Here is a 72,089-nt window from a genome sequence, read left to right on the forward strand (position 1 = left end):
ATAATTTACGGTACCCTTTTACTCTTTTGACTGTGCGATCTCATTCTATTAGGTTCACCGGTGTAAGTAAATTGAATTCAAGTACTGCTTCGAAATGCAGTATAACTCTTCCTAGATTTAAGTGCTTACTGAAGCGTTCTCTCTTCGAACAGTTCATGACTGAGTGGACACTGTTCTTTTATCTTTCTTGTCTTCTATCCTTATGTTTACTGTGTGTGTGTGTGTGTGTGTGTGTGTGAGTGTATATGATAATTATGTACGTGTTAATGTGATGGTGTTTTGTTTATGCTTATTTACTTGATTTCACACAGAATCAGTTGTAATATATGTTGCTATTGTAAAGTGTGTAGGCAACCTAACACAGGCAAAAGATGCTTTCAAGACTGCCTGGCTCTCATGGTGAACGCCACTATTATATGTTTTTGTTTTTTATTTTGCCGAATAGATGGCCTAAATAGGCCTCAATCAATCAATCAATCAATCAATCAATCAATCAATCAATCAATCAATGTCTTATTACCAAAAATGATCAACAGAGAGAAGATTGTGAAATAGCTCAATGAATTCAGTAAAGTTGGAATGTGGAGGTCTATAAATTACCCCCAAAATGATTTTCCCCTTGTTTGGGGTCATGACCTCGATGAAAAATACTCTCAAGGCATTCAGACATAATACAATTTTCATTTAACAGTTTGTGGTTTAAATTTTGCGTGACATAGAAACCTACAACACCACCACTTTTGAAAGTCCTGTTTTTGGTAACTAATTTAAAACTGTCGATGGTAAATAGAGAAGGACGTGACGTTTCCTCGAGCCAGGTTTCACTGAGACCGATAATGCTGTGTTTAAATTGTAATTCGCTGAGAAATAAGAGTAATTGATCGAAATTCTTCTAATGTTCAAATGTGAAACAAAGAATTTCATTGCAGTGTGACTGAGAAAATGTAATTATTTCTTTTTCCATGTGGTGGTGACAAAGTTGGCCTTCATTTCGAGCAGACGCATCATAAGTGTCAAAATCAAGCTTCAGATCTTTGGTTTCTGTGTTTAAAGAAGTAGTAAAATCGAAATCTTCAACTTCTTCACTGTCATAAGAATTTGGGGGGGGGGGATTTAGTGCAGCTGGCTGATAATCATTTGCATCGTTATCAGGAGAAAACATTGCGTTTATGAACTCATCCCTTATCAAAGGTATGGCATGGTATGGTATGTTATGGTATGGTATGGTATTTATTTCCGTATAAAAATAAAAAAAAAACGTTGCCAACAGCGTTGCCATGTTATACTTCGTACGACTACAGTGTACGCCTTCTCTTCGTCGCACCGTCGATCGTCGTCACTCGTTAACTACACTGTAATCGTCAGATCAGATTATATATAGGTAGGGTGGCCATCATGGACGATGACACATCGTCATGGGTAGCGGATATTACCGCCGAGTTGTCCATTCTGAACGCGGACGATTGGGTCGGAGACCCTGTGTCTTGTATGGTAGCCCTACCACATATCGACCACCCTTATTGAAACCGACATATTATTGAAACACTTAGTACGCACTTCTCTGCGCGCAAAGCACATAAAAATGGATTGGCTTTGAATATAGATGAGGATGGTGTGGGAAAACGCGATAATTCATTGTTCATTAATGGTTTTGATCAAGGACAAAATTTCGAATGAATATTTTCACCGAATCGTAATGACAGCACAATGTCACGTCTATGGAAGTTTCTAAAAGGCTTCTAAAAAGCTTCGTACAACACGGTGTTCAATACAACTCGGTTTGCGTGCATTGTCAATGCAAAAACATTTTACCGCGGGGAGCTGAATCGAGGCCACGCAAGTTCGTCGGCGATATTTTTGCACTGAAACTTCGAATCGAAAACGGAACAACGGCATTTGATAGAGCTGGATTTTCTCAATCACGTAGGTCAAGTTTTTTTACGTGAATTTCAGTGTTAAATATTCTTATCAAGCAGATAAACATTAGGCGGTCGATTAGTAGTAGGTCCAACCATACTTGCCCTGGCGTGTGTAAATTCAGGACGGGGAAGCGACTGTGCCCGTGCAGGGCCAACGGCCACAGTTGCACTGCACAGTGTACCTGTGGCGGTGGTAGAAGGGGGCCGTGCACCAACCGACATACCTTCAAGGGCCTAAACTAGAATCTATTATTGTTAAATCTATCATCTTTGAACCTATAGTTCCCCTGTTTAAACGTTAGAGTTCTACCAGATCTATTGGGTTAGACTACTAGTACATGTATGATGGAGCTTGCGATAGATCTATTCATTTTTTTTCTTTATTTATTTGCAAACCCTAAATCATATTCTTGGGGAATTTGCATAACATAATTGATATGAAAAACGTCTCATTTAATGGGACTAATGACATTAAACTGACCCACAAATGTCATTTCAATTACGGCATTATCATAATTTGACATAAATGAGAACTTAGAGAAGTTTTTCGCAGAATTATACATAGAAAAATAGGCCTACTTGTCGATCAAACGCAAATGCCCTAAAGTTACTGATACTAGATTAGAAAAAGTCATTCCACTTCAATCATTGATTCATGTGTAGACTTCTACTTACATCATCTGGATCTGGATTCCTTGAAGTTGTTGACTTGGCCAGCTGGGGTTGCTTGATTGGCGTATAAAGCCGTGGCAACACAATTCCACCGTGCATGTCGTAACACGAATTTCCACATTCTAAGTAAAAAATCCTGTACATGTAACGTCGCGACGTAGCCAGCGACTGGGCTGTGTATAGTTAGGCCTGGCGTGAAAGATTGTGTACCGTGTGGACATGCTGGATATGATGATCAATTTCGGTAAGTTTCATTGCGTACATTTGAATACTGATAGCATCAGATGTAGAGTAAATATTGAAGAGTATACTCGATGAGTTTGAGGTGACAAAAATGATGTTAAGTATCAAAATTCAAAGCTATCGTGATACGATTACGTCGCTCTCCTAGTGGTTGGTGGTCGCGCGCGTACAGCCCTGTCGCGACGTACCATGTACAGCGACTGGGCTGTGTATAGTTAGTAGATACGTTGCCTCGAGTTGGACGGCTGTTTGATTTCCATTGTGAGGTTTCATTAATAAACCAAAGCCAAGGCTAAGCCGAAACAGTACAGCACTTTTTATTGCAAACAGTACACGCATACCACACACAATATTGATATTGACATACCGGTACCGACGACTTTCTATCAACTTTGTTATGTTACGATCCGGCCCAACGTACTGTAAGCTGTACGTATAACACATGCAGCTGACGCAGCAGACAACATTGCACGATGAGATCATAACAACCTGCCATATGGCTATATGCATTGCAACTTGCTATACATGAAGCTTAGAGTTTTAATATTTCTTCATCAAAGCATATTTATACATACCATATATTAAACATCGTAATATATGAATAATTTATGATATCGTTATATAATATTTTGAGACATTTTGAAATATTATTGCTTAGATTGCTGAAATTGGCACCATAGTGCATATAAACAGAGACTGGAGCCAGATACGTACGTACGTACTACCGACAGCTCTCACTACTTGTTGTGTCGCGGACCGGGAGAGATTTTCATGCGCATGGCTGTTGTGCGGTTTTGTGCATGCACCCATTCGGCCCCATTCGGTAGGTATTCGGGCGTCCATGTTGAAATTACAGTGGACAGCTCGCACGGCGCTCGTGCCCCATCTGGTTTTCGCTGGTGCGCTGCGTAGCGTCGTGTTCGGCATTCGGTACGTACGGGGGTACAATAACGGGAGGAGCAGCTTGTCGTGCTTTTCTACTGAGCTGCGAATCGCCTGCGACGACCGGCTGCCTTTAATAAAAAGAATATCATTACTACAGGAAACGAAGTTCTTTGTATTATTTGCCAGGAATCACGGAGATGCCATACTGATACATCATCTTATAAAAACAACATCTTAAGGATTTACGATTTGCATCGTTTGCATTTAGGACGATTTATGTACAAGCTTAATTTCTCCCTCTGTATTTTGACTCTATCTTCATAAAAAAACGAACCTGTCCCTTCATATCCTACCCGGTAATCCAGTAAATGTCAATGCCTTTAACCAAAACTATTTTCGCTAAATCTGTATTTTCTTTTACTGTTCCGAAATTTTGAATTTCTCTTGATAGTATAGTATAAAAAAGTTTTAAGTTTGAATGCCTTTACCATTGAACTAAAGACATTTTGAAGAAATGTTACACTTCAGAATGAGTTAAACTTTTTGCAATATTTTTTTTTAACCACAATCGTCTATCGTTTACCACAACTCCATGTGACACTTCTTTATTTTGAGGCGCTTATATCTCATGCCTCACGTGCCCTGGTTTTGACCCATCATCTTCCTCTTCCCTCTCGCTTTTCTCTGTCCACCGCGAAGGTAGTCTATTCTGTCATTCATAACTCACCTTTCCTCTTTCTCTCAGGGATTTATCTCGTGTGTGTTCATGTGCAGTGCACTCCCGTTAAAACGAAATGCTCAGGACCGGCAGTTTTTTGTGTTTTTTTTTTTTTTCGTTTTAACGAAATTTCGTTATAACCGAACAAACATAATATGCAATGCATAACGAAAAGAAGGAAACCACGCATAAAAAAAAAAAAAAAATCTGTTTGTTGAATCCTCATCATACGCTGTAAAGCTATGTGAAATGGGATATTACCTTTTTAATTTCGTTTAAATATTACATTTTAAAAAGAGCATAAAGTTGTTTGTGTTGTCACACATGTGTAGAAAATGACGGTGTACGATTTGGTTACAGTTCGCTATTCCAAAGGTTTTTTTTTTTTTCTTACTAAAGTACGTTACTCCGAAGGCTCCTTATTCCGAAGTTTCGCCATCCCCGGGATTCCGATGGTTTGTTTATGTGAAGGTTCGCATTTCCGCAGAATCATTATTCCGAGAGTTCATAATTTAGATCAAAATAATATATTGTTCATTTTCCGAAGGTTCGTTGATCTGAAAATGAAATGAGGTTCGTCATTCTGAAGGTTTATAAATCAAAAAAGAGAAAGGTTCACTATTCAGAAAGTCCGTTGTTCCGAAGGTTTTTTCATCCGAAAATGAAACAAGGTTCGTTATTCCGAAGAAATTTTGTTAATGAAAAAACATGAGAAAGATTTGTTATTACGAAGATAAGAATTGCAATTCTTAAGCTTTGTTAGTGTACTCTCCTTTTTCCACCATGGATTAACGATACTTTTTGTAATGTTCCGATTAACGAACGTTTTAAATTCCTGTCGTTTTCGGACTAACGAACCGTATAAGAATAAGAATAAGGACCATATTTTATTATCGGATTAACGAACCTTTGGAATAACGCCAAAATGTGCTTAATAACAAACCCTCTTTCATTTCCGAACTAACGGACATTTAGTTGTATCAGAATCTGTGTGTTTTGTATTAAAGGACTTCGAAACAATGAAACAAACCTTATCTGAATTCAGATTATTGTATTACAATAACGCAAGTTCCCTTCGGAGACTGTGCGTGATACACGGGAGTGAACATTCAATGATGCGTTCGCTCATGCAGAGACGCTTTAGAAAATGCTTGTTCCGCTATGCATTTTCGAATGCGATCCGCATTTTGTTATAACGGAGCACATTTCTTTTGTTTTTCTTTGTCAGTGGCGCTCAGAAAAGACTTCGTGATAACGAAAATTTTGTCATAACCGTCTTCGTTATAAGCGAATTTTGTACATAGACTTTAATGGCGATAATTTTGGGACCAGAAGTTTTGCTTCGTTATAACGAAATTTCGTTATAACCGTGTTCGTTGTAACGGGTGTGCACTGTATCTCTATATGTGTACTTCGTCTCTGTCTTAATGTGCTTTCTTTGTACTGTTTCATCAATTTTGTAACTATTTCACTGTTATACCGTTAACGCTCATTTCAGAATTGCCCTACTGCATTATTGGGCGTTAACAACTAGTATATCAAGGATGTGGGAAGAGATTGTTACATCCTTGGTATGATCACGCAGAGCATTACCTCCCTTGACAATTACTCCTTATTAAAATAAGGCTCCAAACAATCACCCCTCTTACAATAACTCTCCCCCAGAAAAGTACGTCTCTCATTGTTATTTTCGAACAGCGTTTGCTATTAGAATTGAAAACAAAATTCATATCATCTGGTTTTGGTCGAGACCTAACTTCAGGTTTTAAACATCTTTTGGTTGAGATAATTAGAAACCCCTTACGAAATATTAAAGAGCATGTTATTCCAAGAAGGATTCAAGTTTTTGTGAAAAAAAAATACTCTTGAAATGGCCGGGATAAAACAGAGCAGCCCTATGATGTAAAAAGGATTCTGTCAACTACAACTCTCTATAGATCTATTCAAAAAGAGGGTGCAGGACAAAAGACTTCGTTAACAACTAGGGGTGTTTTGTAAAAAAAAAAAAAAAAAAAAAAAATACCGTTAAATCGTAATATTTTACTCTTTCTAATGAGACTAACTTATATTTGAACTGGATATCCTCCTAAAGTGTCGAGAACATTTAATTCAAAAACTGGCACAATTCTACTTGTATGTAAAACAAGCTTTAATTTTACTCTTATGACAGATTAGGGCACCGTTTGATAAAAATTGCCAGTTATGACATCTTGTTAGTCTCTAATAATTTCAATAAAACCATGGATTCTGCTTGATTGATAAGCTCGAGTCACTGACTTGTTACCATGGACCTGCTTTGATCGACCTCCAACGATTGGTAATTGTGTGGAACTGACAGCTTGTGAGGACTGATAACTTTCATAAAACCGTGCCCGGATCCTATCAGAAATTATGGCTTTATATCGAAGGGTCCCTCGCTAATGTTAACGGAATATGAATTGCAGTGAAATCAACTCTCCTTTTCTTATGTTTATCGTCTAATGTGTTATAACGGTAGGAAATGACAAGCCAAAAGAGTAAATGTGACCGTGTACCTCAAAACGAACAAAAAGTCGCACACACTGATTTTTCGTGAGGACTGAAAATACGTGAAATGGGTCAACCTAGCCGAACTTGACTTTTTCATATTTTCTGAAAGAGCGGGTCTTCTTTTACATTATGCTAAAATTTGGTATCATAAAACGGGCAGGAAAGTGTGTTTTCTTAGCAGTTTATCTCGAACATTTTTGGTAGAATAGTGTGATTAGGCGTGTCTTTAGAATCCCTTTTTCATTTCTGAAAAACCTTGTCCACACTCTTCACTTTCAATTCTAATAACTTTTGAAAGGATAGTGCTATACTGCTTTGAAAATTGGCATTAATTATGGACAGAATGTGTTAATAAGGCATGCTTAATTTCAGTTTAATCTGATAATCCCTTCATTGTTGTAAATCTGGTGGTTTACTTCCTGTTTTTTGTCCCATTCATCGCACAGCCAGCACGGTTTGGTAAAGATTAAGCGCTTGAATAGACACTGTACTTTAGAGCCTCTTTTCTCAGTTCCCACTTTTCCTGAGTTTGTGCTTTCTTTCCGATATTTAGATAGGTTAGGAGAGTCCATTTGATTTGAGTTATACATCATTTTAAAGCTTAAAGTCTGCTCTTTTAGAATAAGGTCTTAACTATAAAAGTTCATATCTGGCGACTTTTTGTTTGTTTTGAGGTGCAGGGTCACAAGGTATTAATGATGACGGTGTAAGTGATATGGTGTTATGAACTTATGGAAAAATTACAACGGGTGGTAACTTTCGGGGGGCGGGGAGGGAGGGTTGTCCAGTAGGTAAGTATCAGGAGGGGGCGGGGGGGGGGGGTTCGTGGTATGGTTATGGGGGGGTAGTAATCCGGGTGGAAGCTATCTTGGGGGTAGTTATCGGGGAGTAATTATCCGGGTTGTAGTTATCCTGGGGGTAGTTATCCGGGGGGTAGTTATCCGGGGGGTAGTTATCCTGGGGGTAGTTATCCGGGTGGTAGTTATCTGGGGGGTAGTTATCCGGGGGGTAGTCATCCAGGGGGTAGTTACCCAGGGGGTAGATATCCAGGGGGTAGATGTCCTAGGGGTAATTGCCCTTGGGGGTAGTTGCCCTAGGAGGGTAGATGACCGGGTGGTAGTTGTCCTAGGGGGTTATGGCCCTGGAAGGTGATTACCCTAGGAGGGTAATTGTCCGGGGGTAGTTGCCTTAAGGGGGAATAGACCTGGGGAGTAATTATCCGGGTGGTAGTTATCCGGAGGGTAGTTGCCCAGGGGGTAAGTGCCCGGATACGGATTTGTTCAATAATAGTCCGGGAGCCAGCGGGGGTCAGCCTAGCTGAAAAGGTTACCAATTTTTATGTGTATAGCAATTTAGTACATATGCCCCTGAGTATGGAAATGCACGTCTGGCTGGTCATCGGTGGTGGGTGTGGCCAGGAGGGCCAAAAAAGGGACCCCCCAAAATTAGGCTAGCCTAGCTGGAAAAGTAACCCCATGAAAACAACTGGAACTTGTTCGTTACACTTACAGGATAAATGAATGACCATTGCCAGACGTTTTAAGTGGTGGGGGGTAGCCGCCAGACGCTCTTAAAGGCCCAACTCCAGCTAGGCTAGCCTAGCTGAAAAAGTAACCTCATGAAAACCACTGGAACTTGTTCGTTACACTTACAGGATAAATGAATGACCATTGCCAGACGTTTTAAGTGGTGGGGGGTAGCCGCCAGACGCCCTTGAAGACCCAAATTTTTCCAGCTAGGCTAGCCTAGCTGAAAAAGTAACCTCCTGAAACCCACTGGAACTTGTTCGTTACACTTACAGGATAAATGAATGACCATTGCCAGACGTTTTAAGTGGTGGGGGGTAGCCGCCAGACGCCCTTAAAGACCCAAATTTTTCCAGCTAGGCTAGCCTAGCTGAAAAAGTAACCTCCTGAAACCCACTGGAACTTGTTCGTTACACTTACAGGGTAAATGAATGACCATTGCCAGACGTTTTAAGTGGTGGGGGGTAGCCGCCAGACGCCCTCAAAGACCCAACTTTTTCCAGCTAGGCTAGCCTAGCTGAAAAAGTATACCTCATGAAACCCACTGGAACTTGTTCGTTTACAGGATAAATGAATGACCATTGCCAGACGTTTTAAGTGGTGGGGGGGTAGCCGCCAGACGCCCTTAAAGACCCAAATTTTTCCAGCTAGGCTAGCCTAGCTGAAAATATAACCTAATGAAACCCACTGGAACTTGTTATTTACACTTACAGGATATATGCATGGCCGTTGCCAGACGTTTTAAGAAGTGGGGGGGGGGGGGGTAGCCGCCAGATGCCCTTGAAGACCCAATTTTACCAGCTAGACTATAGCCCTGGCTGGAAAAGTAACCTCCTGAAACCCACTGGAACTTGTTCTATGTTTGTATCTAACCTGATAAACACTGTCGACATAGTATTCTGGTGTTCTTTTAATAACTTTCCACACTTTTGAGCTATATGACCACCAAATTCACTCATCAGATCATCTAATGATTGCTGTCAAGTGTTAATATTGGTGAAGTCCGACTACGTCAACAGTCACTAAAAAGTCAATGAACTAGGCCTATGCCATTTGAAAATCTCTGTAATCACAAAGTCGATACGTGGACGAGACATCACTTCGCTTTTGCCTTGTTTAATGGTGAATATTATTTTGTAAGCTTCCGTTTCTAATTCATACAGCACCAGCATACATGTCTGAGAATAGCGGTAAAGAAGATTAGAGTCTTTGGCAACAAGTGCAAAATTAAATTTTGTGCCTTATTTGCTAAACAAACGTGGTATAGTGATAGGAGGACAACAACCTGTCAGACAATATGGCGGACCAATAGCTCTATATTATTAGTGTTATAGAATAAATGACAATGATGTAGTTCTGAAGCATACTTTTCATTAGATGCTTTTGCAATGACTCAATGTATACTTTTAATCGAACTAAGTATATATCCATGACTTGCTCATGAATTACGGCAGAACGATTCGGTGAGGAAAATTTTCTGTCATGCCATTACGGAAGAAGTGAACGCGTCAATATTTTGCTATTTGTTCCATAATTATTTCTGAAGTGGTTAAATGTATTTTCCTAAAACATTTTTTCTTTTATATGATACCTACGTTGCATCCAAATGCCTATTCGTTGAAAAAATGCGGGCCATGTATTCAAAGGTCAAAGATCATAGGTTAATGGAAGTAGGGCATACATTGTACAACATTTCACTAAGTTGTTGGTGTTTTTTTTTTTTTGGGGGGGGGGTGGGTGGGGGGGGGGGCATGATTCAAAATGTCCTAAAACCTTGTATAATACATGTATTTAGTTTTGTAGTCACGACTCTTGCTATGTATGATGCCAAACTCTTCCCGCTCATACAAATGCAGCCGTTTCAGGGAAATAACTATGATAATGATTGGTAATGCTAAAGTGGTTCATAACATTCCATTGATACTATGTATAGAACAGAAAGTGAATTTGACAATGGTATATGATATCCGCAATTTACTCTCTGACAGGTTCTATCATCCGATTAAATGTACAAATTGAATATACAGCAGTCCCCCATTCAGTAACTACAGGTTAAGATAGATAAGCTGCATTCATTTTGCACGCGACCATGGCGTTATAGCCAAAGATGATTGAATTCTGTAAATCTCTGTGTGCCTGCACAGGATTGGAAAACGAAACAACTTTCTGTGTATAGAACAATGAAACAGAAACTGGTGCATGCATTATTCTCAGTCACTTTGTTATGCATAATGATGGTTTGCTCATTGCAGTTCCGGAATCTCAGCTCGAGGGACTCGAATTGATCTCAAATCAGTCGGCATGCGTGTATCACCCAAAACAATATCTGAACACAATTATAACTGCAGTCCTCCATAGTCTCTATTGGTTGCCGATAAGGGCTGGTATCAAGTTTGATTTTCATATTATTTACAGTACCTTTACACTACCTCATCGAAATGCCCGTATACGGTATGCGTATCTCAGTTAACTCTTTAAACCATAGTTGTAATCTACGTGCCAAGAATCTCATGTTTTCAATAAGCGTGAACTCCAAGACATGTCGTGATAAGGACTTTAAAGACAATTGGCATCGTCATTATAAAACGAATTCCCCTTTTACAAGACACGTTTTAGATTTTAGATAGAAATATGGATTCGTTTGAATGCATACAAACAGCTTCTTAAATCCTCTTACATTTTGTTTTTAAGATGATTATATGGTGTATACTTTAGAAGTGTAAGAAGCATGCTCTTGTTTTAGAGGCTTTGAGTACTGGTAAGAAGCATATGCTATTCTTATAGATTATGTGAATAAGTACGCATTCAAGAACGTTTTGAATAAAACGTATCCAGACAACTACATATCATATTTTCACCTCTTCCTTCATGCAGATGTATACTCTTGCCGAGAAGGTTAACTGTTTGATAGATATAGTGCTCACCTTATTGAAAAGGTAATTGGGTAAATTTTTGGTTTCAGTATATTATTCAAACACAACTAAGTTAACTTTTACATTAACATTTTCACAACTCACAAATTCCACACGCACACACATTTCATGATTCACAAGATCCAAGTTACACTAATCCTATTTACTTTCCAGAGTGCAACAACAACATAAGTTAAAGGACAAGTTCACCTTCATAAACATAAGGATTGAGAAAATGCAGCAATATTAGTAGAACACATCAGTGAAAGTTTGAGGAAAATTGGACAATCGATGCAAAAGTTATGAATTTTTTAAATTTTTGTGTTGGAACCGCTGGATGAGGAGACTACTACAGTTTGTGAGTCATATGCGTACAACAGTATTAAGGAAATGTAAAAGAAAATTCAACATATTTCCACTTTTTTTCGCATAATAAAAAGAGCACTTGACTTGCCTCTTTCTAAAGGCAGGGGGAATAATATTACCCATAACATTTGTCGGTAACGAGTCTGGGGAATGTGTACTTTTTTCAAAAGATGGAATTTTGTGAAATTCTCTTTATATTTTCGTTATATTGTTGTACGCATGTGACATCGTACACTGCAGTAGTCTCCTCATCCAGCGGTTACTGCACAAAAACTTCAAAAAATCATAACTTTTGAACGGATTGTCCGATTTTCCTCAAACTTCCACTGATGTGTTCTACTAATATTGCTACATTCTCTCAATCCTTATGTTTATGAAGGTGAACTTGTCCTTTAAACTGAGCAAACAGGCTTACATCAGTTCGCACTATTCAAGGTTTAGAGTAGTTAAGGAACTAAATCGTACCCGATTATGTGATGCTAAGTTGCACCTTGAGATGATGGGCAATATTGCCCCTATAAAGGAGCAGGCAGTGACACTGACTTGCTCCTTTAAAGGAGCAATTTTGCAGCAGTCATGGAGCAAATAAGCACCACATAGGTGCAACATCATACCAATAAGGCACAAGATTGCACCCTCAAGAGAGGGTACATTCTTGCATCCTTCGGGCATAAAGTTGCACCTAAAGGTACGAGGTTGCACCTTTTTCAAGGGGGCAAAGTTGCTCCCGAGGGTGTGACTTTCACCCTTTTTTGCGGGTACAAAGTAGCACCCAAAGTTCCAAGATTGCACCCTCAAAACAAGGCACAATCTTGGAACTTTGGGTGTTTCTTTGCACCCTCACGAAAGGATGTAAAGTTGCACCAAGATGTAAAGGCTACACGGGGTGCGAAGGTGCGCCGAAAGGTAAAGGGTGCAAGGTCGCACCCTCAAGAAAGGTGCAACTTAGCACCACTTAGTGTGGGTGGAAAGATGCACCCTCAAGAAGAGGTGCAATCTAGCACCACTTAGTGTGGGTGGAAAGATGTACCGAAGGGAACATTTTCGCACCCTCAATAAAGGGTTCAACTTTGCACCCTCTCTGCAGTATTATTTTATACACACGTGAATTCCTTGTTCCTGTGAGCTGCGTTTGATATGAACGTGACCCAGTATTAGACACGTGTCAAGCCTTTGCAGACACAGAATTTTTTTCTTCATGTTGTTTAAAGGTCATTTAAAACAAATTTAAATATATATTCATTTCTTTTAAGTTATAAGAGGAGCAAATGTGGAGATCATGACCTGTGATACATGTTACGGGAAGTCTATATTCTTATGTGTAGCTGAGCATTCCTTTTTTTTTTTCATCAGTTAATGTCAGTGCTGGTGTATTATTCTTGAAAAGTTGGCAGCTAAATGTCCTCCAAACCAAGTACTTACTGTATAAAATTATATTCCTGTGAGTTACGTTTCTCATGAGCATGACAGATCTGTAGACACGTGTCATAGTGGTTACAAACACTAAGTTTCCTTTGCTTTCATCGTTATTAAGAAGCGATTTTGAACAATTTCAGATGTTCTGGTTTTTTCAATTTCGTTACGAGAAGGCAATAATGATTTCATGTAAAACATGCTAAGGAAAGTTGATAGTTTGGTTATTTTATCATTACTCATCTTCGTCTTCTCAACAAGAAGATGATACACATGAGCTCATTTGCTAAAGAAGTTGAAGGATGTTTAATTGCTGGTAGCCACGTAGGGGCTTTTGTCATAACATTTTGCATCTTAATCCCTCGAAAGTAAGTACATGCAGTATTAGTTTATAGATAACATAATATTTTTGTTGTTGCTGTGAGCTTATTCATATGAATTTTAGACATGTTTCTCATATGTTTCTGTCATATGCTTTACTGAAGAACAGCAAATGTTGAGTTTATTGGCAAGAGAGGTTGATCATTACTTTACATTTAAATTCATTGAAGTGCCGGAGCATAAACTTGTCTTGAAATATTAGCATCCAAAACCCTCCAAACCAAAAACGTGCAATACTATAGACACGACAGGAATTCCTTGTTATTGTGAGTTATGTTTCTCAAAAACACTGATTTTTTTCTGCTTTTGCAATGTACTATGTTCAAAAAAACTCTTGAAAAATTTTCAGATTTCGTTTCTTTCTGAAGAGAAGAAAACGGTGAGGTCATGTGAAGCATGTTCCTATAAGTTTTATTTCGTTAATAATTTTTCTTTACCCATCTCCTCAACCGTAAGGTGATACGGTACCTAAAAAGTTATAGGCCAAAGGTGTTGAGCTTTACTTCCCCTCTTTAAAGTAAATTTAAGAGCTGGGGCATTATTCTTAAAAAGTTGGCGTTTAAGCTATGTACACCGAGGACGAGTCTTTCTGAATTGATTTCTTGTTGCAGTAGAATTGTATTTTTTATGAGCTTGATGGAGTATTAGACAATTGTATAATATAAAGTGTTTGCAAAAACTGTTAATGTATTCCCTTTTACTAATGTCCAAAGAGTTCATTTGCCAAGTTTTGATTGTCTTTTGTTTCAATCATCAGGGGTTTGTTTTATCATGGTCATAGAGGAAAGAAACTTAATTATAAAAAAGCCTTCATATAAGAAGAGATACTGTAGGACACAATTTCAGAAAAAGTTGTGATTTTCAACATTTCCAAAATGCAATTGATGAATATTTCTCCCCAGGGCACAGAAAGAAAGTAGTTTTTGGTCTTGTTTTTTTTTTTTTTCAAGTCAGTATGTTATAATATCCGCGGGTTTACGCCCATCCCACCAATTTCCATCCGGATACTGTACCCGGCCCTGTTTTGTTTTTTGTTTTTTGTTTTTTTTATTTTTGTTTTACACTGCAAAGAAAATGAGAACATTGATGTTTGAGAAAAATCCCGACATGTTTGATTGGGCAATTCTTTTTTGATGTCTATTATTCTTTCCAAATAAGTTTTTTGGTTATCACTGAGGACAAATGCAGATACCCTATTTCTTCTACCAAAACCACAGCACTGTATATTCTCATATTTCTACAGTATTTCGTCTCAACACTTGCCCTATTGATATTTCAAAGCATGTTTCCCTGTGCGCTCAAGAAACTCCCCCATTAAAGGAGACCTCCGGGTGATTCTGAGATTTTTACATTTGTACAACGATGAATTAGTTATACTGAGGACAGAGTTTCAGAATTTGTGATAATTGGGATGAAGAATAAGAATGTTTTCAAAAAATAGAACAAATTGCAATGAACAAGGATGATGACATGGGAGAGTCACCATAAGAATGCATGAGTTGGGGCTCAAGGAAGCAGAACAAAAGAATAAGGCATGCATAGATTATAGACAGGTGAACTCGCAAGCAAGCGGTGTTGTTATGGAATTACACTGCTATCATTTCTGAAATATGTGAACCTGATAGCAGGTAAAATTGGGTCTTTGAGAGCGTCTGGGGGCTACGCCCACCACTTAAAGCGTCTGGCAACGTTATGCATTTATTCTGTAAGTGTAAGAACAACTTCCAGTGGGTTTCATGGGGTTACTTTCCTAATTTTCAGCTAGGCTAGCCTAGCTGGTAAGAGTTTGGTCTTTGGAGCGTCTAGTGGCTATTGTCTGGCAACAATCATTCAATTATCCTTTGCGTGTATCACAAGAACAAGTTCCAGTGGGTTTAAGGAGGTTATTTTTCCAGCTATATATAGGCTAGTCTAGCTGGTAAAATTGGGTCTTTGAGGGCGTCTGGCGGCTACCCCCCCCCCCCCCCCCCTCCCACCACCACCATTTAAAACGTCTGGCAACGGTCATGAATATATCCTGTAAGTGTAAAGAACAAGTTCCAGTGGGTTTCAAAAGGTTACTTGTTCAGCTAGGCAAGCCTAGCTGGAAAAAGTTTGGTCTTTAAGGGCGTCTGGCGGCTACCCCCCACCACTTAAAACGTCTGGCAATGGTCATTCATTTATCCTGTAAGTGTAACGAACAAGATCCAGTGGGCTACATTAGGTTACTTTTTCAGCTAGGCTAGCCTAGCTGGAAAAATTTGGGTCTTTAAGGGCGTCTGGCGGCTACCCCCCACCACTTAAAACGTCTGGCAATGGTCATTCATTTATCCTGTAAGTGTAACGAACAAGTTCCAGTGGGTTTCAGGAGGTTACTTTTTCAGCTAGGCTAGCCTAGCTGGAAAAATTTGGGTCTTTAAGGGCGTCTGGCGGCTACCCCCCACCACTTAAAACGTCTGGCAATGGTCATTCATTTATCCTGTAAGTGTAACGAACAAGTTCCAGTGGTTTTCATGAGGTTACTTTTTCAGCTAGGCTAGCCTAGCTGGAGTTGGGCCTTTAAGAGCGTCTGGCGGCTACCCCCCACCACTTAAAACGTCTGGCAATGGTCATTCATTTATCCTGTAAGTGTAACGAACAAGTTCCAGTTGTTTTCATGGGGTTACTTTTCCAGCTAGGCTAGCCTAATTTTGGGGGGTCCTTTTTTTGGCCCTCCTGGCCACACCCACCACCGATGACCAGCCAGACGTGCATTTCCATACTCAGGGGCATATGTACTAAATTGCTATACACATAAAACTTGGTAACCTTTTCAGCTAGGCTGACCCCCGCTGGCTCCCGGACTATAAGAGTCCTTTGATGCGCACTCACCAGTTTGTTGGCAATCTCGTCACTCTCAAGGGCTCTGCTGAGTTCAGTACGTACGGCGTTTGTCAATTCCTCGGTTTGGAGCTTGCTGCGCGTGTTCGGTGTCGGAGCCATGACAGTGATTCGATCCTTTGCAATTTCCAATAAAATACTGGCTATAAATCCGTCGAATTTCGGTGTGCACTTCAACAGCAAACTCAGTACGAAGAATTTGAAGTAGGAGAAGAGAGATAACGATTTAAAGGCCGTGTGAAGGCACAATGTTACGATGAAACGACACGGGTTTTGGAGCACTTAAAAAACACGTCCGCTCATGGCGGGCACTAACAACGTTAGGTGAACAAACACAAGTTGAATAATAACTTGATTACCAGAAATACGTGTTCATGACTTAGAACACCGTAGGTCTCTTGGAAACGAGTTTCAGAAATAACATTCAGTCGGTAAGCAGAGTATATTCATAACAGAAAGCGTTCATATAAATGGTAATGACCTTGCGGTTGGTAATAACTGTAATGCGCAGTGAATAATGAAACATTTTTTAGTGAAGGACAAATACAAGATGTCAAGGGACAGACAGTAAATAAAGGAAAATTTCGTGTAACACACTAAACAAGGCTCTTGTCCCTTTGTGTGTGTGTGTGTGTGTGTCCTATCCTATGTCGCCCTCTCGTGTTTAATAACCGCATAAGCCTATCGCACCGAGCACGGGCGGGGCGGCGTACGAATCGTTGACACCCCACAAATCGCAACACCCCACAAATTACTACCCCACGCTACTTGGGGTTGCCTCTCTGCGATCTACGAGCCCTTTCTGATATTGAGCTACAGAGGACGGTTTATTGTTAATAATAATTGGGGGAAAAACACCGCCCGAGCAGCGGGCTAGTAACACACAGGTGAGAAAGAGTAATCTGCGTCATAAACACAGAAAGACGTGGAGTACGGAGAGATGCACAAGCCCAAATGTGGCATAACACTGTAGTCAAAACAGCAGGTGGATAGATTTGTCTCAACATTGCAAGAGTAAACGAGGACTTAAAGCTTATTTTGAAATCAAAATTCAGCGTGAGTTTTTTTCGAAGCCAAGTTATAGGTGTGCAGAAAATTGCAATCAGGGAACATGTATATCAACGACATATAACATTTTGCTACAAGAGTTTGCAGACATGTGGTTTAGCATAATTGTCGAGTGAGAAGACCTGGGATGCATGCATGAAAAATGAATTATGCTAGGCATTATTATCAAGAAGTTAAAAAATAAGAATTAATTGAAACACATTCGAAAAGAAAAGTAGATCAAAAATTATGTACAAAAAAAAAAGAAAAACAACAATGGCTCTAACTTTGAGCATAGCAATGTATAGAAGTACGCAATCAAGAAAAGACTCCTTACAAACATAGCTTCTTTAACCAAGTTTCGCGGTTTTCTACGGCCACCCACCCTATACGCTGCATGTAGCCACAGTACAGGTGTCACTTAGAGGTCATATTTACCTTTGGGAATAGTGATATTAAAGATTTTCAAAATATAACATTTTATGCATACGTATAGGTCTGTTGTACCACAAACATCCTATCATATAAAATTTTCCCAATAAAGCCTGAATTATAAAGAGATATCTGTATCTTTTTCAATAAACCATAACTGTCTAACTGTCTATAGACGGTTTGATCTAAAAACATTTTTTTTTTTTATTATAACTGTTTTTCATATCTTGTCTAACAAGCAAAAAAAAAAAGAAAGAAAGAAAGAAAAAAAAGGTCCTCAGCTCATTCTCGCCCCTCCCATTTCGGGGTGTTATAAACAAAAAGGTCTTCAGACAAATCACATACCATACCGCCGCCATACTTCAAGATCTCTATCTATTCTTTTTCAGTGCCACTTACGTACTTCTCGGGTTGAAAAAAGTGTGGGGGCCCAAAGTGATGACAATAGTCCTTATGTATTCCTTTGTATGGTGCGCAAAAAAGTGTGGGGCCCGAGCTCCCACGGCCCCCACGGCTGCGCCGGCTCTGTACTTAGCAGTACCTAACAACAATTTCTGATACAAATTTTTACAGTGGTTATTTCTATCCCTAACTCACATTTTAAAACTGTTTTTAAAGCATTAATGCTGGGTTTATTGTTTCATCTAAAAAATGAAAATGATAAATTATGCCTTTAAGTCATGCTACTTGCAAACAAGTTGGAATTTTTGACTAATAATACAAAATGGGATTAGGCTGGAATAAAGCTACGAAAATGTAGACATGAGGAGAGGATTCAAGCCTCCTATTCCAGAAACGAATAGGTGAAAACCTTGAAGAGGCATTCTGAGGTGACTAATAAGTTTTCTCTGTAACATTGGAAAGGCCGTAACTATACGCCAGCACACAGGAAAACAAGCCGGCTAATTTAACAAGGAATCAACTGTATCAGCTTGACGAGTTATGACGGATAGTAATTTGAGAACACCCGGTGATAGTCCAAAGGGATATATGACATTCGAGAGTTGGAAGACTTCCATTGTCGCAGAAGCAATACTGTTTGATACAATCATTAACGGTGTTATTACTTACAGCATGGAAATGAGGTTACAAAGTAAGAATGCTAGCACGCACTGTCGGTGAATCATGACCTTCACTAACTGAAAGGTATCTGGTGGTATGTTAGGTCAGAAGAGAAAAGGATTCACATGAGCAAAAGGACAATCTTGAAGTAATAATAATGATAACAATAATAATAATAATAATAATAATGATAATTATAATAAATAATAATGAAAATACTAATGGTGATATATATATATATATATATATATATATATATATATATATGTATATATATATATATATAAGATATGAGAAAGGAAGGAGAAATCGGTGCGTAGCTTTGACATCATTATTCCTCTTACTGTTCCTCCTTTTGGAAAAGCGCAAGAGTTGAGAAATTGGTCTCCGCCGGGGATCGAACCCGGGTCTTTGGCATGGAACGCCAACGCCTTTACCGCTCGGCCACGGAGACGTCATAGCGATTCAGGCAGACCCTAGCTCGAATACCCGACGGACCAACCTTTCAACTCTTTATGCGCACGTTCCTTTTTGGGGGCAGAGAGTTATGAATAACAACCAGCCGCGTGCCTCAGCTGGATGTATATATATATATATATATATATATATATATATATATATATATATATATATAATATATATATATATATATATATATGTATATATATATATATATATATATATATATATATATATGGGTGAGAATTTTGAACGATGTACAATTGCCAAATTTCGCACCTTATGACATTCTAGACTTTCCCTTAGAACACGCCAGGATGATCTAAGAAACCAGATTTTTTCATGTCATCTCCAAGATTGGTAAATTTCTTTTCAGGAAATGTATGGTTTGGTTGACTTTTGCCTGATATTTTTCATTTGACAAGGACTTAAAGGGTAAAAATACGGTAAAAACGCTATTTTCACAATAATTTTTGTTTTTCAAACTAATGATGTGCCTTTTTTATGGTACGTGGCATCTAATATCTGACCATGTTCTGGATCTGACATATGATGGGTATGTACCACAAAATTATAAGAACTTTATGAGCACGTATGAAATTACAGAGAACAATTGAAATATCAAAGCCCTAAACAGACGAACGTCCGTGATGCTTTTATTTCTATTGCTGCTGCAAATTCTACTTTGTTGTCCCAACTGTAATGTATACGAAAATTTGGTGTTCCACCGAATGAACATATCCTGCATAAATTTTACGTCTGCTGGCTGTACATGGGACGTAACATTCTTTTATGCAAAATTATACTCAGCTTCCGCTATTTTCTAATAAAGATCGTAGCCCATTAAACGTTATTGGCGATATTGTTCAGAGTCGTAATCAACTAAGATCTAGCCACACGATGAAATGTTTGTTTTGAGTTTCTGTCCATCCTTTGTCAAATAGGAACCGAAATTGCATTTTTAGACGAACCTCCGAGAAAAAAAGAACGTCCGTGATGATTAAAACGTTTTCGAGTGGGACACCATCTTACTTTGATGGCGAAGGTACATTTTACCTTTGGCTTTCTAGCCAAGGAGCTGCATGTCATTTTTGGTGCGGACTGAAGCTCGTCCGCAGTTTTTTGGACCTGAAGCTCGTCCGCAGTTTTTTTTGGACCATGCAATTTACTGAAAACCAAGCAAATAATTAATATTTTCTCTGAAAATTCACCTCCTGATCCCCCTCTTAGCAATACATATGTTGTAAGGATGTTAAATTTCTTATAATTTGCATTGACAATACCTTTTCAAATTTTTGAAAGAGTTAGGAAGGCTAGGTACTCTCTGCCGATTAGTTATCCGTCCTGGAACATGACCCTAGTATAGTAGAACGAACGTCCGTGACAATTCCAGCGAACGTTCGTGACGTATGCAATCCCACCGATAGGGATAACTTGTCCCGAAAATGTCCTGTATTCTTTAAAACTTTTGGCTCCAATAGCGACAAATAAAGTTTTACAAAGTAAACAATGAGTTTAGAGCAGCAGTTTCAGAATTTTTAAGGCGTTATGTGATCATGATGAACACACAGTTGAAAATTTACTCACAATTTTACGCTTGTTTTCCCTCTAATTATACAAAAAAAAACTTAACGCTGAAAACAAAGTTATAGGAAAATGGAATCTTGCATAATCTGTAATTTCTGTGCATTTAAATTTCTTTCTAATGAGGTTCTGGAGACAATTTGTACTGTTACAGGTTCTGAAAGTTTCGCTCACGGACGTTCTGTCCGAGAAAGGAAATTTCTGATAATTACAAATATATCACTGCACATTAAGTTAATGATATCATGTACTTGAAAATATTACCAAATCACCGAGTCGCTCATACCCAAAAGTGAATAACGTTCAGCGCTCAATTTACCTGTAATAACAAACGGAAAACGTTTTGGTCACTGATGTTCGTTGGTAGAATAAGTCAATGGAATGAATAGTAGGAGAAAGAAGAACAATGCCACTTTTTAGTGACAGATGCTCCAAGTGTTTATCTTTTGAGTATGATAGCTGCCGTCTCAAACAGAACACATCCAGTTTTGGTCTCCATAACGGACGTTCGCTGTAATTGTTATGATATTAAATGCCTTAATTCATTCTTATTTTTCTCTTCACGACGATTTTTCTCTCATTCCCTAAGTAGCCTGAACATGCTGCGACCAAACAGAAAACAAAAACAAAACAAAACAAAACAAAACAAAACAAAACAAATCCGAAAAGTGCTACGCAATGACATTCAGGATAATGACGGAAGAAGTCTTCAATGGGCGTGTGTTGAAGAAGAAACGGAAAAGTTTCAAAAGGACGTGGAAGCAGGTGAATGAAAATGAGAAGAAACAGAGAAGGGATGGAGCTCCAACACACAGAAAAGAATTGCCAGTGCACTCCCGTTATACGAAATTCCTCTGGAGACGTTTTTTGTTTGTTTGTTTATTTTTTTATTCATCGAAATGCCGTCACAAGCGAACAAAAATAATGCAGTATACAATTATTGTCTGATGAAAACACGCAAATCCTCCGCTTATCATGACATGGTTTGTGCTTTTTGCTAATTTGTTTGTGCTTTTGTGCTTACTTTGAAAACACATGCTAAAAAAGTAATGATTAAGAATAGGTTTAAGGTTGCACTTTGATACGTTCGCTCTTCCAAAGATTCGTTCCTCCGAATGTCCAAAGATTTGTTATTCCGAAAATGGAAAAAAAAAATATGTTCGTAGTTAACTCAGGAGGTTTCTTTTTAAAAATGTTCTTATTCCGAAAGTTTGTTAGTCCGAAAATCAAATATTAAGGTTCATTATTCTTAGGTCCGTTCTTCTAAAAGTGGAATGGGCCTGATATTAGTTTAGGTGAAAACGGTTATCATGAGGTTTTGAAATGTGGAGGATTTGGTTGTTAACTTGTTTCTTCACATTTGGATAAGCGAACCTGATTTTTCATGTTCCAATTAATAAACCTTTCGATTAATCTTCGGAGATTCCTATCATAATACCGAATAAAAAAGCTTCATGATTATACGAACTCTATCAATTTTCGGATTGACAAACTGTATGAATAACGAGCCTCCGAAATGACGCGCTACAAAATGTTTGTTATAACAAACCATATTGTATAATATCGAAGTCACAAACAAACATCCAAGTTATATGGACTTATTGTGTCTTGTTATGACGAACTTCGCAGTATCGAACATAATAATCATTTCTGACTAATATAATAACACAAATTCTCCTCGGTAACAGCGTGTAACACAAGGAGCAAACGCAGAGGGATTTTTTCCTAACGTATTTGTTTGCCCTCCCCAGCTAAAAACTTCGTATTTCTATAACGGAGTACATTTCTTTTGTTTTTATGTGTTAATTCTTTATCATATTTAGCTGTGACCATGTTCGTTATAAGCAAATTTTGCATTGTAGACTTTAGATAACAAATTTAGGACCTGAATCTTTACTTCGTGATAAAAACATTTTGATAAATATATTCCTTCTCAAGGATGGACTACGTCACTGAGATTACACGTACGTTTGTACGTTCATTTACGAGAGATGGAAAATTGTTTTCTCTGATTCCTCAGTATGAGAAGAAAAACAAGCTTTTACAATTGAGAATTGGTAATACACTGTTTCTATTCAGGATTTTGTAGAGGAGTTTGTTCTCGACATGAAATTGCTGTTTGTTGTAAGTAGAATGCGTTTCCAACTCAAGAGAGCTGCATTGTTCAATATCTTGTTTGTTCCGAACGTCCGTGAGCTATCTAATGCGAACCTCCTTAATGAAAACCATGCTATGTTTGTTGGGTTATAGAGACTGCCTAGATCAGATACATCTTAAAAAGGTATGTTATTATTTGGGAGTGAGGATTAAAGTATGGGATAGTGAAATAAGAGGTCAAAATATTGAGTTTCTGTGAAATGCGCGTAAAGTGGAGAAAGTGTTTAGCGGAAGAGCAATATTTCAACAGAAATGACGAATTTGCTTAAATCATCAGTTGTCTACCATTACGTACAGGTTAAGAGCACAAGCTTAATATTCTGCCAACACGTACACATGGCCCTTAAGATATTTCGTTACGATTTTGAACTGAATCAAATCTTTGCACACTCTGTTAAATGGTACTGAAATGTATGTGCAGTACTATTCCTCACGGACGTTCGCTGCTCTGGACATGGTAAACTTCCGCGGTGAATTAAAATTGTTCCTCTGGGAAAATCCTAGTATAATTGGGTTCATATTAAAGCTTGAGTTATACTCTTTCAGGTAAGATAAATGGTTCGGAGAATTTTCTACTTTTTAAATTTTACCTTGTTTTGGCTCAATTGTACATCGTTCTAAATTCTGACCCATATATATATATATATATATATATATATATATATATATGTATATGTTTCATCTGTTGGTACGCTTTTCCTTCCAATGCAGCAGCACATTAGAACCGACAACTGAGATTTTCGTAGAGACGTGCTTCTCTTTGCGCAGGTTGTAGGCATCTTTTGCCAGTACACTCCTTCTGGTTTTCAGAGCTGGGGGAGGCCTGTGCGGACGATGATCCTACGCGGGTTTTGGTCCTCGGCGGCGGCGTGGGATCCTTGTGGTTGTCGTTGGCGTTGACGGTCTTCAAATGCGGCCATGATTTTGTTTCGATTTGTCATGTATACGAACGTGGCAATGATATCGCGTGGAGCTGGGTCATGGGACGGACCCTCCGCTGGCCTGGCTCGAAGCGTTGTCACGGCGTTGGAGGCGATGGGGGTTAACCAGGGCAATGTTGTCAGCGTCCCTAATCCCAAGATAAGAGAATGTATCCCGAAGGACGTCATCAACGTGCTCATTCTGGGTTTCTGCAATAACATAGAAAAGAAGATTTGTACGTCTACCGTGAATCTCCATGAGTGTCAGCTTGTCCTGTAGCTTGTTGATTTCCTCCGCCATCTTTTTTTTTTTCTATTTCTGGGATTTTTCCCTGTTCCAGCTCTGTGATCTTGTCTGAGTTCATTGTGACAGAATCCTCAAGGTCGGAGATCTTTCTATTGATGGAGCCAACTTCACTGGACAACGAATCAAGCTTCGCACAGACGTTGGCGGAAGAAAATTGAATACTGCGGTGGATGTCAGCCAGTGTTAGATCGGCGGGCTCGGTGTCGCTCGAAGATTCGGCCCGAGCAGAGTAGGCCAGAGGGGCGGTGTCACTCACTTCTTTAGTGGTTTGCCAAGTTTTGCGGGAAGCTATTATCACGCTGTTTTGCATCAACCAAACAGAGTTCAAGTTGCCCGAAATACAGCTCCACGAGGGTAGAGTAAGGGCTTTATAGAAATAATGGTGTAATTTGCAGTAAATTAGGAGCACGAGGAGTTGTATAGTTACGAATCTTGTGAGAGGAAAAGGCGAGAAATAGGGCGGCGGCCGACAACCCGGGAGAACTACAGCTGTACTTCCGCCTCCATCGAGAGTTGGGAAGGTTTTTGGAAGGGATATTTACAATCAGCAGCTCTCTCCAATATTTGCATGTCTTTCAAATGTTAGTATCCATTCATATCTTACCTCTAATGCAACAGAATATCATAGAAAATCTCAAACTTTTTTTATAGCTCAAAAGTCCGTAAGGCATAACGATCCAGATATATGAAACTCATTGACTGATGATCTTAAATAGACGCAGTTCTTCCTTACAGTGTTTCAAATCATCCTATAAAATGTTCTCGCAACATATCACTCGAATTAGAAATATGCGATTTAGCTCCAAGTTCCTGAACATTGTTTATATTTTTTTCCTTTACTTCTTTTCGCTTCTCCGTTCTTTTGCAATTTGAGTACCCTCTTATTCTTGTCCCTTACACTCGTTTTTCTTTCTTGTCCTTTTGTATTTTCCACCTTGCGTTGTCCTTTTTTCGGTCAAATGACATTCAAAATACTTGAAATGTACATGTTATTTATTCTATAGATATTTGTGTATGTGTTGTGTTCCTTCAGTTAAAGAAATATATATAATTGTTCAAAGCAGTAATGATTACACGCCCTTGTCAAAGTCAAGAGATATGCTTATTGACAAACGGTCTCCTCCACCTGTATACCAATAAAGTTTTGTCGTCATGAAATATTTACATTTACATTACATGATAATGTACTAAGAACTCCTGTTTATATGTCAATGATTTGTGAATGTTTGATGTTGTCATACTTATTTTTGTTGTATTGCGTATTATGATGGATAAATAAAACACACCCATGCATACACACGTATATGCACTCACATGTATACGTGAGCGCCGCACGGAAACAAAAAAAAAAAAAAGCGCTGGGAATATTAGTTCCTGAATGCAACTGACCTTGTTGATTATTCTTCTTATTCGTTATTTTCTTTACACAAAAGATGCAGCTAGGCCTATATACAACTAAAAGTAGACTTCATCAACATGATAATAATCAAAGTATTCTAATTCCTTTTGGAATTCTGCCTCCTTTTGAATGACAACATGCAATCAAACGCAAGTCAGAATAACTCAGATCCGATATCAGCCAACCAGAATTCGGTACGTATTGTATCTTTTATGTTCTGGTTGATCTCAACTTTTATGCAATAGGGTCCAGGAGAAAGTTTCCAACCCCACAAGAATATGAAGGACACTGATCAATGACTGAAAACAGAGTGGTCATATGCCTCATTCATTCTAGGTCTTGGACTAAGAAGTCAGTCCGGTGAGGTGTTCTGACGATCAGTTCATCGATTAACCTGTCCTACATATAGCCACGCCCTTCTCCCAGTCTAGTCGCCTTACGACGTGGAATCGCCAGTATAGGACAAAATTATTACATCCCTGCACCACCCTCAATTTCGACTTCATGCATTTTGGGTGTCAATACTTCGCTGGAAATCATGGCTAAAAATTTTGAGAGGGAAGAACAGCCAGACAAGGCTGCAAAACGTGCCAAGTTTCAACACGAAGTTGATGAGGAGAGGTAAGCCATATTATAGTCAAAACAGAACATTTTAATCTCATAGAAATGTCTTCAAATCATGCGTATGACTTTTAATTTTGATGGCAGACAGGATAGCGGAAAAAGCCTGCATACCGGGTTTCTTAAAAAAAGTTCCAAGTGTATGTTTCTGACCTTTGCAAAATCATGTTTACTTTTCATATTAAAAAAGAAGCTATGAAAAAACATTTCGCTGTGATTGCTTCACAAAAGGAAAAACAGTCGGAATGTTCACTCGATTGACATGGGTTTTCAATAGGCACATTTCGAATCATGACTAAAATGACTAATTGCAGACTTAACAAAGTATCTGGATTATGGCTGGTTATTATTCATAGAGATGCTCTCTTAGCCATTCGAACTTGGTTTTGCATCGTACAAACTGATCGACTACTTTGATTGCATGATAAGGTTTGCATCTGGGCTAACTCATGTCATTTACTGCGACCCATGTATTGTTTTCACTTTGGGCTTCAACCCCTATAATACCGCAGGGGACTCAATCAGGGATAAAATAGGATTTACATCAGACTTGAACAAGCAGAACTGATCGAGGCACTTGATTATTCATGTAATTAATGTATATAATCATACAGAATTCAAAATGGGCCCATTCCTCTCAATTTATCACAGGATGTCAGACGATGTGGATACCCTTCTGAAAGGTATTGCATTAGATATCTCAAACAATGAAGACATCGAGAACCTTGGGAAACAATTGGGTTTCACTTTGGGAGAAATCCAGAACTTTATCAAAACCAACAATCGTTACCATGAAGTAACCAGTGATGGAACTGTCAGCATGCTTCGTAAGTGGAGCCAAAGGGTAAGCTCGTCGTCACTTCGATCAGACCTGAGAGAAGCTCTGATGAGAGCCAAACTTGTCCGGATTGCTGAGACACATCTACCCTCCGGTAGGTCATCATACTGTAAAGATTAAAAGTGATGAAAAGTATTGTGTGCAGATGCATAGGGTAATTTTCCTATAGACAGAGTGATTCAGGAGACAAACATGACATTGATCATAGAATAAAAGAGTAGTCCTAATTAAATAGATATACACCGTAATATTGCCACGATCTTTTCCTCTACCATTTTGTGTTAAATGCATACAGAGTGTGTTGTTATGTTCACTCTCATTTTTGTTTAATGTTTGTAATGTTTATGTTACGTAGTGTAGATGCTATTTACATGGTAAAATCAATCAATCAATCAATCAATCAATCAATCAATCAATCAATAAAATGATAATAATAGCTCATGGCAAAACAAATCGTGTGTTTAACTTTAGTCACATAGGCATTTTATCCGGCATTGTGTCATCATTCTGTTTGGAAAGTGAGGTTGAATTCCAACAGCTGTTTGTGCACTCTGTCATAACCCTTTGTTTCCTTTACTTTAATTACCAGTCAACTATCCCCTCTTCAATTCACCATTAAAAAATAAGCACACTTGATGACAAATAAAAACAAAAGCTAAAGGTCTTGAATCATTCATATGCATCACAGCTCACTGTTTTAACAATGTCATAACAGCAATTATTAATAGAACGGGGGGAGGGGGTGTTTCATAAAGCTGTTCGTAAATGCCCAAGTTGTTCGTAAAAGCACCAAGTTGCTTGTAAGTGCACCCAGTTGTTAAGTCCTTCATAGATTCGTTCGTAAAATTACACGATCATCTGAGGCTGTTTCATAAAGATCTGAGTTGTTTGTAAGTTCAAGAAGGTGCTTGTACCTTTACGACAGATATGGTTCAGGTTGCTCTTAAAAATCAAATGTGTTTGTAAGCCGTTCGTAAGTGTTTCAGAGCAACAAAACACCTGCAAGCAGATTAGGGAAAGAAGGGTATTTCTGTGCAGGCACAACCCTAGTAGAGGGTTCTTTACCCTTTACTGGCGTCACACGAGCAGGATAGTGTATTTTGGCCAACCTGTTGGCACATGCTCTACGATTATACAGGACAATCAAAAAAAGACCTCTATCCAATCTCTTACAAGTGTGCATTTATTGCAGTAATATAATTTGCCTTGCAGTGTACTTTATATAACATACATCTATATTAGGATTAATAATATCATCTCAGTTTTCCTGTGTTGAGTTGTGCCAGATTTCTGATTGGCTGTTTCTATGGGAAGTAGCCATTCCAGCACGATTTGCTATCTTAACATCTTTCTTATATGAAATGTGGCCCTGAAAGTTAAGATCTCTCTGAGACGCTTATATGCTAATTCCACTATGATCATAATGGACGCCATGTTATTGTAATGAATTGCCTTTTTATGAAGGGCAATCACCATTATAGTAATTAAAATTGTAACAAGACTGTCCTGCAGTCATTATGGATGATCTCAGTGCAATTAGCTAAATAGTAAATTGATTCACAATTATGCATGCATGTGACACGTTTGAAGTCGATGTCTTGAACAGTATAAGATATCTTTAAGAAATATATTTTCAGATCAATGACCCATGTTCTTTGACCTTCAACTTACCCAAGCTTTATTCTGTTTATGCGCATGTGCTCATCAGTATAATTCATCAATGCAAGAACTAAGACAATGCAGAAATTAGCAAGGAGATAACGGATGGACAGACGGATGATGCGCGCAATACCATAATAATTATGTTGCAATCAATCACGCGAACATAATTTCAGCGACTTAAGTATCACAAGGCTTAGTGAAAGTATAGTAAAGCAAATTAAAGTTGCTCTCAATGAGTGAAAGCAGTAAATCATACTCTGTATTTAGAAGGTCAGCGGCTGAAAATGAGCCTCACAAACACCAATGTTGGGGTACACAAATGTAGAGGTGAGGAAACTCATCACCATGGCACCATGTCTTCTATTTGGCCTATGCGATTAGAAACTTCTGAGGTATCTCATTCCCATCTGTTGTCACCCCTTCCTTCATGTTTTACCCCTATCAAACAAACAAACAAACAAACAACAACAACAACACCAAAAGCAAATAAAAAAAAAACCACTACTGGAACATCTTAGCTTCAATGCAAACTACAAGCAACATATTCGTTAAATGAAATAGATATTGCTTTCTCTAATAGCAGAGACCCTCAGATCTCGCCTCTTCATGTCCTGCCCTTTTTTTCATCTGTATTTCTCTCCATTCATGCTCTCCCTTTCCCATGGCTGCTCAGGCTGGTAGCAGGCTCCTCCCAAGCTTTCTGTTACCTCTCCTCAACCTGTCAATTAAAGCTTAGTCTAGAATTACTTGAATAAAATAACAGGCTGCCCGGTGACAAGCAGCATTCTGCTGAAGGAGGCAAGTATTGGTGCATAGAATAATGCTAAGAATTCACCACTTTATGTGCCGTACAGGATCAATAACAAGAACAGTATTATATTCTGGCTTCATGGCAATAACCTCAGAGGCTACATAACATAAATATAAGCAAAGATCAGGGGAGGAATGACTTGTAACAGGGACAATGACGATAGGTTGGGTTACCTTGGGTTAGTGTACAATTTATTCCCCCGGATCAACCTTCATAATCCTTCTGCCCTATTTCAATTCCTCATTTAGCAAACTTGTATGAATGCATATATTTTATGATCTCTTGCCATCAAACATTTTGAAGGAAATTTTTGCAATTGTTCAAAACTGCAACTTGTAAGGGCTTTATTTATAATTTAACTAAAAACGGCAATTGCCTGCATTAACTTTAATAACAAGAAAGGATGTTCTTGCAGCAATGTATTAGGGGAAAAAATAATGGTAACGTGTCACCATGAAGAATGCTTCTTATATACTATATACAATGAATATTTGAGTCATCTGCAGTAACTTCTGTAATTTGATTTGATTTGATTTGATTTTATTTTATTGGTTCCTGCATTATATCATTGTTCATGCAGAAACAAAAACATATATTATATACATTGATTGTGCCATACATTATACAGGGTGGCCCAAAAAGAACGGATTACCTAAGATCTTTAATTACACCAATATTGTTGCACATGTGTCATTATTGTGCATACTATTGGAAAGGCCTTTTTTTCCTATGGAATGACGCCAAGTTATTTAATTTTGGTTAATGCGTTATGATTTAAGGACTATTTTGTGAACGATTGCAATTTTCAAAATGTGATCATTTTGCTCTCTCAGAGATACCGAAATCAGAGATAATTCGGCTTACCATAGAACCAGTAGCGTTCACAATGTGTGAAATGTGGACAACGGCTCTTTACTGTGAATGGAAGAGAGAGTGGGCGGGGCGGAGGGTGTGAATTTCATTGTCCGTTATCATTGTGAATGAGACGACATGTTGGGCTCAATGAAAATATGCTAAATTTATCTGGAAAGTAGCGAGGTTAATTTAAAGGCATGATTGGTAGTGGCGTGAGTTCATGAGTGGTTTAGGAATAAAGGCCGTACTTTTAATTGTAAGTATGCATTGATAAATACAGTGAGAATCTGTATCTATGAGTGGATTAGTAAAACTTGAATCATACCAGGCAAGTTCTACAAAATGCACACTAGGTGGTTCTGTGAACAGGGGTGCAAGTACACGGAGGCCGGAGGGCAAGTTTTTTTCATCACCTTTTTTTTTTTAAAACCAGCAAACCCCATCCCCCCCCCCCCACCACCACCCCGGTGGTTCATGATCTTCATTATGCTTGATTTTCCTTATAGTTTTCGTCCATCTGAACATAATCATAAAGGTCAGAGAGCTGAGACTGAGAATTTTTAAAATCGGTCAGCCACATTGTTAAATCATGTCTTCAAATTTCTTGCGACTGCCCGGAGATACCGTAATTTCGCAATAGACGTCTCAGAGTCGTAGACTATAGCGGTGACATCTCTGCAACTGCTCTGCAGTCGCGAACTATAGTTTCAAGCCAGGTGAGATACCTCTTAATTCGTTCATAAACCGACATAGCAACATTCTTAGTTCTCACTGTGCTTATTAATGTATACTTAATTAAAAGTACGTGCTTTATTCCTAAACCACTCATGAACTCACGTCAGCACTGCCAATCATGCCTTTGAATAAACCTCGCTACTTTCCAGATAAATTTAGCATTTCATTGAGCCCAACATGTTGTCTCATTCACAATGATAACGGACAATGACAACCACACCGTCCGCCCCGCCCACTCTTTCTTCCATTCACATTAAAGAGCTGTTATCCACATTCCACACATTGTGAACGCTACTGGTTCTATGGCAAGCCGAATTATCGCTGATTTCGGTATCTCTGAGAGTGCAAAATGATCACATTTGGAAAATTGCAAGGGTTCACTAAAATGGTCCTAAAATCATAACGCATTAACTGAAATTAAAGAACTTGGTGTCATTTAATAGAAAGAGAACGGACTTTCCAATAGTATATAAAATAATGAAATATTTGCAACAATATTGCAGTAATTAAAGATCTTTGGTGTTCCGTTCTTTTTGGGCTACCCTGTATATGTATATATGTACACACACACACACACACACACACACACACACACACACACATATATAATACATATACATATATATATATATATATATATATATATATATATATATAATTGTATATATACATATACATATACACATAAACATTAATTCCTAACAAAGTAAGTTTCTTCATCAACTTTAGAATACTATACAGCAATACAGTTTCTTCGTTGCCTTTACAATGTACAACAGAACATATCAGCAATGCAATGAACAACGCAGAAGGGCTACAGCTTAAGCATTGATTGATTTGTATGCAGCCCTCGTGCATAATACATTACTAGTATTATAGGAAAAAAGGAGGGAGGTATGACTTGCATAGACATGGGATAGAAGAAAGGAGAGAGGAGAGGTCTGTCTGTTTTCGCTAATACACAACGTTAGATCACCTGCATCGCTAAATAGTAAGAATGGCAAAGTATTTTCTCACCGAGGTACAGGTGAACGGTTACAGGTCATGGTCGGTTACATAACACTACGCTATAAATTCAGAACGGCGATAATTCCACGAGGGAATTTCATGTACAATACATTTACAATGACATTATAAGATCACTGACATTCAGAGAGCAGCATTGTCTTTACAACTTTCTTAAAAGAATACATAGACTTTAAAGTTCGAATTTCAGAAGGAAGAGAGTTCCAAATATCGGGTCCAGTGTGTCTGATAGATTTCAGAGCCATCACCGTTTTCAGATTTTGTACATGAAATTTATCAGATTGCCTAATGGGATAAGAATGTATGTCCTTATTCAACTGAAATAATGAGGGAAAAAAAGAAGATGACAACTGACCGTTATACAAACGAAACATGAAATGTGAATTTGCACAAAAAAATAATAATGATAATGTAATTTACCTTTAGTGTTTTTAATTCTACAAACAGAGGATCTGAATGGTCCCGATAACCTGAATTGGTGTATCACGTATAGCTTTCTTTTGTAGAAGCAATATACATACTGTACTGTCAATGTGACTTTTTGCAGTTGCCCAAACAATGTCACAATAGGAGATGTTCTTTAGTATCAAGGAATTATAAAGCATAAATAAAATATTCTTCTATTAATTTCAATTTGAAAGAAAATACGAAGAGAGAAGGTAAGCTGTATTATAACTCCCAGCATGAATGAATCAAACTGAGAGAATAAGATAAAAATAATGGCCTGTGGTATTTCAGCTTATCACTTGACACTTGCCTTCAGCTATATATTATAGTAACTTGTCAATTGTCTTGAGGATGACATTGTGGGTGTTTCAACTACCAAAATGTAGGAATCGATCGAAAGAATCCACACACGTCTTAGGGATGCCTTGTCTACCTGATTTATACCCTGCTAGACATATTTATATATTTCTCTCATCTCTCATTCATTCATTCTTTCATTCATTCAATTTTTTTTTCATCTCCAACAGAACTTGTAAATACATTTTTTATCACATAAAATATAAGCACATATATGTGTCAATAATTACAAAATATGAAGTATGATATTTAAGGAAAAACAAATGATAGGGTGGAAAAAACACAAAACATTTTGAAGTTTAGAGAATGCAGGAGATGGGGAGGAATGCTGAAGAAGCAATGCTTGTAGGGTGCATTCCCCTCCCCCCCCCCCCCCCCCAACACAGGAAAACAAAATATACATAAGATAGCATTGATATTTTACTTTAGTACTCGAAATTCAATCTACAAAAATGAATAACACAAATTACGAATAACTAGAAATGTCGCTACGGCGACTGGTATGCCTCCGTCATAATGCATGGTTCTCCTAATAGGTCTATAGTACATGTGGACAATGTGTGATTACATTTTCACAAAATTGGCAAAATATTAAAATGACAAGTTTGTCACAAAGGTGTTATATGCTCACCTTCCTTGACCTAGGTTTAATTGGAAGAATACATGTATTAGAGCATGTATTTGGAGATTTAAGAACTTTAACTTGACTTTGATCCATTCATAAGTTTATGCACTGAGTAATATTCAAGGTGGATGGAGAAAAAGTGCAATTTCTGTATTGAATAGTAAATTGTTGCCATTTTCATCTGGTCTTTGACCCTAAAATTCATATTAAGATAATCACTGTCAGGTAGAACATGCATAAATATGTAGTAAGTTTCAAGATAACTTGAACCATTTCCTAGATAGCATTATGGAGGAGCACTTTCACTTGATCTTTGACCTTTTGACCTTTGAGGCAAAAAAAAAGAAGAAAAGAAACTTAACAGAGAATCTCTATTGTGTTTTACATGCATACACCAAGTGTAAAAAAAAATACTCCTGCTGGCATTGCATAAATATGAGGGAAATAGTAAAATTTTGAAGTGTTGCCCTTGACCTTTGACCCCATGAACCCTAAATCTGCTAGATAATCACTGCCAGTCAGTATGTTCCATGAAGATACTTTATTTTACAGATATAAATCATGTAATACAGCTTTGAATAAATCAAAGTACATTAAATATCGGAATACTCTTACGTCCCTGTTACGTAAAGCAAAGAAAGATTATTTTTGTTCTTTGTTTGAACAGCACAAGTCAGATGCAAAATCTACCTGGCATGTAATAAACAGTTTTATTTATAAACGTGTAAATAAGGGTAATATTGATAATATCCTTTGTGAAGGGAAGAATTTAACAGATGATGTGGAAATTACGGAAGCATTCAACTCTTTTTTGGTTAATATTGGTCCGAATCTGGCCCGCAATATTTCATCTGTACACAGACCCTTTCATTCTTACCTTTTAAATTCCAATCCACAGTCCTCATTTTTTCTCCCAGTACTTGAAACAGAGGTCGTAGATATTGTCAATTCTTTTAGCCCCAAGAAGAGTACAGGTCATGATGGGATTTCTAATCACCTCATGAAATGTATTGTAAACGAAATACTATCACCCTTAGTTCACATTTTGAATTTATCTTTATTGACTGGTATTGTGCCCATTAAAATGAAAATTGCTAAAGTTATCCCAATCTATAAGAAAGGCAGAGAGGATGAGTTAGGAAATTTTCGACCAATATCGCTTCTGTCATTCTTTTCTAAATTACTTGAGAAGGTGGTTTATAATCGTTTAATCAAATGTGTAAACGATTGTGATATTTTAGCTGATAATCAATTCGGGTTCCGGAAAAAACATGCAACCACCCATGCTATATTACTACTGGTTGAGAAAATTGTAAGAGCTATAGACACAAGTCGCATACAGTCGGTCTGTTTCTGGACTACTCCAAGGCCTTTGACACAATAGATCACGAAATTCTTTTGTATAAACTAAATCATTACGGTATTCGTGGAAAGGCCTTGGAGTGGTTCAGAAGTTATCTTACCGGTCGATCTCAATTTGTTTCCGTAAATAATCATGAATCTGATATAAACTCGATTTGTTGTGATGTTCCACAGGGCTCCCTCTTAGGTCCTCTTTTATTCATTTTATACATCAATGACTTCCGTAACTCATCCTCTCTGCTGTCTTTTCTTCTGTTCGCAGATGATACAAGTCTCTTTTATTCTCACTCAGATCCTTATGTCTTGCTCGATTCTCTGAATAATGAACTTAAGTTGGTGTTTGAGTGGATTCAGGCAAATAAATTGTCGCTTAACATGAATAAGACCAATTATATGGTTTTCAGTAACACAATAAAATCTCTTCCAGGTTTAGTTTTAATGAACGGTTTACAGTTAAATCAAATAGATTCAACAAAATTTTTAGGTATTTATATTGACAGTAACCTTTCATGGAAAGTACATATTGATTATTTATGTAAATTGTTGTGCAAGAATGTTGGAATTATTCACAAACTGAAATATCTCTTCCCAAAGCCAATATTGCATTCTCTTTATACAACTTTATCATTACCTTACTTGAATTACGGAATATTAGCCTGGGGGAATTGCTCAAAGACTAAAATTGATTCGTTACTTTTGGTTCAGAAAAAGGCCTTGCGGATTATAAATCGAGCACAATTTTTTGATCATACTGATGAATTGTTTGTTTCAAGTAAATTGTTAAAAATTTCTGATTTGTATTTATATCATGTTGGAATTTTCATGTATAAGTTGAATACTGGTGAGCTTCCTAGTATATTTTCCTCAATGTTTGTGAAAAACAGTGATATTCATACTTACCCTACAAGACACAGTGAATCCTATCATTTTTCCCCTGTTTGTACATTTTTAGCCCTTAAGACAATTACATCTACCGCCGGCCCTTCTTTCTGGAATGAGTTAGATTCGGTTCGGTTGCACTCAAGTTCTTTAAGCTCCTTTAAGAAAAATCTCAAAGCCAATTTTCTAAAATCCTATGTGTAATTCGTCGCTGTCACCACGAACTGGCATTTTAGCGCTCTAGCGCACGAAAGTTGATTTCGAGTAAATCGCGTTTAAAGTTTTCATGTTTTTAAACTTTATGTTTGAATGCGTTAATGGAATAAGATTACACTGAATTTGATATGTAGTCAATCTACATGACTCAGGCTTTCTATTGGAGTATTCTTTTATGATCAATCATCAAGAATTTCGTCAGAATTAGCTTCCATACAAAAATGTCAGTTCGTGGTGACGAAAGAAATCGTTTTCCCGCTGTGCGCAGTCACCACGAAGTGACATATTCAGTGTTGTGTACGCATTGTCAATGGAGTATCCAGCACAAATCATAAGAAATCGGGCAATCGTTTGTTTGTTCATATTTCTATACTTGAACTTATTGAAAATATTTCACTATTAATGAATGAGAATAAACAGCACACAAACTTTCTATAGATGTGAATCGTGCTGAAATATCAGTTCTCAGTACGCCAATATGGGCTCCCAAACAGAAATGTCATTTTGTGAAAACTTCACTACACAGTCCGAAGTTTTGACAAAGAGACATAATACAATGCGCATTCTCACATTATAACACAGGGTGTACACAGACATTATGGGTACACACAGACAAACACACACACAACCCCCCCCCACACACACACACACAACACACATACACACCCACAGAAGCTCACACAGCTAATATGCAGAATGACATATTCAGCCATCTCGACTAACACACACACACACAAAAAAAACGTGATTTTTCGGTGATCTTCGGGCGCTCACCATCTCCCCCCCCCCACGCGTCATACTATGAAGAAAAAAAAAGCAAAACAAAACAAAAACAAACAAACCAAAAAGGTTTGGGGGAGGAGTCGAGGCACCAAAAATGGTCAAAAATGGTCTGAAAAATAAAAACAAATTTGGGTCGGGCCTGGACACAATAAAGAAATGTGTAACACATTTACATGTGAGCGAAACACTCTTCTGGTACAATACAACCATAATATGAGAATGCTGATCATCATTCCAAAGGTAAACAAGTATGCAAATTATTGAAAAAAAAAATTATGAAATTTTCATCAACATCCAAATTGGTTTTATTTCATAACACTGGCTCTAGTATTTCATTAAAAGAATTCAACAGCATATGTTCGTTTTATTGTTGAATATTTCTAAGATTTGATTAAAGAGATGAATGTGATTGGTTAGCTGTACCAAGTTGTTAAAAAGGAAAAAAAAGATCAGTTTCTGAAACCAAAGTATTAAACGGATGCTATCACTATATCAAATGGAATCTACGAATAACTATCTCCATATCTACAAACCATCCCCATGAGATTTCATCAAACCCCAACAACCATATTCCGCAGAAGTATGATGAAATTCGTTGCTTTCACTTCTTGAAGCACCTAACAAACTTTTTGAAGTGAAAGTTTCGGGGCTCCATATTTACACAGCACCAGGGACAGTGAAAGCATACTAAAGCTACACATCTAGCAAATTTGAGAGACTACAACTATAATAGTAAACAATGTTCTTACGACTATAAACAGCATATCACCTGTTACACACTCCCTAGACTCCGGCACATAGAATTGGGAAATGTTTCATGCTGAGCTCACATCACGATTATTATGAAATAAAATGGATATATTAATACATAATTGTTCAGCTTTTTGAATGGGAGAGTGAGTCTTTGTCAGGAGCATTGCTACTTCCATTAGGAGAAAAGTCTGTCTCACCCCACACAACTGTTAGAAGCGCCTAGTTACTCCCACTGAAACAAATTTGACCTCATAAGTAGGCACCTATTGTCACTCAAAATGGACAAAACAACATCAGGTAAATCTAATTTTGTGCTTGGCACTGTAAAATTGACACATTTTTGTGTCTGGAGATGAGTACTTTGCTCACACCTTTCCTTTTGTGATGAATTCTGAAATCATGGAATAGAACCAATGTTAATACAATGCAGGAGATTCATGATGGCTATACAATGGGATAGGTCCATTTTAGTCAATGGGCTTGTTTTACTCTTGTTTGCCTCCACCTCTATAGGGTGGTCTGCTGCTGCCCATCCCTTGGTTCCGCAACCCCTGCATATGCAATTGCCTTACAAGGTACTTAGGGGTCACTGTGTGATCTTGCCATAGAGACAGGGTGAAGACATGGGGACTTGCTTGAGCACTCCTAATACAGAAGATCCAAAGTCCAACCTTACCAGCAACCATCCACAGAGCTATCTGACAATAGGCATGCTGACATTGTTGCCTAAATGCAGCCATAATTTGATTTGATTTGATTTGATTTGATTTGATTTATTCACAAAATGCATATACATACATTATTCACAAATATGTACATAGTTTGTACATGAAACATGATATTATACATTTTGTGTGGATCGTCATAAGCTATGAAAAGCTTGACTGGGACGTCCAGTATGGATAAAGTGCACACAATGTACATAAACATCATACAATAAAAATGTATTATACGCATTCAATTGATTCATAGATAGGGAAATGAGAGAAGGAGAGAGAAAGAAAGAAAAAAAGGAGAGGAAGAAAGAAGGAGAGGGGTACTCTACATCATGGTGGTTAAAGGTATACAAGATTTACAATTCTGGTAACAACTAACATAGATGAAAGGCTTCACTGTTCTCGAGGTATATGGATTTTACCGCCAGTTTTCTCGGAGTGAATGTATCTGCATAGTCAAGGGAGCCTTTGAGATCTGTAAGGTGCAGCCTCATTCTCATCAATGCCTCTGAAATCCCACAAGCCAACCTAGATTTCCCTCCCATCACTTGAAAGCTTTGACCCCCCAAACTGGTGGTGCAGATGCTGGTCTGATGCCATCTTTGATACCACCCAAGTTATCTACAATACTGTCTCTGGCCTGGCAACAAAGCCAAAGGGCTTCAACGGGTGGTAAAGCAAATTTTCATGTCTTCATCCTGTTTCTATGGCAAATGATTACCCTCTGACCCTTGAGGAATTGCTGAACATCATCAGATGTGGTTGCAATTAAGGCAATTGCAGGACTGATATTTACGCATCTTTTGCCTGAGAATCCTGCAAATTTGGGGCTGATGTCGCCTGCTGCCAAACATCAAATTAAAGAGATCTTTGAAGACAATAAAAAGGACAGTTTTAGTTTTAAGACAAGAATGAATGACCTCATGATGTCTAAATATATAAATCAACACCTGAGAACTGAGAGAGAATTGAAAAAGGTACCTCACATTGCTCGGTGGTTGATGTTTAATTGATTTGATTTGATTTGATTTGATTTTATTGTTCCACATCTCAAAACATCAAACATGATACGATCGATTGAACATAAGATTGAACATAGCTTCGTCATTACAAAGAATACAAGAGAAGACAATTTTAACAAACATGAAATGTGGGGACCTACTAAAAAGCAAAGCTTGTAATGTATAGGTCCCTGTATAGATGAAAGTGTTGGTCTTCTTAAACAACCTAGTAACGAAAACTATGAAAGGAAGGAAAGGGACGTAAAAGATAAGAGAGCGAAAAGAGCAAGAGAAAGGAATAAAATATACGAAAGCATAGCGAAATACAAAGTAGCCACCTGAGTTGCGTTTACAAGACTCCTTGTCACCCGAGCAACACAGTTACGTAAATGTAAGAATGCGCAAAAATGCACATGATACATAATGATTCATTAATTCAGGAATAGCCTTGACATAAATGACTCAGTAAAAAGAACGAAAAGCAAACCTGGAATACATAATAAACAACGAATCTGATAATGAAGAGGGAGTTCAAATAAAATTGCATGTTTTGTTATTAGATATAAGCCTACACAAGGGATTTTTTTTTTTTTTTTTTTTTTTTTTAGTTTACGTTTAAAACAATTCAGTGACAACGATTCAGTAATGTCGGAGTCAAGGCTATTCCAGAATGTCGGACCTGTATGTACTATTGTTTGCAGTTCTCACGGGAGAAAAGTGAGATGAATTTTCCTGTCTTGTAGGGTAGGAATGTATAACTTTATTTTTTACAAATATGGGAGTGAAAGCATAAGGTAATTTAGTTAACTGGTACATAAATATCCCAAGGGAGTAAGAATATATATATATATAAAATCTTTAAGAGGTTATTACTTTTGAACAGTGGGCTTGTCGGTGCTAAATAATTGGTACAATTGATAATCCTTATAGCTCGTTTTTGTATTCTGAAGATAGACTCCAGGCGTATTTAGAAACAATTCCTCCAGGCCACTATACTATAATGAATAATGAATATTAATGAATAGTTTGTACGGTATTGCGTTAGGACAGTTTCGTTTATGAATTCACCAGTTTTTGTTGTTTTGATAATTCAAGAAGAAAATCAAGTTTGCTCGATAATATCAAGGCGGTACTCCTATATATATCATATCGCAGTGATGGAGGTTATGATCCATTTCAAACTCGCCTCAGGACCCCCCCCCCCCCCAATACTCCTTGCTGAAAAAAAAAACTACATCGTAAAGGGTTTTTAGTTTTGTCATTTAATGTCCGATGTGTTTTTGTCAGCAGCCATGTATCTCTGCATTACTGTATATGATTTTCTGTACCTTATTAATAACGGTTTTATGGGAATGCATATTAGAAGCTTTGCTTTCTAGCTTCCCCTCCATTTTTAACATTATTTGATAAATACCATGCATCTCAGCATCTTAATATATTGTGTAAGTATGACATTTTTATATTCAACCTGCATGTAGAACATGATGGTATTGATTTTTTGCGTGATGTTAAGTGCACTTTTATTCTTTCAATGTCTTTGTTGAAACAAAATAAAAGATATGAAATTGTGTTAAACATCGTAAGACTTATGAATATTAAATGCTCAAAACTCGATTCATAACTGAGTATCTGAATATAAGAAAGACCCAAGTCCATGGAAGACCATTTCGAGTAAACTTTAAAAAAAATCATATCTTTTTTATTTGTCCAAAAATATTCTATTCAACTGTGATGGGAAGGTAACATTGTATATACAAATTAGAACATATTATACTTTTATGACAATTAACATTTACATTATTGTGGAGAGGCCATTTTGTGTGATGGACTTGGGTCGTTATTTGAATCATAATTATACATGATATTCTGCTATAGAGATGAGAGAAGGATGAGAGAGGGCGCTATGATATGAATGTAAGAATGACCCAAGTCCTTCATTCTTACATTCATACTCATTCATTTCAGGTACTTCCGGGGGTAATTAGGATTTATCAAATATACACAAGATGAGTCCATGCATAAGCTACTATTTGCTATGTCAAACTGAATTTGGCCAAAAATTGGACTTGGGTCGTTCTTATATTCAGGTCTTCAATTCCTAGCAAGAATCCTAATCTATTTGCTATAAAAATTTAGGACTTTTGCATTACAAAAGAATAATTTTTTGTTCAGAACATTCTTCAGATATATGATCAGCACTAAATGTTAATAAACGATGTAGCTGCATGTCAGAAAAAAAAAACCAGCAAATTGGTTTTCTATTTCCACATATATTTTTGCTATACATCTTTTATATACAGGAGAATAAGAGTGGCGACCATTTTGAATTTTAGAATTTAAAAGAATAAAAATACATGTAGGCCGTCTTTATTGTAAGTGGCACCCAATATATTTCTATTGCACACACAACACATTATAACAGCGTAGGTACGGGACTGGAAATACAGTAAATTTGTTTTATACTTCCATGCATATTTTTTGCCATTCATATTGTACATGAGCATAGGAATGGCGGCCATTTTGAATTGAAATGAGCTTTAAATACTAAATGAACCCTATGCAATGGAAATTCTCTTGCAAATGCAGATGGAGTAACTCTAGGGACATACAGTGTAACTGTACAAAGTTTAGTGGAATAATTGGTCATAGAATGCATATAATTGTGATTATCACGGCCAAATTAGCATATTTGGCGGCCATTTTGGATTTTGCATTTTGCCGAAAATGCTCAAGGTTTCGCGAGTGGCATCAATCAGATTTGGAATCAGCACCCGAATTGACAAAAAAAAACAAACATTAAAAAACATTGTATACACAAAAAAAGAAACAATTTTAGGTGCCGTCTAGCCTGGACTAAAGAGGCATCTTAGTGCGCGTTGCAAAGTGTCTCTTTTGTGATATCTTGATCAGTGGATTTAGTTACGAAGTTAGTTTTCACAAAGAGACATTTCAGCGCGCGTTGCAAAGTGTCTCTTTTGTGATATCTGAATCCGCGGATTTAACTAAATGTCGTTTCATGTGTACGTCATAATTACGTAACCATTGAAATATGAGTCTCCAAATTTAGCAGGAATGTAAAGGGTCTAGAGTAGTATCGAAAAATGAGAAAATCTCGAAAACGTGAAATCCAACCATTTTTCACTAAAATGCCAGTTCGTGGTGACAGCGACGAATTATTTTGCCGTAATCGCTTATTTTTTTTTTTTGTTTTTTGCATATACTTAAATGATGCCTCGCTCGGATGACCTCACCAGTTTGATTAACTTGCTACTTTTTTAAGCATTTATACCATAAGTTAATCATAAAACATTATATACTATACTTTGTACATCCCGTAAACATTGTAATATTCTCGATATTTTGAATTTTGCAGGTTACGTCACTTCTGACTTTGATATACTGTACTAAAACCCTATGTTATATTTTTTGGAAACCACATCCTACAAGCTTTACTTTTTAGTGGGTTCCTCATATTACACGTTAATTATATGTCCTTATACATTTGTGCATTATTGGTTCAAACTGACCATTGTGTGACAAACATTTCTGCTTCAAATCAAATGGAATATAAAACTTGTACGAAATGTGGAATATGGAACGTGAATTTTTAAAAAAAAGATACCTTGAACAATTTCCAAGGTACAGAGAAAAAAGTGAAATTTTAGTATTTTTACTTGACCTTTTGACCTTTGACCTTTGACCTCATGACCCCAAACTTTCACCAGAGAATCTTAATTAGGTATTACATGTATACACTAAGTTTCAAGAAAATATCTTCAGGCGATGCATAGATATGGAGGAAATAGTGAAATTGTATGTATTTGACCTTGACCTTTTGACCTTTTACCTTGGGCATGTGCACCCAAAAGTTGACAGGCACAACTTCACCCCCTAATACACATACATGTCAAGTTTCATTAGGATACTTCTAAAAAAAAAAATGTAGTTTATAATACGCTTGCCACAAAATTCATTACGGACGGACGGACGGACGGACAACCCGAAAACATAATGCCTCCGGCACCACTTCGTGGCGGAGGCATAAAAACCTAACTATCCCTACACAGACACCCAGACAAATCCAAACACTACGTCGCTGTCATGCAGAAAACAGAACGGGAAAGAAAAGACAGAGAGATGAAGAAGAAGAAAAAGAAGAACAAGAAATAATATGGTTGGAGAATATGAGAAAGAAAGAATTATGTCCATTGAGAAGACAAGAAGTGAAGAGTGAACGGAACCGCTAAGCTATACGCAAAATATGAAGGGAACAATGAGAGTGAATATTCCAGTAATTCTGAAATCATTGAAAAGTCAACAAAATTTGACCTTTTCAATTTAAATGTGAAAAATATATATGTTTAATGATAACGTTCAAAAGAATTTTGTTTTTAGAATTATCTTTAAAAAAATCTTTAACTTAACTTTAAAACAATTCAAACTTGTGGCCGTTTATAAATTATTACTGAGGCCATTCCAAAATTTTGGTCCAAGGAAAGTAAATGTGGATTGAATGAATATCGTTCTGGTTAAAGGTAAATGAAATTCATTAGAATGACGAGTCGGATATTTGTGAAAGGAGTTGTTTCTCACAAACGTCCCAGTAAAAGTGGGAGGTAACAAATTATTACTAAATTTATACATGAAATGGCCAAGATGATACTCATATTAAAATATTAGAATATCATTTCCCAAAGATACAAAATTGCATTCTTGCTAGTACACTGTATTCATTGGCACTCATTTGGGAGTTACAGACTTGAAATTACATCAAAGTAGAGAAGTAATAGTATGAATTAGCTGGCAGACTTTTCAATCAGATTAAAGATTAAATGTGTAGCCAAACTATCAGATACTGACTCTTTGAATTCTAGTTTGCGGCAGCATAATATTGTGCGATGGTGTGTACATTGTAATTATGTATTCGTTTGTTTGATTTCTTTTTTTTTTCTTCATGAAAAGGGAATTAGCGTAATGTTGCTCCATTCGATTCGACCACAGCTCTGGAGATCAACTTATCCGGAACTGGCCAAAATGTTTGATTCCAGTCATCTTTTCCTCTTTTTTTTTTTTTTTTTTTTTTTTGCATGTGTGCTTATAATTAAAATATGGTGAAACAGTGAATGATTTTCAATGACTTTATTAGACATTAAGATTACAGTCTTCTTGTGTCCATGCTGTACTATGTCAGTAAGAAGATGTTTGGAGGATTTCAAGGCTTTTTTTTATCAACCAAAGGAGGGTAATGGTACAACAAATGCCAAACGGATGTTAGAAATGGCAGCAATATCTTATAGCCAGTGATCCCCCCCCCCCCCACTTTGCACCGCGGCAGGGGGGTCTGTGGTTAACAATGTGACATCCATACAGTCTAATCATTTTAGCTTTGTATTGGCCTAATATTGAGATGACAGAATCCATGATTTGGCGAACATAAAAGAATCCTTGTTGCATAGTATGCATTCCAGATTTAGTTGGTATTAATGATCTCAAATTTGCATTCTTTCAGATTCATCAGGTACATCAAGTTCAGTTCCAGCAAGTAAAGGCTCTACAAATGACAGAGTTCAACAAATCAAGAAGGAGTTACGGGAACATTATGACAACATGTACAGCAGTGTGCGCACTTCCCCTCTTTATTCGAAATCATCAATGAAGCTGGAGGAAATATACACAAATTTAGTGATGTTGTCTAATGATAAGAGCGATGAAGGAATAGACATCAATTACGATAATTTCATTGAACACTTGGAGCAGATTGGCACTAAAAGAGGTATACGAAAACGTATTGCAATTAGTGGAGAAGCGGGTGTTGGCAAAACAACTTTCCTTACTAAACTTGCACTTGACTGGGCTTTGGGAAGATGTCTGCAGACCATTGATCTCCTTTTCCTAATTCATCTTAGGGAAATTGAGGAGAGTACATGCTTTAGTCATTCCATCATGAACAATTTGTCTGATGACCTGAACTGTGATTGGGTTGAATTAGACGAATACATTCGAACGAACCAGCAGAAAGTAATGATTCTCTATGACGGTCTTGATGAGTACGGTCAGGATATTAGTGTAAAAGCTTCAAGAGATGCCACCCCTGCAGTGATCAAGTGCGAGAAGTTCAAAAGTTCCAGAGTTATTGTTACCACTAGACCGTGGAAAGCTGATCGGATAAGATCCGATGAGAAATTGAAGAAGCAGTACACATTTGTTAAGATTGAGGGCTTCAAGCCAGGTGATGTTTCCTGCTACATTTCGAAATTCTTCCAAAACAACGAAGAGGCCAGGGAGAGTCTCACTAGATTGATGACAGAGAAGGACAGCCTTGTAGCACAGAATATGGCACCCTACCCCATTTACTGCAGCATGCTTTGTTTCATCTGGCAGAACGAAGGAAGCCGCAGTGTGATTCAGGAACTAAAGACATTTTCCAAACTCTTCGACCAATTGATACTCCTTCTTAAAGAGCACTATGCTGGTAAGGTGACTGTCCAAGAAGACCAACAAAAGAAATTGGAGCAAGGTAACGTCTGTTTACAGAATTTTGGCAAAGATGCTTTGTATAGTCTCCTTCGTAACGAACTTGTATTTAGAGGAAAAGACCTCATTGCAAGTGAAGATGATTTACAGACGGCATGTGATATTGGGGTCCTCACAAGAGAGAAGCGTTTTGTTTCAAGTTGGGAAAACAACAAGAGAAAAACAGAACTCGTGGTTGAATACCGAATTCCCCACAAGTTATTTCATGAGTATCTAGCGGGAATACATCTGGCATGGCTGTATGAGAACAACCTGGAGGAGTTCAACCAGCTGACAAAACAGCTGATTGATGACTACCAGTTGTATCGATACCTCCTCTACTTCACTGCAGCACAAGGACTAGATGTTGGAACGGCTGTCCTAGGTTTCTTATGTGAGATGTTGAATGTTGAGGATAACGACGAACTGTTGTTTGTGATTAATGTCGCCTTTGAATGCAATTATCTGGATGCCGCCAAGCCTCTGATTCTTCATCTGAACACACTTTCATCATTGCAGATTAGAGGTTCTGACCATACAACTTCTGGATGGATGTATGTACTTCAGGCCTGTAGTTACTCTGTAAGCATTGTTCACCTTTCCTTCACATCACTACGTTTCTATATTACTGTTATGCCACATACACAGCAGCACGGTACATCATTATATAGCTTTATTTCAACGAGAGTTATGATTATACGGGAATTCTTATAATTCTCATGACCTGTTTTAATTCTACAGTCAAAGTTCATTTGTTGTATTTTGTGTGCCTCACACACACATACACACACGCACAATGAGTGGCCGGATCAAAAAGAAAACGAGGATGTCAATCGCATACCCAACTTGTGACATTCAACTGACCATGCATTCAGAATTGATATCTCTGCAAGTTGTTAGCACAATTTTCACTGACAAATACCAAATATTCGTCTTTCCATCATTTCTGTTTAGATTATTGCACATTTCAAGTGTAACACAAACGCAAAACTGAATGTCTTAATGTTCTACTTCTTCAATCATCAGGCATCGGAGCGTTCAGATAAATGTGATATAGCAGACAAGGACGATAGTCCTGCTTCTTCTGCTCGACTTGCTGGTCGAGGCATTTGCTCACTATCCAATCTCATGTCAATGGGACTGGGCGACGTCCAGCTGCATGACGCGTTCTACACAGGAATGGCTTCTTTGGCCTCACAATCAAAGGTTAGAATCTTCTGTTCAAAGAGTATTACTATTTTCTTTACTTTTCTTTGTCGATTTTGGCATCAGCTGTGATTGCTGTAAGAAGGTTCGAATGAATCTATTAGAGTGCTTGTATGATACATTATTATGTGTTTGTTTTTCTCTAATTTTAACAGCGTAGAAATAATTTGTAAGAATTGAGTTAACTTCCACTCAGGAGATGATGATACACAGTTATAAGATCAAAGATGATTGATGCATAAGTATACTTTAGAAGAATCATGTGCTGTGGAAACAGTGGAACCTTATGGACGCCTTATTAAATGAAAGAAAAAACATGTTTTAGAATCGTGCTTTCCAACCTTAGAGGATCGTTTGTTACCCTGCATCACAAAACAAACAGAAAATCGCCAGACATGAAATTAAGAGCATATTCTGAAAGAGCAGCCTTTAAGCTTTAAAGGCTTGTATAACTCAAATCAAATGGACTCTTCTAATCTATCTAAATATTGCACAGAAACCGCACACTCAGGAAAAGTGTGAACTGAGAAAAGAGACTCTGAAGTACCGTGTCTTTTCAAGCGCTTATCTTTACCAAGCCGTGCTGGCTGTGCCATGAATGGGAGAAAAAACAGGATGAAAACCACCAGAGTAACAGCAACGAATGAATTATTAGATTAAACTGAAATTAAGCTTGCCTTATCAACACACTCCGTCCTTAATTAATGTCAACTTTCCAAGTAGTAGCATCATCCTTTCAAAAGTTATAGGAGTTGAAAGTGAAGAGTGTGTACACGGTTTTTAAGAAATGAAAAGAATAATCTAAAGCCATATTTCATCACACTTTTTGCAAACAAAAGAAAATTATATAATATGCTAAAAACACACTTTTCTGCCCGTTTATGATCCCAAATTTTATCATATTGTAGAAGAAGACTTGCTCTTTCAGAAATATGGAAAAGTCAAGATGTTTTCAGTCCTCACACAAAATCAGTGTGTGTAACTTTTTGTTTGTTTTGTGATGCAAGGTCATTTTGCTCACAATTGGTAAAGCTTGTTTTGTCATGAAAAGAGGGGATATGTATTTACTCGTTCTTCCATGGTCTTAGACCATCTCAGGATTTGCCTCCTTGGTATTCCATGTGGTATGTAGTTTGCGTTCAAAAGAACTACAGTCACAAGGTTATGTTGTTTTACCCCAATTCCCTTCTCCCCCCCCCCCCTGACTTAATGATTAATTCATTCCTTTAAACTATATTCATACAATTCGTCTGTGTTTATGCAAGAAAAAAAAGATACTGAAAATTAAAATCATTCATATACTGACAAGACTGACGTGTACAACAGACAAAAAAACTCATCATACTTATTTATCAAAGATGTAACTTTATTTTACAGTACACTTGAGATCAAATTTTTAGGTGTTATGCATAATCATAGAAAATATTAGGCCTATGTTGAGAGAGATAGGAAAAGAAAAGTTACAGAATATCCTATGTTATTATATCACAAAACCATAAAACCAGATGATTTGGGCATGTGTAACCCTATCATCTTGTGAGCCCCATGAACGTTGTGAAATAATGCTATCTAATCCGTTTGAAAAGAAAAAAAAAAATGTTGCTGAATTTAGAGGGCATAAACGCGGTATTGTATTTGACTGTCTATGAATCTATTCGTGCTATATCCGGTCTGTAATCGTCGGCTATCCATCTTTTTCAGCAGAGAAACCTAAGTAGACAGGTTAAAGTTCATTTGTAGCACAATATACAGATCATACCAACCCCGGAGAGAAAAAAGCACTGAAAGTGTACAGGTCTTTGCCATATCCTCTATTCAGTTATCTGAGAATTTTCTTTTCGGATAAAAACAATGCATTATTCTTCTCCCTACGCCTTTATTTTTTTATTTGCCGATTTTTTTTTCTTTTTACTTCAGCTCATTTTTATTGAAGGAAATGTCCAACGCATGTCAATGCTAACTGCCAAAAAAACAACAACAACAAAAGAGGACGAGGCAGTGTGTAAAAGTAATGGATGAAAATGTTGCAAAAATTCTGCAAAAATATAAAATGGTAGTTTTTAATGTTTTCACAACGATGGTATCAGTGACAACTGAATAATGAAAATGAGATACAAAATGATCTTTTTTTTTCATACCTCTGCCATGAAGTGTGTAGCCCTCATTCATGTGGAGCCTTGTATAATACAAACACGAAGATTTGTACAACGGGAGGGAAATGAACAAACGCCTCCCCGGGAAATGTACAAATTTTGGAAATGGCATCGACGGAAATTGTAAAAACATTCAGTTTTGACGGGAAATGTAGAAACTTTGCCGGGAAATTTACGAATCATTTATTTCAACGGTATTATGACGTATCGATGGTTTATTAAGTTAAATCAATGTGCATCAAAACTGCGCATGAATCTTTATACTTGTATCGTTTTCATATAACTTGGCAGATCGCATAGTTAGGGCGATTACGGTGGTTGTAATGGTCATATCATTATTGTATTCCTTCGTCATATCATTAATGTATATATTGATGCAAAGCTCCAATCAATAGAACACAGTTAGTTAGTGAGAGAATTGAAGAAGTGAATTTATGTGGTCATATATTTCTGAAAGGGTCATATCATTAGTGTATTCCTTATATCGGTTATTTCCCCATCTCTCTGCCAAAAAAAAAACAAAAAACAAACAAACAAACAAACTCCCTATCTATATTCGTAATTAAAGTGTTGACAAGTTCAAATCATTGTTGAAAACTTATCTATTTACTCAATCCTAATTTTGTTGATTTTGTTGTTGCTATTGTTATATCATATGCACATGATGCTGTTTCTTACCTCATTTTTTTTCCCGGATTAATGCGCTTATAAACGTCAGCATTACGCGCTATATAAGGAATCAACTTTAGTTTCATCAATAATAAATGCTACATTCATAAACCGCTTAAAAAAAACACATGCTTCTATATGCGCTGTACAATTCAGGTACAAAATTCAAGCAAACAAATGAATAACAAGTATTACAATAAGGGGTTACAAATAATTATCTTACAGGGGAAGGCTAGTAACCGATCAGTGGGAATCAGTGGGAATGCTGAGGGATGATTGTTCCAATCCTTGTGGGATTTATTTAAGAGTACATTATATATCTACTGTTGTGTGAAAATTATTTGCTTCAGAACGGTCTCATATTCAAGTAATGTGCACATTAATGCCCCGTCACTGACCAGGGACGCTTACCTGGAAACATTAAACTGCACATTACTTGAATATGAGACCATTCTGAAGCAAATAATTTTCACACAAGAATAGATATATAGTGTACTCTTAAATGAATCCCACAAGGATTGGAACAATCATCCTCCAGCATTCCCACTGATTCCCACTGATCAGTTACTAGCCATCCCCTTTGTGTCCCCCTTTGTGATTGTGTCCCATATCAACCTGTTGTATCACCCCTAAATGTAATATCAACGCTAAATGTAATATCGACCCTAAAGGTAATACACCTTAACCCTAAATGTAATAACAACCCTAAATGTAATACATTTTAACGCTAAATGTAATAATCGAGTCAACCCTAAATGTAATACATTTTAACCCTAAATGTAATAACCGGAGACAACCCTAAATGTAATACATGTCAACCCTAAATGTAATATCGACCCTAAATGTAATACATGTCAACCCTAAATGTAATATCGACCCTAAATGTAATAATTTTTAACCCTAAATGTAATATCGACCCTAAATGTAATATCGACCCTAAATGTAATACTTTTTAACCCTAAATGTAATATCGACCCTAAATGTAGTACATCTTAACTCTAAATGTAATATCGACCCTAAATGTAATACACCTTAACCCTAAATGTAATAACAACCCTAAATGTAATACATTTTAACGCTAAATGTAATAATCGAGTCAACCCTAAATGTAATACATTTTAACCCTAAATGTAATAACCGGAGACAACCCTAAATGTAATACATGTCAACCCTAAATGTAATATCGACCCTAAATGTAAAACATGTCAACCCTAAATGTAATATCGACCCTAAAATATTAATGTAATACATGTCAACCCTAAATGTAATATCGACCCTAAATGTAATGCTTTTTAACCCTAAATGTAATATCGACCCTAAATGTAATACATGTCAAACCTAAATGTAATATCGACCCTAAATGCAATGCTTTTTAACCCTAAATGTAATATCGACCCTAAATGTAATACATCTTAACCCTAAATGTAATATCGACCCTAAATGTAATACACCTTAACCCTAAATGTAATAACAACCCTAAATGTAATATCGACCCTAAATGTAATACATGTCAACGCTAAATGTAACATCGACCCTAAATGCAATACATCTTAACGCTAAATGTAATAACAAACCTAAATGTAATACATTTTAACGCTAAATGTAATAAAAATACTTAATGTAATTCATGTCAACCCTATTAGATATAATACATTCAACGCTTAATGTAATTACGACCTTAAATGCAATACAACTGATTATAGAGAGGGTAAGCAACGCAGAATATCGGGCAAAATGTCAGGGGGTATACGAAGGAGATAATTATGACGCAATCTTCTCTCGCACTCTTGAAAGAACGGCAATAGTTGCTTAGACTTGTTTTTGTTGTTTACCCAGGTAAAAATCACACAGTCATATTAAATCTATTGTTTGCTGCAAAGTTAATTAGGTCCATGTGACATAGTTCTTAAATATCATACTATCACATAAACATTTTGTATTCCAATCTTTATTCAGTGTTCATTATTGCTTAGAGTTTTGTTGAAAAAGAAAAAAAATGGGCAAAAGTTAAGTCAGTTTGCCTTACTCATACATTTACATATCATAGAAAAGTCAATATACAAATGGTGACTCAAAGATGATAAAAAGACCATCTATTTCTTTTTGCTTTACTGGCATTTTTAAATTTATTTCGTGTACCCTCCCCACGACCAACTGTCCCAGTTTCGTGTCACTAAGTATAGTACTGATTACCAGGAGTACCGGTGAACAATGTCATGAGGCTGATATTTCAGACAGTGATTTGCTGCCATGTCAATGTGTGACAGCTATTTCGTCATTGAAACATTACATATCAGATAATGATGGTTCGTAAAGAATTTGCGAAATCTTTCTAAATCTTTCTAATTTCTAATTTTCTCAATCTACTCGCTCTATCATCCCGTTTCATGAGTAGGTATATTTCTTTTTCTTGCAATATTATTTATATTCAGAATTTCCTTGCAGAGAATTTTTGCCCTTTTTTTTTCTTTTTCATCAAAACTTTAAACTAACATGAACACTTGGAATACAAAATGTTTATGTGATTGTATGATAAAGGTATAGATTAAAAAGAAAAACTATGTCAAATGTACCTAATTAACTTTGCAGCAAACAAAGGAATTAATAAGACTGTGTGATCTTTACCTGGGTAAACAACAAAAACAAATCTAAGCAACTATTGCTGTTCTTTCAAGAGTGCTGTAAAAAGTTGCGTCATATCCCCTTCATATATACCCCCTGACCTTTTGCCCGATATTCTGCGTTGGTTACACTCTCTATAATGAGGTTTTTACATTTAGGGTGGTAATTACATTAAGCGTCAAGATGTATCACATTTATAGGGTTGACATGAATTACATTTAGGATTGTTATTACATTTAGCGTTAAAATGTATTACATTTAGGGTTGTTATTACATTTAGCGTTAAGATGTATTACATTTGTGACCCTGCACCTCAAAACAAACAAAAAGTCGCCAGACATGAATTTGTAGTTAAGACCATATTCTGAAAGAGCAGACTTTAAGCTTTAAAATGATGTATAACTCAAATCAAACGGACTCTCCTAACCTATCTTAATATTGGAAAGAAAGCTAAAACTCAGGAAAAGTGTGAACTGAGAAAAGAGGCTCTGAAGTACAGTGTCTATTCAAGCGCTTAATCTTTACCAAACCGTGCTGGCTGTGCGATGAATGGGACAAAAAACAGGAAGTAAACCACCAGAGTAACAACAATGAAGGGATTATCAGATTAAACTGAAATTAAGCATGCCTCATTAACACATTCTGCCCATAATTAATGCCATTTTTCAAAGCAGTAGCACTATCCTTTCAAAAGTTACTAGAGTTGAAAGTGAAGAGTGTGGACAAGGTTTTTCAGAAATGAAAAGGATTCTAAAGACACACCTTATCACACTATTCCACCAAAAATGTTCGAGATAAACTGCTAAAACAACACACTTCCCTGCCCGTTTTATGATACCAAATTTTAGCATAATGTAAAAGAAGACCTACTCTTTCAGAAAATATGAAAAAGTCAAGTTCGGCTAGGTTGACCCATTTCACTTATTTTCAGTCCTTACGCAAAATCAGTGTGTGCGACTTTATGTTCGTTTTGAGGTGCACGGTCACATTTAGGGTCGATATTACATTTAGGGTTGAAATGTATTACATTTGGGGTTGTTATTACATTTAGGGTTAAGGTGTATTACATTTAGGGTCGATATTACATTTAGGGTTAAGATGTATTAAATTTAGGGTCGATATTACATTTAGTGTTAAAAAGTATTACATTTAGGGTCGATATTACATTTAGGGTTGACATGTATTACATTTAGGGTCGATATTACATTTAGGGTTGACATGTATTACATTTAGGGTCGATATTACATTTAGGGTTGACATGTATTACATTTAGGGTCGATATTACATTTAGGGTTGACATGTATTACATTTAGGGTCGATATTACATTTAGGGTTGACATGTATTACATTTAGGGTCGATATTACATTTAGGGTTGACATGTATTACATTTAGGGTTGTCTCCGGTTATTACATTTAGGGTTAAAATGTATTACATTTAGGGTTGACTCGATTATTACATTTAGCGTTAAAATGTATTACATTTAGGGTTGTTATTACATTTAGGGTTAAGGTGTATTACATTTAGGGTCGATATTACATTTAGGGTTAAGATGTATTACATTTAGGGTCGATATTACATTTAGGGTTAAAAAGTATTACATTTAGGGTCGATATATCATTTAGGGTTGACATGTATTACATTTAGGGTCGATATTACATATAGGGTTAAAAATATTACATTTAGGGTCGATATTACATTTAGGGTTGACATGTATTACATTTAGGGTCGATATTACATTTAGGGTTGACATGTATTACATTTAGGGTTGTCTCCGGTTATTACATTTAGGGTTAAAATGTATTACATTTAGGGTTGACTCGATTATTACATTTAGCGTTAAAATGTATTACATTTAGGGTTGTTATTACATTTAGGGTTGATATTACATTTAGGGGTGATACACCTGTCATATACGTATAAAGTTGAAAACGATAAACATGAAATGCTTTGCTAAGACTATGTGACATGGAAAGAAACAAACTATTCTTTGAAGTCCAACCCGGCGAAAATATCATTTAGTATCTCAATCACTTTTTTTTTTATTTCTTATATTTTGTTGCAGCAAAGCTTCAATCAATAACACAACTTTACGGACCTAACATCTCCCCTTCTGTATCAGAATCCTACCCCAAGAGTATCTGCACCATGCCAAACCTTCAGACGTTACACCTATACAAAGTCAAAATAGCAGATTTTTTTTTTCTTGCCCTTGTTACATCAGCAGCAGGAGCGAAGGTATCTTCTTTGCATGGGAAACCTTCCTGCAATGAAAAAAAAAAAGCAAACAAACAAACACGTGATTGAGATACTAAACGATGTTTTCGCCATGTTGGACTAAAAAGAATAGTTTGTTTCTTTCCTTGTTGCATAGTTTTAGCATAGTATTTTATGTTTATAGTTTTCACCTTTCTACATTTATGACAGGTTGATATGGGACACGATCACGTAATGCAAATGAGATGATGAAGGGATGGAAAGAAAACCCGTTTTTTTCCGTTTTCCATCATGAAGATAAATATTCATAACCCTTTTTGTTTATTATTGTATGTATTAGATTGATTGTTATACTTGCTATTCATTATTTTGTTTGTTTATATTTTGTATCTCCATTGTACAGCGCACATAAAAGCATGCGTTATGATAAGCTTTTGAATGTAGCATTTATTATTGATGACACTAAAGTTGATTCCTTAGCGCGTAATACTGATGGTTCTAAGTACATTAATCCGGAAAAAAAAATGAGGACAGATACAGCATTATGTGCATAATGATATAACAACAACAACAACAACAACAATAACAAAATTAAGATTGAGTAAACAGATAAGTTTTCAACAATGGTTTGAACTTGGTCAACACTTCCATTATCATACCAGGGATGCCAAGTTCAAAAATATTTTATGAGTGAGATTTTCATGACTCGGCATCTCGGCATGCTAATGTGTGCGCAAGCGAGGGTATGGAAGGGGTTCCCCCCCCCCCTTCCCCCCCTCCCCCCCCCCCCCCCCCCGTGGCCTCCCACAGTAGGGAGCTTTTTCAATTTTTAGCTCTTGATGGTGCAATCAGGTGCATACTTAAGTGACTATATTTTCACTTATTTTGAAAGACAAAAGGGAAATATTCCATCATTTGCAACTTTCACTTTAATCTTTTGAGTTGTGCTCATTATCATAGGCCCAAGTTGCACCCCTCGCCTGATGCGTGAGAAAAATGGGTGCCATGCTTGAGATCGTGAGATGGCCCCTAAATGCTTGAGTCTCAAGCAGAATGCGTGAGACTTGGTAGCTCTGCATTACGAATATAGATAGGGAGTTTATTGCAAAGAGATGGGGAAATACTATAGGAACCGAAAAAGTCCCATCACCGTATGTAGCCGCTGCGGGTATAGGTGCGGGGCCACGTGATAACTGGAGACTGGAGGAAGAACGGAGAGAACGGGTTGAAGTGGATGAGCAGAAGGAAATCAAATCTTTAAGAAAGTATGAGCAAAATTATTATTATATATATATATTTTCTAATGGTCATATCAATAATGTATTCCTTATATTATGTTGCTGCAAAGCTTCAATCAATAATACATTTGAAGGGACCTGACATCTCCCCTGCTGCATCAGAGGCTTACGCCAAGAGTATCTGCACCATGCCAAACCTTCAGACGTTAGAGCTTTTCGATGTCAAGATAGCAGACGATTTCTTTCTTGCCCTCTGTACATCAGCAGCAGGATCGAAGGTATATCTTTCTTCTTTGCTTCATTTGGTTTTCAATGCATGGTAAACCTTCCTGCAATAAAAAAACAACAACACAAAAACAAACAAACAAACAAACAAACAAACAAACAAACGGGTGATTGAGATACTAAATGATATTTTCGCCGTGTCGGACTGAAAAGAATAGTTTGTTTCTTTCCATGTTGCATAGTTTTAGCATAGTATTTTATGTTTATACTTTTTACCTTTCTACATTTATGACAGGTTGATATAGGACACGATCACGTAATGCAAATGAGATGATGAAGGGATGGAAATAAAACCCGTTTTTTCCGTTTTCCATCATGAAGATAGATATTCATAACCCGTTTTGTTAATTATTGTATGTATTAGATTGATTGTTATACTTGTTATTCATTTGTTTGTTTATATTTTGAATCTCCATTGTACAGCACACATAAAAGCATGCGTTATGATAAGCTTTATGAATGTAGCATTTATTATTGATGACACTAAAGCTGATTCCTTAGCGCGTAATACTGATATTTCTAAGTGCGTTAATCCGGAAAAAGAAATGCGGACAGATACAGCATTATGTGCACATGACATAACAGCAACAACAACAATAACAATAACATAATTAGGATTGAGTAAACAGATAAGTTATTAACAATGGTTTGAACTTGGTCAACACTTCCATTACGAATATAGATAGGGAGTTTATTGCAAAGAGATGGGGAAATACTGTAGTAACCGAAAAAGCCCTATCACCGTACATGTAGCCGCTGCGGGCATAGGTGCGGGGATCACGTGATAACTGGAGAGTGAAGAAAGAACGGAGAGAACTGGTTGAAGTGGATGAGTAGAAGGAAATCAAATTTTTAATAAATATGAGCAAGATTCATGTCTTGTAAACAATAAGCAGGACTTTAAAGCTGATAAGTTGATCATATCAATAATGCATTCCTTATATTATATTGCTGCAAAGCTTCAATCAATAGAACACTGGGATGGACCTGACATCTCCCCTGCTGCATCAGAGGTTTACGCCAAGAGTATCTGCACCATGCCAAACCTTCAGAGGTTAAAGCTTCAAAATGTCAAGATAGCAGACGATTTCTTTCTTGGCCTCTGTACATCAGCAGCAGGAGCGAAGGTATATGTATCTTCTTTGCTTCATTTGGTTTCCAATTCATGGTAAACCTTCCTGCAATAAAAAAAAACAACAACACAAAAACAAACAAACAAGCAAACAGATGATTGAGATACTAAAAGATGTTTTCGCCATGTTGGACTAAAAAGAATAGTCTGTTTCTTTCCATGTTACATAGTCTTAGCAAAGTATTTCATGTTTACAGTTTTCACCTTTATACGTTTATGACAGGTTGATATGGGACACGATCACGTAATGCGAATGAAATGATAAAGGAATGGAAAGAGAACCCGTTTTCCGTCTTCCATCATCAAGATGAATATTCATAACCCCTTTTTGTTAATTATTGTATGTATTAGATTGATTGTTATACTTGTTATTCATTTGTTTGTTTGTATCTTGCATATGAATTGTACAGCGCATAATTAAAGAAGCATGCGTTTTTGATGCGCTTTTTGAATGTAGCATTTATTATTGATGACACTAAAGTTGATTCCTTATTATAGCGCGTAATGCTGACGTTTCTAAGGGCTTTAATCCCGAAAGAAATGAGGTATAAAGTACCAGCATCATGTGCATACGATATAACAATAGCAACAACAAGACAAACAAAATTAGGATTGAATAAACAGACAAGTTTTCAATAATGATTTGAACTTGGTCAACACTTTAATTACGAATATAGATTTTTTCTTGCAAAGAGATGGGGAAATAACAAAAAAAAAAAAAAAATCCATATCGCCGTAGCCGCTGCGGGTATAGGTGCGGGGGCCACGTGATAACTGGAGACTGGAGGAAGAACGGAGAGAACGGGTTGAAGTGGATGAGCAGAAGGAAATCAAATCTTTAAGAAAAATGGAGCAAGATTCATGTCTTGTAAAGAATAAGCAGGACTTTAAAGCTGATAAGTTGATGTATGGGGAGCCCATGGGGGGATTGGAGAACTGCATGGAGTAATGTGGTCATATCTTGTTGTAACGATCATATCATTAATGTATTCCTTATATTTTGTTGCTGCAAAGCTTCAATCAATAACACAACTTTGCGGACCTGGCATCTCCCCTGTTGTATCAGAGTCCTTTCCCAAGAGTATCTGCACCATGCCAAACCTTCAGACGTTACACCTATATACAAAGTCAAAATAGCAGATTTTTTTTTCTTGCCCTTGTTACATCAGGAGGAGGAGCGAAGGTATCGTCTTTGACCCATTTAGTTTCCAACGCATGTGAAACCTTCCTGCAATTAAAAAACCAAGCAAACAAACAAACACGTGATTGAGATACTAAACGATGTTTTCGCCATGTTGGACTAAAAAGAATAGTTTGTTTCTTTCCATGTTGCATAGGTTTAGCATATTATTTCATGTATAGTTTTCACCTTTCTACATTTATGACAGGTTGATATAGGACGCGATCACGTAATGCAAATGAGATGATGAAGGGATGGAAAGAAAATCCATTTTTCCCGTTTTCCATCATGAAGATAGATATTAATAACCCTTTTTGTTAATTATTGTATATATTAGATTTATTGTTATACTTGTTATTCATTTGTTTGTTTATATTTTGTATCTCCATTGTACAGCGCACATAAAAGCATGCGTTATGATAAGCTTTATGAATGTAGCATGTATTATTGATGACACTAAAGTTGATTCCTTAGCGCGTAATACTGATGTTTCTAAGTACATTAATCCGGGGAAAAAATGAGGACAGATACAGCATTATGCATATGATATACCAGCAACATCAACAACAACAACAAAAAAATTAGGATTGAGTTAACAGATAAGTTTTCAACAATGGTTTGAATTTGGTCAACACTTCCATTACGAATATAGATAGGGAGTTTCTTGCACAGAGATGGGGAAATACTGTTTAGTAACCGAAAAAGCCCTATCACCGTACATGTAGCCGCTGCGGGTATAGGTGCGGGGAATGAAGAACGGAGAGAACGGATGAAGTGGATGAGCAGAAGGAAATCAAATCTTGAAGAAAATATGAGCTAGATTATTATATATATATTTTTAATGGTCATATCACTAATGCATTCCTTATATTATTTTGCTGAAAAGCTTCAATCAATAGAACACTGGAATGGACTTGACATCTCCCCTGCTGCATCAGAGGCTTACGCCAAGAGTATCTGCACCATGCCAAACCTTCAGAGGTTAGAGCTTCAAAATGTCAAGATAGCAGACGATTTCTTTCTTGCCCTCTGTACATCAGCAGCAGGAGCCGAGGTTTGTTCTTTCTTTGCTTGATTGCCAATGACTGGAAAATATTTCTGCAATATAAAACACACAAAAACAACAACAAAAGAACAAACACAGGCATGACTGAGATGTAAAACGATGTTTTCGCCCTGTTGGATTATAAAGAATAATTTGTTTCTCTAAATGCATTACCATATTACATATTCTTAGGAAAGTACTAGATAAATAGTTACTATAGATAACTAATGACACTAAAGTTGATTCCTTGTATAGTGCGTAATACTGATGTTTTTAAGCGCAATAATCCGGGGGAAAAATGAGGTAAGGTACAGCATTATGTGCATATGATTTAACAACAGCAGCAACAACAACAACAACAAAATAAGAATTGACTAAACAGATAAGTTTCCAACAATGATTTGAACTTGTGGACACTTCCATTGCGAATATAGGTAGGGAGTTTATTGCAAAGAGATAGGGAAATACCAGAAAAAGCCCTATCACCGTAGACGGTGCGGGTATAGGTGCGGGGACCACGTGATAACTGGAGAGTGGAGGAAGAACGGAAAGAACGGGTTGAAGTGGATGAGCAGAAATAAATCAACCTTTAAGAAAAGATGGGCAAGATTATTATATATCTTGTAAACAATAAGTAGGATTTTAAAGCTAATACGTTTATGTTTGGGGAGCCAGTGAGGGAATTGGAGAAGTGGATTTATGTGGTCATATAATTTTGTAATGGTCATATCATTAATACATTCCTTCAATTTGCGGCAAAGCTTCAATCAATAAGACACTGTGCTGGACCTGACATCTCCCCTGCTGCATCAGAGGCTTACGCCAAGAGTATCTGCACCATGCCAAACCTTCAGACGTTAGACCTTTACGATGTCAAGATAGCAGACGATTTCTTTCTTGCCCTCTGTACATCGGCAGCAGGAGCGAAGGTATATGTATCTTCTTTGCTTCATTTGGTTTTCAATGGATGGGAAACCTTCCTGCAATTAAAAAAAAACAACACAAAACAAACAAACAAACAAACACGTGATTGAAATACTAAACGATTTTTTCGCCATGTTGGACTGAAAAGAATAGTCTGTTTCTTTCCATGTTACATAGTCTTAGCAAAGATTACCATGTTTATCGTTTTTACCTTTCTACGTATATGACAGGTTGATATGGGACACAATCACGTAATGTGAAAGAGATGATGAAGGGATATAAAGAAAACCCGCTTTGTCCGTCTTCCATCATTAAGATGAATATTTATAACCTTTTTTTTTTTGTTAATTATTATGTCGATTATATTGATTGTTTATCTGAATTGTACAGCGCATATAGAAGTATGTGTTTTTGATCCGCTTTATGAATGTATCATGTATTATAAATGACAATAAAGTTGATTCCTTACATGGTACGTAATACTGATGTTTCTAAGCGCATTGATCCGGGAAAAAAATGCGCTAAGGTACAGCATTATGTGCGTATGATATAACAACAGCAGCAACAACAACAACGAAATAAGGATTGAGTAAATAGATATGTTTTCAACAATGATTTGAACTTGTCAACACTGTTATTACGAATATATTTGTAGATATGGAGTTTATTGCAAAGAGATGGGGAAATATCTGAAAATCCCTATCGAACAACTAAAATAAACACGTGATTGAGATAGTAAACGATATTTCGCCGTGTTGGACTAAAAGAACAAATAGTCTGTTTCTTTCCATGTTACATAGTCTTAGCAAAGTATTTTATGTTTATAGTTTTCACCTTTATACGTTTATGACAGGTTGATATGGGACACCATTATGTAATGCGAATGAGATGATAAAGGGATGGAAAGAAAACCCGCAATGATTAATTTTGAACTAGTCAGCACTTTCATTACGAATAAAGATAGGGAGTTTATTGCAAAGAGATGGGGAAATATCATGTAAAAAGCCCTATCACCGTAGCCACTGCGGGTATAGGTGCGGGGGCCACGTGATAACTGGAAAGTGAAGGAAGAACGGAGAGAACGGGTTGAAGTGGATGAGCAGAAGGAAATCAAATCTTTGAGAAAAGATGGGCAAGATTATTACATATCTTGTAAACAATATGGAGGATTTTTAAAGCTGATACGTTTATGTATGGGGATTGAGTGGGGGGGGGGGATTGGAAAACTGGAGTAATGTGGTCATACCTTTTTGTAATGGTCATATAATTAATGTTTTCTTTATATGTTGCTGCTAAGCTCCAATCAATAGAACACAGGGAAGGACCTGATATCTCCCCTGCTGCATCAGAGGCCTACGCCAAGAGTATCTGCATCATGCCAAACCTTCAGAGGTTAGAGCTTGAGAATGTCAAGATAGCAGACGATTTCTTTTTTGCCCTTGATGCATCAGCAGCAGGAGCAAAGGTATGTTCTTTCTTTGCTTGATTTCCAATGACTGGGAAATATTTTTGCAATATAAAACACACACACACACACACACACACACACAAACAAAAGAACAAACACAGGCATGACTGAGATGCAAAACGATGTTTTCGCCCTGTTGGATTATAAAGAATAGTTTGTTTCTCTATTACCATGTTACACAGTCTTAGGAAAGTACTGGATATGTAGATACTAGATATTAAGTACTGACACTAAAGTTGATTTCTCATATGGTGCGTAATACTGATGTTTATAAGGGCATTCATCCGGAAAAAGAAAAGTGAGCTAAGATACAGCATTATGTGCATAATGATATAACAGCAGCAGCAACAACAACAACAACAAAGTTAGGATTGAGTAAACAGATAAGTTTTCAACAATGGTTTGAACTTGTGAACACTTACATTACGAATATAGATAGGAAGTTTATTGCAAAGAGATGGGGAAATAACAAAAAAAGCCCTATCACCGTAGTCGCTGCGGGTAGGTGCAGGGACTATGGTACATCGGCAGCAGGAGCGAAGGTATGTATCTTCTTGCTTCATTTGGTTTTCAATGCATGGGAAATCTTCCTGCAATTAAAAAAACAACAACACAAAACAAACAAACAAACAAACACGTGATTGAGATACTAAACGATGTTTTCGGCGTGTTGAACTACAAAGAATAGTCTGTTTATTTCCATGTTACATAGTCTTATAGCAAAGTATTACCATGATTATCGTTTTCACCTATCTACGTATATGACAGGTTGAAATGGGACACAATCACGTAATGCGAATGAGATGATGAAGGGATATAAAGAAAACCCGCTTTGTCCGTCTTCCATCATTAAGATGAATATTTATAACTTTTTTTTTTTGGTTAATTATTATGTCTATTTGTTTATCTGAATTATACAGCGCACAAAGAAGTATGTGTTTTTGATCCGCTTTATGAATGTATCATGTATTATAAATGACAATAAAGTTGATTCCTTACATGGTACGTAATACTGATGTTTCTAAGCGCATTGGTCCGGGGGAAAAAAATGAGCTAAAGTACAGCATTATGTGCGTATGATATAACAACAGCAGCAACAACAACAACAAAATAAGGATTGAGTTAACAGATAAGTTTTCAACAATGATTTGAACTTGTCAACACTGTCATTACGAATATAATTATGTTGATAGGGAGTTCATTGCAAACAGATGGGGACATACCAGAAAAAGCCCTATCGAACAACTAAATAAACACGTGATTGAGATACTAAACGATATTTTGCCGTGTTGGACTGAAAAAGAATAGTCTGTTTCTTTCCATGTTACATAGTCTTAGCAAAGTATTTCATGTTTATAGTTTTCACCTTTATACGTTTATGACAGGTTGATATGGCACACAATCACGTAATGCGAATGAGATGATGAAGGGATATAAAGAAAACCCGCTTTGTCCGTCTTCCATCATTAAGATGAATATTTATAACCTTTTTTTTTGTTAATTATTATGTCTATTATATTGATTGTTTATCTGAATTGTAAAGCGCATATAGAAGTATGTGTTTTTGATCCGCTTTATGAGTGTATCATGTATTATAAATGACAATAAAGTTGATTCCTTACATGGTGCGTAATACTGATGTTTCTAAGCGCATTGATCCGGGGGAAAAAATGAGCTAAGGTACAGCATTATGTGCATAATGATATAACAACAGCAGCAACAACAACAACAAAATAAGGATTGAGTAAACAGATAAGTTTTCAACAATGGTTTGAACTTGTCAACACTGTCATTACGAATATATATGTACAGATAAGGAGTTTATTGCAAAGAGATGGGGAAATACCTGAAAATCCCTATCGAACAACTAAATAAACACGTGATTGAGATACTAAACGATATTTCGCCGTGTTGGACTAAGAAAATACATAGTCTTAGCAATGTATTTAATGTTTATAGTTTTCACCTTTATACGTTTATATGTACGTTTATACGTTTACGACAGGTTGATATGGGACACCATTATGTAATGCGAATGAGATGATAAAGGGATGGAAAGAAAACCCGCAATGATTAATATTGAACTTGTCAGCACTTTCATTACGAATAAAGATATGAAGTTTATTGCAAAGAGATGGGGAAATGACAAAAAAAAAAAAAAAAAACACCCTATTACCGTAGCCACTGCGGGTATAGGTGCGGGGACCACGTGATAACTGGAGAGTGTAGGAAGAACGGGGAGAACGGGTTGAAGTGGATGAGCAGAAGGGAAATCCAATCTTTAAGAAAAGATGGGCAAGATTATTACATATCTTGTAAACAATAAGGAGGATTTCAAAGCAGATACGTTTATATATGGGGAGCCATTAGGGGGATTGGTGAACTAGATTAATGTGGTCATATCTTTTTGTAAGGGTCATATCATTAATGTATTCCGTATATTATTTTGACGATAAGCTCCAATCAATAGAACACTGGACACCACATGACATCTCCCCTGCTGCATCAGAGGCTTACGCCAGGAGTATCTGCACCATGCCAAACCTTCAGAGGTTAAGTCTTTTCGATGTCAAGATAGCAGACGATTTCTTTTTTGCCCTCTGTACATCGGCAGCAGGAGCGAAGGTATATGCATCTTCTTGGCTTCATTTTTTTTTTCCAATGCATGGGAAACATTCCTGCAATTAAAAAAACCCACAAACAAACAACTAAATAAACACGTGAATGAGATACCAAAGCTTGAGAGGTTAAAGCTTTACAAGATCAAGATAGCAGACGATTTCTTTCTTGCCCTCTGTACATCGGCAGCAGGAGCGAAGGTATATGCATCTTCTTTGCTTCATTTGGTTTTCAATGCATGGGAAACTTTCCTACAATTAAAAAAACACAAAAAAAAAACAACTAAATAAACACGTGATTGAGATACTAAACGATATTTCGCCGTGTCGGACTAAAAAGAATAGTCTGTTTCTTTCAATGTTACATAGTCTTAGCAAAGTATTTCATGCTTATGCATATAGTTTTCACCTTTATACGTTTATGACAGGTTTATATAGTACACGATCACGTAATGCGAATGAGATGATAAAGGGATGGAAAGAAAACCTGTTTTTTTCCGTCTTTCATTATCAAGATGAATATTCATAACCTCTTTTTGTTAATTATTGTATATATTAGATTGATTGTTATTCTTGTAATTCATTTGTTTGTTTGTATTTGTATCTGAATTGTACAGCGCATATACAAGCATGTGTTTTGATGCGCTTTACGTTTATAGCATGTATTATTAATGACAATAAAGTCGATTCCTTATATAGCGCGTAATACTGATGTTTCTTAAGTGCATTAATCCGGAAAAATGAGGTAAGGTGCAGCGTTGTGTGCATATGATATAACAACAGCAGCATCAACAACAAGAACAGAAAAAGGATTGAGTATATAAGTTTTCAACAATGATATTAACTTGGTCAACACTTTCTTTACGAATATAAATTAGATAGGGAGTTTATTGCAAAGAGATGGGGAAATACCAGAAAAAGCCCTATCATCGTAGACGATGCTGGGACCACGTGATAATTGGAGAGTGGAGGAAGAACGGGGAGAACGGGTTGAAGTGAATGAGCAGAAGGAAATCAAATCTTTAAGAAATATGGGCAAGATTATTACATATCTTGTAAACAATAAGGATGATTTTAAAGCTAATACGTTAATGTATGGGGAGCCAGTGAGGGAATTGGAGAAGTGGCTTTATGTGGTCATATATTTTTGTAAGGGTTATATAATTATAATTAATGTATTCCTTATATTATGTTGCTGCAAAACTTCAATCAATAACACACGACGGCGGACCTGACATCTCCCCTGCTGCATCAGAGTCTTACGCCAAGAGTATCTGCACCATGCCAAAATTATATACTCTTTCATATTTTGTAGGAGGTTTCTTATTATCTCAAGAAATAATCATCGAAAAAACGTTGGAAACCTCTAGACCTATCTCACCAAAAAGTGTATCACCCATCTCATAGTCTACGCAATGTATTTAACTCTCAATGATGAAGGGAAGCTAATGACACTAAAGATGATTGTTTGTTATCACTACTCTCACGAAATTTTCTGCATTCGTCCTGCAGCAGCATGAGAGGCAGGGTTGTCTCATTTTTTTTTATTTGTTTCAGCTCATTTCTTTCAAACGTTTTTCTAGTTTTCAGAACAGTATGTTGTATCATAGACAATGACGTAATTGCATGAGTTAGCGGGTCATATTGTGTGTTTGTTTGTTTGTTTTTCTTTTTGTTTTTTGCCTTAAAATCCCACTGCCCCCCAGAATTAAGTGTTAAAAATGTTCGTACCTTCCTCTTGCAATCTCTAACCAAATATGTGCATTTCTGTCGGAATCAAAAGATTCAGTTGTACTGGGGTTTTTTCTAGTGCAAAGGAAAATGCCAGAATATGAGTAAAATGTAAGGTATCATCTGTGGAATTATCAAGCACCACAAAGTGCCAAATTACTTTCCTATTATGTAATCGAGATTTTACTGGCAGTAACTTCTTACACGATGCACTACATCGATTTTGATCCTTAATTAGATCCAGCGAATGGAACTGTTCGGAGCTTCCATGTCGGCTAGTATTCTTCACTCCGTTTTACATCTACCATGTCTGAGTTCCCTTACTGTTCGAAATGTTAGGAACGAGGTAAGTTTGAAGAAATTTTACAAAGAAATCGGGTTGCTTCAGGCCTTGAGATCCATCTGTAGTGAGATATTCGTCGGACCCGTTGTGACTGTAGCTGGACTGGCAATGTTTCTTTTACATGTACATAATTTATTATAGCTTTATGAACAATATTCATTTTCCAAGTACTTCTTCTTCTCTTCTTCTTCTTCTTTCCGTCTGGTACAGTCCGCCGCTGGCGTATTATCGTACCTTATGCTTGTCAAGTGCTGAATGCCCAGTATGCAGTTAAAAAATCCTCTACAATTTTGTATGTGCAGCTAAAAACAAAAACAGAAACTCATCGGAGCTTTATGAGCTGCAACTTCTTCTTAAAGATTTCGAAGGAGAAGCAGCTACATTTGTACTTCACCTCTACTTCACTGTCTTGTTCTTCAACTGTGGAGGAAAATGACTATTCTGCTCACTCTTAAAATAATGTTCTTCGTGTGTTTGCTTGAACCAATAGTTTACTTGGTGAAGATGTTCACAATTGAAAAGACGGATTGAATGCTACTAAATCAGTACCAAGACGCGCGTCTAGTCTTGTCTGAGTAATTATACACAATACCCTGGCACTATTGACAGATGCAAGCGTATTTGCTGCCCACCATACTTCACTTTCGACACTGATAGGTGCAAGAGAGTATTATCAAATGTAGTTTACTAAGCTAGATTCTGTGATTTTCCCAAGAAGGGACATAGCGAAATAGATTCATACTTAGCCATCGCCAAGAAGGCCACTCAAGCTAGTTTGATACAGCAGTGATATTCATGTGTGCTTTGTTGTATAATGTAATAGTCTTTACTACTTAACTACTTCAGCGTATGGTATTTCAGCATCGATATACTTGAAGGTTAACTGTTTTCTGTAAAAGTGCATGAATTAAAGTTGGGGTCTAAATTAACTTTTATATTATATATGAATGATTGGTTCAGATAATGAGATTCAAGTGCCAATGCTATTCCTTATTGCCTGATTGTATTATTTTTCCTCATTTTTTTTTTTGCTACTACAATGGTAGTATAAGGAGATGTTCGTCAACCTTCCACCCCACTCGGTAGCTGTTCATATATCTCGTTCTCTTTCCTCTTATTTGTTTCTTCCTTTCCCTGCTCCATCTTCACCTTTTCCCTAAACGAAGTTGTTGCTCAATTTATCAGGTATTGCAACACTGTTTATAATATTTCTATTGTCTAGTTGTGATAAAATCAACATTTATATACTTCAGCTGACGGTATTTTAATTTGATTGCTGTAAATGTGAGAACAATGATTTTGCTACTTTAATTTGAACTTCAGATTTCCATGTCACGTCTTGGAAGCAACAAGGAAAAAGCTGAAAATGAGGTTTGTTCTAGAATTTTCTCTCTTTCTCTTCTTCCTTAAAAACGACAACTAGAATCTTGCATGCACTTTTCTAAAACTGACTTAATCTACGTATATCAATGCTGCTCCCATGCGCCTTAACAAAGATCAGGAAAATAGATGTGTTTATCTTTGACTTTTAACAAATATAAATTCTGTGATGAAGGCAATTTACTGTCATTAGTGAGGAAGAAAGGAATCATTTCTCTTTTGTGATCACCATCCATATAACACTGGTGTGCAAAGGGTGAGATGAATATAGAGCAGGAACAGACAGTCATTACAAGGAATTTAATGACAATTACTACCCATTAAATACATACGTAAGATGTGTTTGAAAGATTGTATGTGCACTTCATACAGAAGTATTTATGACGGGAAATGCAGGATGTCTGGATTGTGTGAATGTTCCATTTTTTGCTATTCAAGCACAGCGCTGAAAACAAAAGAGTTTGCAAATACATGAATTATCACATTGTAGAATTCTATGTGGATCTGAATGATTTGTTATTCATAGTACTTGAAACATGAGTGCCCATTTCGTGATCATTTGCGGATATACTTGCGAAATTCCTCAATAAGGGAATGAGAAGGTCAGGTTTGGAAGGATTGGTAACGTGGTATCCCCACTTTCATAACTTATACTTTTCATATTTTTTTTTTTTATAAAAATGATAAACAGTTCACTGTTAGGTCTTTCTCCAACGTTTTCTGTGAATCTCAATTAATTTGCAGGTAATTATCAAGGATAGGCAAAAACTATGTAGTCATTTATTTGTCATACTACACTTTTCCTAGTTACAATGTAAGATTTCAATGATATTGGGCTTCATCTGAAAAATGTTGTTATTGAGCACTTTATGTGTACAGTATCTAGTGAAAAAAGTGGAGCGGGATATAGATATAGCAAGCCAAATAAAGTTCTCTCTTGAATTGAATGTGATATAATTATTAACATATTTGTGTATTTCTTTGTGCGTGTTTACAAGATGCTATAACACCAAAGCATGTCTACTGCATTGATAGATGAGCGACCAAACAGAATAAAGCAGGATTGATAGAGTGAGAAAATAATGATCGATGATGCCTCTCATACAACCTATCATTATCACGATTCTGAAGATAACTGACATTTTGTATAATATACATGTTTTTATAGACCGTGATTTGCTTTATGTTCCTATGACTATTGAAGCACTATGGGTAAAGGTTGTAATTTCTCGTCATTTTTAGTTCGAGGTGTAGACACAAACAGTATAGCACACGTTCACATAGTTAATGGTGACGTAAGTTTTATGGAAGCATGTAATTTTGTTTGCGTGCCAATGCATTGATACGATTCGAATATATAATTAGGCTATGGTTTTATGCAATGCTTACATTGTTTTTTCACATTTTCTTTGAAATGACAAAATTTACGACTACAAATGTATAAAATTCAAAAAATCGTTCTAACCGTCATCTCATTATGAGACCTGTGACTAAAGCAGCAGCGAGTGCTTGTAAACACATCCATTCTTCTCATCTTTTTTCCTTACTTTTCTTCAGAGTGGCTTTGTGAGGAGTCCTATCGTTCATCTTGGTGGAGATCTCAAATCCCTCTCACTTCTCAAACAGCTAAATGTGGTCTCCGTGTGCCCCAATGTGGAGAAGGTCTCTGTTTACATAAAAGATGAAAGCTCTTCCTTCATATACATAGACAATGCGTGGCCGCTCTATTCTCACAACTTGGAGCTCAACCTGAAGGTTGACATATTAAGTGTTGTAAGCAACCGTCATTTACGCCAGTCCTTACTCGCACCACCTACAGTAACTAGGCTGTCTGTGACGGACGAGTTTGTGGGCAATGAAGAAGCCCAGGAATTGATCAGATCTCTGAGCTCTTACCCTCATCTCAAGGATGTATCGTAAGTTTTTAATAAAACCTAGTATCTCAAGCTTACTTTCATGCAGTTTATTCACTTGACTTCAATTGTAATAACTTTCCATCCCACAGAAGGGTGAAATGAAATACAGAGCATGCATTACGCAAATGATATCAATTTGTCAATTTCCAAGAAATATGTGTACATGATATAGCTTTGTTAAAGTTGTATTCCTCAAACTATTTCCATTTGCACAAACTTGCTTCGTTGGATATCACTTGTGTATGATAGATATCAATTCCACTTTTAAAATCTGATCTGAAAATTAAACAATTATTATGCTCCAGAGAATTCTGTGTTACTTAATTTTGAAAGGAGTATGTCACTTTCTGTAGAGGAACGATCAAGGGAATATATAGGGTGTAAGAAGTCAGAATTCATATTACATTCTCACATATATTTTAGGAAGTAAAAAAATACAGAAAAAACGTGATGGTGCATGTGTTCCTTTAAAATAGGGTTCCTTTAATCAAGACACATATAACTGGAAAGGTGTGAACTTTTGTTCGTCTTTTGGGGGAAGAGATTGGTTTTTGCATTAAAAAAATGTTTTAACAAACAAGAAAGAAAAGAGCATACATGAACGAAGAGGGATTGCCATTGAATATTGATATAGGTTTGTGATGCATATATTGTTACGAAGCAGTTAAAAGAGCCCATCAATATTGACTCGCTGGCTACTTGTAGATACTGTTCGCTTATCATAAATACCCAGCATCACACGGATCAATGTACACATTGCTTTTGTTGTTTCTTTCTTTGTTTGTCTTAATTCAGGCTGATCAGGTGCAATACCTCAGAGGATCTTGACCCATTCTGCAGAGAAGTCAACGCAGAAGGGAGGCTTCTCATTTCAGTTGAGCACGGAAAACCAAGTATGCATCCCAGCAAATATACAATGTGTATATAAAAAAGTTAATCCAACTTCGGAAGGCTACCATTTCATACGTGTCAGTTATGGAGAGCATAATGTTAATTGTGAGGAAAGAGGAATTCTTCCTCTTTCCATTGATACCTAACTATGTTGACAAATGTCGTGCATGACGAGCACATGACCTTTAAAGCCAATAATGACAAATTGCTCTTTTTCCAAGTTTGAGTGCCACATGAAAAAAACAATGCAAGTCTCACTGAATGGATGAGATCTGTCAATGAAAGTTACCAAGTAAACAGGCCTGCCTGTCCGAATGCAGGTTTGTGTTTAGTGTTCCTTCTAACATGTTTTTATTTTTGTGGTCCACAACCTTTAACATGGCCACCTGTCCAATAACGTCGTTACTCCCACTTAGGCCAACCAACACAGTCCATTTTTCTCTGTTCATATTCAACTTATACCTTGCCGCACAAACCATGTCTTAAATATGAAGAGAGATAATGGATAATGAGTTAGCCTTTGTGAGAGTGACCAAGTTATCAATAACGGTGGCCATGTTGGAGGTTATGTACCATAAAAGTTTAGAACCGGTTCAGGCCGGCATTCATACAGGCCGGCCTGTTAATTTGGTAACTTTTATTGACAGATCTCATCTATTCATAAATGAGACTTCATTATTCCTTCATGTGACACTCAAACTTGGAAAAGTGCAATTTGTCATTGTTGTCTCTAAAGTTCATGTGCTCAGTCACTCAAGGCATTTGTCAACATAACCTGGGCCCTGTTTCATAAAGCTGTTCGTAAAGTTACGAACAACTTACGAGCGACTGGTGATCAGTTCTGATGTGCTACATTTATCAGAATTTCCATAATTCAGCACAAGAACTGATCACCAGTCACTCGTAAGTTGTTCGTAACTTTACGAACAGCTTTATGAAACACCCCCAGGTAAGAGGAAGACTTCTTCTTTCTCCACAACCACCACTGCACTCTCGATTGGTGACAATTATGAAATGGGAGCCCTCCCAAGCTGGGTGACTACTTTTTTCTATACGCTCTGTAGATGTAGTATTATACCAAA

At 36.9% G+C, this 72,089-nt stretch overlaps 1 protein-coding gene across 1 annotated transcript; it reads left to right on the forward strand.

The window, feature by feature from the left end:
- The first annotated feature begins 26,328 nt into the window (after positions 1 to 26,328).
- LOC139732920 (NACHT, LRR and PYD domains-containing protein 1 homolog) lies at positions 26,329 to 50,651 on the forward strand. The gene is made up of 5 exons (XM_071643757.1): positions 26,329 to 26,411; positions 27,063 to 27,343; positions 44,987 to 46,572; positions 47,017 to 47,196; positions 50,583 to 50,651. The coding sequence occupies exons 1-5, from the start codon at positions 26,329 to 26,331 to the stop codon at positions 50,649 to 50,651; spliced, it is 2,199 nt and encodes a 732-aa protein (XP_071499858.1).
- Positions 50,652 to 72,089: the final 21,438 nt, after the last annotated feature.

The sequence above is a fragment of the Diadema antillarum genome, unplaced genomic scaffold, assembly GCF_040938485.1.
Source record: "Diadema antillarum isolate AM-2024a unplaced genomic scaffold, OU_Dant_1.0 seq00000455_RagTag, whole genome shotgun sequence".
NCBI classification, from domain to species: domain Eukaryota; kingdom Metazoa; phylum Echinodermata; class Echinoidea; order Diadematoida; family Diadematidae; genus Diadema; species Diadema antillarum.

Excerpts from the sequence above, each read along its gene's own strand:
- LOC139732920 (XM_071643757.1), top strand. The coding sequence starts at position 26,329 with ATGGCTAAAAATTTTGAGAGGGAAGAACAGCCAGACAAGGCTGCAAAA. Across the intron at positions 26,412-27,062 it reads CACGAAGTTGATGAGGAGAG|GATGTCAGACGATGTGGATA; the intron begins GTAAGCCATATT and ends AATTTATCACAG. Across the intron at positions 46,573-47,016 it reads TTCAGGCCTGTAGTTACTCT|GCATCGGAGCGTTCAGATAA; the intron begins GTAAGCATTGTT and ends TTCAATCATCAG.